The sequence below is a fragment of the Phascolarctos cinereus genome, unplaced genomic scaffold (assembly GCF_003287225.1).
Source record: "Phascolarctos cinereus isolate Bilbo 61053 unplaced genomic scaffold, phaCin_HiC Scaffold_2;HRSCAF=192, whole genome shotgun sequence".
In the NCBI taxonomy this organism is placed as follows: Eukaryota; Metazoa; Chordata; class Mammalia; order Diprotodontia; family Phascolarctidae; genus Phascolarctos; species Phascolarctos cinereus.
The window spans coordinates 235,926,957-235,999,045 of NW_027555625.1; the positions used below are offsets into that span (position 1 = coordinate 235,926,957).

Here is a 72,089-nt window from a genome sequence, read left to right on the forward strand (position 1 = left end):
ACACAATAAACACTTAATAAAAGTATGTTAAATTGGACTGAAAGCAATCCTGTAGGTAGATAGAGAAAGAAACTGGACTTGAGATTTCATTGATATAGGCATTTTACAGGTGACGAAATTCTGCCTACCGCTACAGATTGGCACCTGTCCTGCAATTTATAGTCTTAGAGAGTTGGGGTGAGGGGAGGAAAAAGGAGGAACACTCTGAGAGTCAGTGACTTGCCCAAGATTGCGAAGTCAGTATTTGTTAGAGACAAGATTTGAACCCAGGTCTTTCTGATTCTGTGACCTCCCTTTATTCATTATGTCATGCTTCCTCTGTGTGAAATAGTGCTGTTACTGTCTCTGTATTCCAGAGGGGGAAACTGAGTCAGAGTCAGAGAGGTTAAAGTAATTAGGAATCATAGAATTTCAGAACTGCAAGGTGGAAGAGGCCATAGGGAATATCAAGTTGCAGTGTGATGGGAAGAGCCTTGGATTGAGAGTCAGAAGACCCCAGTTGGAATATACCAGCACCACTGCTCACTATGTGTGATGTCACGCCAGTTCTTTCTCCTTTCTGGACTCTAGTTTGTTTGTAAAATGAGGGCTTTGGGCTGGATGGCCTCTGAGGTGCCCTTTTAGCTCAAGATCCATGATCTTATTAGATCCAAATCCTTTTTTTTTTGTAAGCAAGGAAAACTTGCCCGTGATCACCAAGCAGGAAGTGGTGAGCTGAACCTCAGATTCAAGTCTTACATTATGCCATTGCAACTTCATGTATAATAAACAGGTTTCGTTGAGTCAGAAAAGGTAAAAACTAGACTTCACTTGTACGTGAGTCAGACTGAAGCACTCTGTACTGATGGGATGTTGAAAATGACACCAAATTTGTTGGAAAAAATTTGTGAAATCACGTAAAATGAAACTTCTCAATAAAATTTTACTTCTTCACATTTAATATCAAGTAAACTAAAATGCTTCCTTGTCTGGTGATTGGTAGGTACAGCATTATTTTTTTTTCTTGTAAGGAATTCAGTGTGCAAAAGAAGTCTTTTTTTCCCTTTCTTTTTAGGGAATAAGAATCCAATAAAGTAGTAAGTGACTAAATGCTTTTCATTATAATTTAGCATCAAAAGGTACAAGGAATTTTTGCTGCCAGGATTAGAGATATTTTAGACATGATAAACTATTGTCAATTAAATGCAAGATAAACACTCCAAATTATGTGTGTTTTTTTCCTCTCTGAATAATGTAGATGAACACTGAGGTTTTTGCTACAAAACCCTGAACAGCTGATTTGTAGTAGATTAAACTGCATATTTGTTGCATTTTGCTCTCTCTATATGCTGTTTTGGTGACTATGTACTTTTCTCCAACTATAATGCTTCTAATTCTATTTCTATTAATTTTCCTTTTATGAATAATACAGTATGCACTGGGTTATTATTTAGTTTGACTGCATGCTGGCCTCATGTTCTGCATTTTAATTTTAGTGTAACTGTGCAGGAAAATGCAAATCTCTTCTATTCAAATTCAAAAGAAAATAAAGGGATTTTTTATGGCCTAGAGGATCTATTCATTACCAAATCATTTATCTTTTCAGGAAGAACAGTTTATATATCCAATATGCTCCTGCACTTTCCTCATTTTCTCTTTTGATAAATAGGCCCCCTTTTTAAAATCTCCCTTGAATCTTGGCCGATGGGGCTTACATTTACGAGACTGCACAAGATTATAATTAACAACATTAAACAAAAGGCAAAGGTTACAGAGAAAGCTTGGACATGTTATGCCTTTCAGAAAAAAAAAAATGAAACTTGGATTGAAATGTAAAAACAGCATACACCCTTGGGATTATCAAAGGGGTATTGCACAAATCAGAAATAGAATCTAGATGCACATGACCTTTAAACAGACTAGTTTTTCCTTGCCTTCCCGAAAATATTGTTAAGGGATAGACGCACTCATGTTGATTCAGTGGTCCCTGTGATAGCCTTCTGAACTTGCCCTCATCCAGGTTTAGTGCCGTTTGATTGCTGACAGTACATTTTTATCTTGATTAAAGAAACAAGTTTGGAGAAGACTGAATCTTACCGGATTTCAGAATACTGGGATAGCTGTGCTAGACAAAGCAATTTCCTCTAAATTCTCGACTGCATAACAAATAGAACAGGCTTCCTTTGAAATTAAGAACACTCAAGATTTAGAAAGAGTAGCTGGGCCAAGTTTAAGTAGATGGCATTTTGAGACATTTGCTTTCCATTTGGCTCATTGCACTTTCAAGATCACATGATTCAGTTAGAGTGAGATGGAATGTTAACTTCGCCCATTCATGTTTATATGTTAAATGAGATTTCAGGACCATTTGAATTGATTTCTTTGTTCTGATTAGCTTTGGTCCAGATAGATTAACTCGTTGAATTATTACTTACATTGTTTTGTCAGTGCTTAATTATATTGTTTACACTAAAAAGTTAGATAGTTTTTAATAGCTATTTCCAAAGAAAGAAAATATTCATATACCAAGCTTTTTTTTTTTTTAAAAAGGAAATGATCACTAAAGACCACACCTAAGTTTTATTCCTATCATTTAAAACTTTCTCACTTCAATTTTTGTGGGAGAGTTGTGTCGTATAGAAGATAGACTTTTACTTTACACAAGAGCATTATTAAATCTAATTTAGTCAATAAAGATTCAAGAAGCATTTAAACTTTTACCTTACTTTTAGGAATGCTTTTTGTTTTTATATCACATTCATTTCTGATACATCCAGTGTTGTGCTGGAGCAAGCCCAAATAGGCTCCCAAGAATAACTGTTAAACTTTCAGTGGGAGAATTTACACCTTGGAAATCAGCAAATACTACAAATAAAGGCTTGATTTACTGTTTTGTTGACTGTCTGGACTTTAAAAAGCAATAGAGAAAATCTTAATGATGCAGATTAAACTTAAAAACGTGTCACGAATCTTTTTTTGTTTTGTTTTGTTTTTTGTTGTAGGGAGGGGGCAGCATGTTGTTAAAAACTTAGCACACTCCTAGATATGTCCTTCCCTCCCCACCGCATAAACATCCCCTATAAGTCATCCCTTCTAACAAAGACTTAAAAGGAAAGAAAAAAAAGAAGTTAGATTAACAACATCTTCAAAGTCATCTGACCTGTTTTCATTTTATTCTTCCCCACCCATAGTTTCCCACCTCCCAGTGAAGGGATCAACTCTTCACTGGAACCAACCTTGGCAATTACAATTACACAGCATTGGTTCAACTTTTTTGTTCTTTCTGTTTACATTTCATCAAGCATTTACTGTGCCTGCTAGGTGTGGACACAGAAACAAAAGCCAGAACAATCTATATTCAAGGTGCTTATATTATACTATGATGTCCTCATGTGGATTTTTTCTTAGTTTTCTAAATTTGTATTTATATATAAATTAACATCTTCTTTGTCTCCTAAGAGAGGCAGTATGATATAGTGTAGGACTTGGAACCGAAACACCTGGGTCCAAACCCTGCTTCTGGTACCTACTGTCTGTGTGACTCGGAACCTATCAGTGCTCTAGTAGGCAATTCTCTAAGATTATAGAAGGCAGAGAAGGTGAGAACCTGCATAGGTACAGGGTCTGTCCTCACTTGGGAGTTCCCTTTAATCAGTGAAATGACAGATCCAGTCTCTATCCCTAATTCAAATTCAAATATATCACTCCCCACTCCCTATCTAGAGAGTTATTCCTATTAACAGAGAAAAAAGGAGAAAAAAAAATTCCAGCCAAAATTAGTTCAGAGTGAGCCTAATATTATTTGTAATATTTCCCATCCATAAATCCCAATCTTTGCAAAGAGATGAAAGTATATTTTTAAAAAATTCTCTCATATAGAACTGAGGCACCTAGATGGTGCAATAGAAAGAGTGGCAGGCCTGGAATCAGGAAGATTTGAGTTCAAATCCTGCCTCAGACACTAGCTGTGTGACCCCGGGCAAGTCACTTAACTTTTGTTTGCTTCAGTTTCCTCATCTGTGAAATGGGAATAATAATAGTGCCCTGCCTCCCAGGGTTGCTTAGAGGATCAAATGAGATACCAGATACAAAGTATTTTATTTTTCTGAGGAGAAAGGAATAAAGAATGTCTACCTCTGCTATTGATGAGGACCTTTAGCAAGAAGAAGTTACTAAGGTAGGCCTAGTCCCGTGATTGACCAACAAAGAGGAAAAAGGGTAAGATAGCTCACTCATGTGATAAAAAGAAGTCAAGATTGCACTGGGTTCTTTCACGACATGCTATTTCTGTTTTAATAAGAAAAAGTTACAAGATTAGGGTAGGAAAGGGAAAGGGAAAATGTTACTACTTAAGTAACTTAGCACAGATTCATGTAGGTAAATTCTTTCTGAATTCCAGAACTGCCAGTTATTTTAATCGTTCTCCATTTCATGATTTATTTGTGAAATTCCTAAGGTGGGGGGAGAGAGTCACACCAAGTTCTTGGCCCTGTGTTCTGAAACAAGCAGCACATTAGAATATATTTAGCAGGTGATAGCTCGGCCCACTAAAAACCGGGATGGGTACAATGGCAATTATTTTTTAAGCTAAGTTCTGGGCTTAAAAAGCGATTGAGAATTTAGGGCAAGAAACAGAGAATGGTTGTGGAATCTTCCTCTGTAAAATCATTGATCACTTACTCAAGTTCTTTTTCTTATGTAGACAAATACAATACTTGTTTGTTATTGATTTGGAGAAAGGAAGGAAGAGGGAATGGGAAAAAAGGAGATGCTGAGAAACAGAGACGAGGAAGTTTCCTCACTGGGACTTCTCTACACCAATATGATCATAGACCCATATACATGCACATATATAATATATATGCTTATGTATATGTGAGTATGTGCATTTATGCATATTTGGGGATGTGCTAGAGCCAGCTTTAATTGGCTCATGAGAACTCATAATTAAAATTTCAATGTGAGCATTTACATCTTGAAAATCAGCAAAGTCTATAAATCAAGACTTGGTTTATTATTTACTTATTTAGGTTGAAGAAAGTTTTAGAGGAACTACTAAAAATACACATTCTTTTTTTTTTCAATGCTCCTATGGGCTTGGGATTTCTTTTTTTCTTTTTAAAAATTTGCCCAGTTACATATAAAAACAATATTTAACATTAGTTTTTAAAACTTTGAGTTCCAAATTCTCTCCCTTCCTCCCTCACCCCCCCCAGAAGGCAAACAGTTTGATATAGGTTATACATGTGTAGTCATAATGCAGATTATTCTTAAAAGTGTGTCCTGTATACATTTTTTTAGAGAACTGATTGTTAAACATTTATCAGCATACCTCTATGTTTATATGCTTTTTCATCCATTCATTCATATATAATGCACACACACACACACACACACACATATGAACATATATATGGTATAGTAGAAAGAGCACTAGCCTAGGAATCAGATGATCTGAGTTCTAGTTCTGTCCCTGACACCACCTGTGTGACTTTGGGCAAGTCACTTAAACTCCCTAAGCCTCAGTTTTCTCATCTGTAAAATGAAAAGATTGTATTAAATAGCCTCTGAGGCCCTTTCAAGCTGTAGTCCTATGGTCCTGTGAACTATTATAATAAAAATGCAAATGTCTTTCTCTAATGCTATGATTCTTATCACTGTAATATTGAAAATGTTGCTTTATCACACAAATCCATGCATAATTTTTAAGGGTGGGGTCTGGACCTGTGATTTCATAGGTGGTGTGGAAAGTTCCTCTACAGATCCACAGCTCTTCCACATTATTCAGCCCTGAGCTGCCATGGTAATCCAGGGAGTGCACTTATGATACAGGATTTGAATTCAGGCCTTCCTTACCCCAAGGCCAGCCTTCTGTCTATTATGCCATGATGAATCTCAGTTATTATACATGTGTACGTGTGTGTGTGTGTGTGTGTGTGTGTGTGTGTGTGTGTGTGTGTGTGTGTGTAAAATAAGATGCATTCTAATAAAGATGATGCCTGGAAAGGATTTCTTCCCTCTTTACTTTGGACTCCTAGAATTCCAAACTTCTTTCAGGGTTAACTAAAGGTACGCAAGGCCTTTACTAATCTCCAGCTATCACCACCCTTCAATTGGCTCTCGTCTCCACTTCCAATTATTTAACATTTCCTTTGTGTTCACTTAATTCTGGGTACATCTTCCTTTGGATATAGTGCACTTTTTTCAAGGGCAGGGACAATTTCATTGTTCTTGTACTCCTGATGCCTAGTACAGTATCTGGAAAATAGTTGGTGCTTAATAAATATTTGTTGAATGAATAATAAGCTATGACCTGAAGAAAGGTACTTCTTTCAGGAAAATAAAGCAATAAATTTGAACTAAAAAGTAAGAAGGAGGTTTGGTGCCTACTTTTCTTCTGAAAAGAGTAATTATTGCTTTAATATTGACCAATTCAAGCACTGTCATTTGAAAATATATATTAATGTTTGTTCTGCATATGCTTGCCACATTTTTATAGAAATTTACATTAAGGAACTCATAAGATTTAGAATAACAGTATCATGAAGCAGGCTTTTTAGTTAATTTTCTTTCTGGCAGGAAGGAAGTAGATTTGAAATTGAGGAAGAAAGCTCTATAATTTCCTTCCCCAATGCACACGAACCATAGCACACATTCTACTCGGGCTTGTTTTACAGGGACTCCATATGGATAACATTTAGCTCTGGTTTGCAACATTACTGACCCTGGCCAAAGCTGAGAAGTCAGCAAAGTTTAGCTATGGCACCCCCCTGATTTACCTGGAAGCGGAGCAGTGATCTAGAAAGGAGAAAGCAAAGATTTTAGTCCTGGCTTAGGTATTTTAAGGGCTGGGTAATCTTTAGTTAAGCAAGTCTCTTACCCTCTTTGGATTTCAATTTTCTTACGTGAAAGTAAAGCATATGGGTACCTACTAAATTCCCCATCGTTAAGAGGATTCTGTACTGTAAAAAGTATTTTACAAATGCACAGTACCCTGCAAATGGCCATTATTATTTAATACCTTGGAAGCCTGGATAATGTGCTAAGAATTTTGCCTAATTTAGGGCATGGATGATTAAGACAGTTAGGTCTCTTGAGACTTTATCATAGCTGAACATATATTTTCCCTTTAGAAACACTTGCATTATCATCTTGAATTTCATGTTAATAATTAAAAGCATCATGTTACAGAGGAATATCTCCAGTGGTTCCAGAGTCAGAGGATCTGGATTCAAATCGAATCTCAAATCCTACCTACCTTTGCTAAATATGTGACCTTGGGCAAATCTCTGGGTCTCAGTTTCCTTGTCTATAAAATGAAAGGGTTGAACTAGATGTCTGCTGAAGTCCCGTCCAGTTTAAGATCTATCATCCTAATTCAAGAGGAATTCTTATCTTCATTCTTCCCTATATTGAATCCAAGTCCAACTTGCCATGGTAATAAGGCATGGTTGGAATGTTACCCAACAGATCAGAATCATGCCACTAGATTGTCTTGTAGCCTACTCTGTGGCTGCTATAGTTTTTGGATGGGTGAAACACACATTCTATTTATTTCAGGGCCTCACCATTAGGAAGGCCTGCTAATATGACCAAGGTGATGCCATTTGAGATGGGCCGCACCTGTTGAGGTTATGGTCTCTCCACACTGAATCCTCACAAGCATAAGTGAAGAACATGTAGCAATGTAACAAGCCAGAATTTGGAGGCAATGCTTTGCACCTAAGCTTAGTATCTGCTTATCCTCTCTTAAATAGCAGAGCCACATAATTCCTCTCGTTTGGCAAAATGGCTGGTTTCCAAAGCAGAGCAGGACTAAAAGTAAAAAGTCTTTATGGAAACAAAACTGTAATGCTTTTATAAGTTAAAAGTAACATTAGGTTTTCTAATCAACCTTCTCTAATGAGACACTTACTTACAATTCTTAATGTCTAATGCCTTATCACAGCACAGATTCTTCCCATGAATTATTTGAGTTAAAAAAAAGTGGGGAGAAGAAATGATCGTTTGAAAACTCATTTACTTTAATATCAGAATAGATTATACCTGTCAGTCTCAATTGCCTTTAAGAGTTTAGGGCACTTCTTATAAGATCAGTTTTTCAAATGCTTTTTCCATTAGGAAAATCTACTTTTGTAATTGTTGTCCTCCTTCAGTTGTAGTATAAAGATGACTTTGGGGTCTTAGAAGGTATATCAAGAGGTTACAAAGCCCTGGAAAGTCTTCCCAAGTTGGAAAGGGCTCAAGTACAGGCCCAGGAATGGATTTTGTGTGTGTGTGTGTGTGTGTGTGTGTGTGTGTGTGTGTGCTAGCCAACCAACCTAGCTAAAGTTGGAAGGGCTCTTCATAAAAGGCTTAATCTCTATGTGATATTTTGGGAGCCACCAAAAAGTCATGAAACCATTTACCAAGTGTGGATGGATGGATAATAGATCCTTAAAGTATTGAATAAGTGGTTATTAAATCAATTTGTTTATTGCTATTATTTTAAAATGTTTGGTTTCATTTTCACTGTAAATTTAAAAAATTGTCACTTTAATTTGTATTTAATTTGTGTTTTAATTTAATTTGTAAATTGTAATTTAATTTGACTCTGCCAGTCCTTATTTTTAATGCAAGAGAACTGACTTGTGCCCAAAGCTAATATAGGAAGGGAAAAAAAAACTTCCTCTCTCTGGGTCTGTTTCTTCACCTATAAAATGAGGAAGTTGGACCAAAAAACCTCTAAATTCTTTTCTTTCTCTAAATGCTAAGATGTAAAGTCTGAAAACCTGCAGAATTTGGATTTGAACCCAAATCTTTTGACTTCAGATTTAATCCTTTGTTTATCCAGCACAACCAGGTGGAAAACTGAGTCTTCTCTTTTTCTTTCTGCCCTCAATCAGTGGCATGTTATTTTACATGCATATTATAACATACAGCTGTAAACCTGTCCACATGATATTATCTATGTAGGTGACATTATCTACAAATGGCCACACGGACCCTATCCAAGCAGAGCCAAGTGAAATGTTAGAAAGATATATTAGTAATGTAAATTCAGAAAGTGTTTGTGAGATACACAGTGACATAGACATTTACTTTGATGATTTTGGGAGGAAAAGAAGAGTTCTCACTTGAGAAGGGATTTCTTTATTCTTTTTGTTTTAAATGATAAGCAGATACTACGGATTCTTAGTGGAGAATCTATGAGGCAATCCCTAGAATCTACACAAGTTTCAATCTGCAGTGATGGAGCCTCTATGTTGATGAGATCAGGGATTAATCAATCAACGAGTATTAATAACAATAGATATCATTTGTATAATAATAGCTAGTGTTTGTAAGTACTTTAAGGTTTGCAAAGTATTTTATAGATATTACCTTACTTTATCCTCACTATAACCCTGGGAGGTAGGTGCCATTATAATCCAAACTTTATAGATGAGGAAACTGAGGCTGACAGAAGTTAAGTGGGTTTCCACAAAGTCACACAACTAGTAAGTGTCTGAGGCTAGATTTGAACGCAGATCCTCCTAACTCCAGGTCCACCACTGCCATCTAACTTCCACTAGTTATTAAGTAATTACTATGTGATAGGCATTGTGCTAGGCCCTGAGGATACAAAAGCAAAAATGAAACAGTCTTTGTCTTCAGGGAGCTCACATTCTATGGGGGTGGAGAGCGAGGGGAGACAAATGTACATACAAATATACAAAATACATACAAGGCCATTCTAAGAAGCAATATGAAAGTGACCAAAAAGTCACTAAACCGTGTATGCTGTTAGACCAGCAATACCACTATTAAGCCTAAGAAAGAGGAAAATGACCCATATGTACAAAAGTACTTATATAGCAGTTCTCTTTGTTATAGCAAAGAACTGAGTGCAAAAAGAGTGCTCATCAGTCTGGGAATGGTTGAACAACTTATGGTAGATAAATGTGATGGAATATTATTGAGCCATAAGAAATGGTTTTGGAGACACCTAGGAAGGTGTCTACAAACTGATTCAGAGTGAAGTGAGCAGAACCAGAAGAACCAATTATACAATAACCTCCCAAAGACAAACAACTTTGAAAGTCTTAAGAACTCAGATGAGTGCAGTGACCAGCTGTGATTCCAAAGGATTGAAGATGAAGCATGTTATCTACCTCCTGACAGAGAGGTAACGGACTTAGGTTTCAGAATACAACATATTTTGGACACACTCAATATGGGAATTTGTTTTGCTTGACTACGCATATTTTAAAAACATGTTTCGTTTTTCTTAATGTGGGAGGAAGGCAAGTAGGAAGAAGGAAGGAAAAGGAAAGTAGAAATAGTGTTTCCCCAAAAAAGAAAGAGGAAAAAGAATAGAAAAGGGAGTCGCTGAAACATGCTTCTGAATTGCACAGAAAAAACCAAGGAAGGCCAGAAGGAATCACAGACAAGCAGAACAGCTTTGAAAGTAACATGTTTGAATTATTGTATACTTGAAAAAAGGAAATTGTGTATTATGGAGATTTACAGTTTCATAAACAACCCTCTTGTTCTCTTCTATTATGTATGTGGAAATGCTCATTTTAGTTGTTTTTGTTAAGTTCAGAGCAAAAAAACCCCATATGTAAAAGGATTAGGGTTTTTTTGTTGGGGGTGGGGGGACACTAGCAGCAGAGAGGACTGGGAAAGGCCCATGCAGAAGGGGCAGCTGAGCTAGGTCTTGAAGAAAACTTGGGATTTTAATAAGCAGAGTTGAGGACAGACCTACTAAATGAGAACCTAGAACACCAAGAATCTTTTTTTTAATAGTATTTTATTTTTTCCTATTACATGTAAAGACAGTTTTAACATTCATTTTTCATAAATGTTGGAGTTCCAAATGTTCTCCCTCTCTTCCTCTCCTCCCCCCCACTGCTGTGCTCACACAGTAAGCAATTTGCTATAGGTTTTATATATATACAATCATGTAAAACATTTCCATATAAGTCATGTTGTGAAAAAAGAAAAAGAAAAAAAGGAAAAAAAATATAAAAAAAATAAAGTGAACATGGTATGCTTTGATCTGCATTCAGACTCCATCAGTTTTTTCTCAGGATGAAACTCCAGTAATCTTGAATAGAGACAGGATCTGTCTCTGACAGTAATTTCATTGGTACGAGAAACTCCTTTCTCTAAAGTAAATCAGCATCTTCTTGTGCACAGAAAGGTTAAGTTATTTACCAAGGGCCACACAACTGGTATGCTTTAGAAGCAGGTATCGAACCCAGGTCTTCCTGGCTCTTAGGTCAGCTCCCTATCCCCTAGGCCATGCTGCCTGTCTTAGGGGGGTACCTAATTTTTCTGATTTAGTCAAAACCCATTGGACCATTACTAACAACTATAAAGTAATATATTTTTATACGAGAGACTTAGTTGTTCTGTGACCTCTGTGATTCTCTGGGCCCCAATTTCCTCAGCTGTAAAATGAGGGGCTTAGACAAAGCTGGACTTGGAGTTGGGTGGACCTGGGTTTAAACCCTGCCTCTGACATTCGCTAGTTCTGTTGCCATGGGTGAATCAGTTATTTGACTCTATAAAATGAAGATAATACACGTACTATCTACTTCATAGGATTGTTGTAAATTTAAATGAAATTATGCATATGAAGAGCTTAATAGGTTTTAAAATAAAGATATAAATGCCAGTTATTATTATAAAGTCTCTTCTAATACTAAACTTGTATAATTCTGGTATATAGACACATGTATCTTTACTAGACTTGCCATACAGCTTTTTAGCAAACATTCAACCCTATTGACGTCTGTTAAAGGAGCTGATTAGAAAGCTTCTTTCTGGTATTCTGTGTCATGCTAACATACATTGCAATCTAGTGAAATGATGCCATCTGCCCACAAAATCGCTTGATATGGTTGAGATTAAGTACATGTATACACAAAGAGGAAGACATAAGCCATACTCACAGCTGAATTTAGTTCAGGAAAAAAAAACCACTACACTTACAATTATGTTGGCAAATTAAAGAACCTGGGGGCCACCTGGTTCTATCTTTGAGACAAATACAAAACAAAAGAGTATGAAAAAATGTGGAGACTAAGTCAGAGCCATTTAAAATATCCCAGGCCAATATCTGACATTGTAGAGTTGACCACCTTGCCACTGTAAATGTATTAAAATTCGTTACGGTAGACAGAACCTGAACCTATAAACCATGCGGTGTGCTAACTGGCACCCTGAAGCGTGAGTCATTTTATTTGACTCTCAATAAATAGTTGCATATTCTAACAAATTACAGTACCTAAATATAAGATGGCCTCCCAGCTTCTCCAAGTGCACAAGTTACTCCTGGAGATCTGGCAAACAACCAGTGTAGCATGAAATCTGTAAAATGAGAGGCCTGGTCTAGAGGACATCTTATGTCCCTTCTAGCTCTAGCCTACCTCTGGGAAGGTTGTGAGCCCAGACTTTCCTCAGCCCACTTGGCAGTAAAGGCAGCAACTTGAATAAATAGCAACCGACATGTCTGCCAAGAGGAAGGGAGGAGCCCCTGCTTACCATCGCTGAGAACAAAGGTGGGGTTACTCCTCTTGTTCTTGCTACTGTCTCTTGCCCACGTTGCCCAAAATATGCTCTATCCTCAGGTGCTCCTGAATAAGAGTCCTGAGACTCTAGGCTCCATGGGATTCTAGGACGTAAATCATCACAATAAGCCAATGTTGTTGGGCTAAGAGAGTCAGAGAACAATGCTGGGTTGTGGGAGGCCGCTTTGGTCTATACACTTAGTATAATACAAGAAGTGCATCCTTCCCACCCCCATCCGAGTGTAGAATAAGCAACTTGCCCCTTGAGACCAATATCTGACCTTAATTACTAAGTATACTCAGGGGGACTGACTCTTCTGCAAGATGATTGGAGCTGCAACCTTAAAATCTCAAGATCATTGACAGCTGTAACAACATAGAGAGCAACAATGGGTAGCTGAAGCTCTGAGTCAGAGGTAGGGAACCTGTGGCCTTGAGACCACATGTGGCCCTCTAGGTCCTCAAGTGTGGGCCCTTTGACTAAATGCAAACTTCAGAGAACAAATCCTCAAGGCTGCAGCTTCTCTACCCCTGCTCTAGGTTTTAGATGGCTTGAGCAAGCAGCCCTGTGGGTAGATGGGATGGCAAATAACTGAATGATAAAACCTATTAGTTATATGTTGAATTTTCTAAGAAGAAAGGTGAATAGCGACAGAGTGGATATAGCATTCTTCTATATTCTATTCTTATTTTTCAGTGAAGAGTAAAAATCTTAGTTTTGAAAATAGAGAAAATTAATAAAAATAGGATGGAGAGACCTCACTAAATATCCCCTGCTCAGAGCAGCTTGGTGGTCCAGCAAATAAAGTGCTGGCCCTGAGTCAAGAAGACCTGAATTCAAATGTGTCTTCAGACACTTACTAGTTGTGTGACCCTGGGAAAGTCACTTAACTCTGCCTCAGTTTCCTCATCTGTAAAAATAAGCTGGAGTAAGAAATGGCAAACCACTCCAGTATCTCTGCCAAGAAAACCCCAAATGGGGTCAAGAAGATTTGGACATGACTAAAAGTGACTAAACAACAAAAACCCCCTCTGAGTTGAAGAGCTGGGGCAATGTTTCTTGAAATAATTTGTCCATGGAAGCCTTTAGTACCTGAAATAATAATTCATGCTTACATGGTTTCTTAAAGCATACAAAGTACTTTTCTTGCAATGACTATAAGGTAAAATATTAAGTGTAAGCATTATCACCCTCTCTTTACAGAAAATGACACTCAGATTTATATATGGTCATATAGCTAAGAGTCAGAGGTAGATGGTACAATGGAAAGAGCACTGGTTCTGGGGTATGAATTCAAATCCTACCTCTGGCATTTAATAATTATGTGACCTTGGGTAAATCACTTAACTACCCTGGGCCTCAGTTTCTGAATCTGTAAAATGAAGGATAAAATAAATATGGTTTCTACTTTTGCAACATCTCCCATATATGTATAAGTCCCTTCTCATCACTCACAAAGCTACCACCCTAATTCCGGCTATCACTTCTTCACACAACTTTCAGCGAGACTATTAGAATAATTTTTTATTTAGTTTCTTTCTTATTTATTTTTTGGTTGGCTATATTGAGTTCTGAGAGGGGAAAGTTGAGGTTCCCCACTAGTATAGTTTTGCTGTCTATTTCTTTCTGTAACTCACTTAATTTCTCCTTTAAGAATTTAGATGCTATAAGAGATGATGAACAGGCTGACTTCAGAAAAACCTGGAAAGAGTTGTATGGTCTGATGCTGAGTAAAGTGAATAGATCCAAGAGAACGTTGTACATAATAACAGCCATGTTGTGTGATGACTAATATTGATAAACTTAACCCTTCTCAGCAATATAAGGATCTAAGACATCTCCAGCGGCCTAGTGATAGAAAATGCTATCCACATCCAAAGAAAGAACTATGGAAGTTGAATCGCTATCTTTTTTTTTCTCTTCTGTTGTGTTTTGTTTCCTCTTTCTGATGGTTCCTCCTATTGGTTTTGATTTTTACTTACAACTTCACTAATGTGAAAATATGTTTAATAGGAACGTAAATGTATAGCCTATATCAGATTGTGCATTGTTTTGGGGAGGGAGGTGGGGAGGAAGGGGGAGGAAAATTTTAAACTCAAAAGCATATGGAAGTGATTGTTAATAAATCAAAATAAATTAATAAAATTTAAAAAAAAGAATTTAGATGCTATACTGCTTGGTACATATATGTTTAGTATTGCTATTGCTTCATTGCCTATGGTACCTTTTTAGCAAGGTGTAGTTTCCTTTCTTATCTCTTTTAACTAGATCTATTTTTCCTTTTACTTTGAAATCAGCATTGCTCCCCTTGATTTTTTTTTAACTTCAGCTGAAGCATAATAGCTTCTGCTCCAGCTCCTTACCTTTACCCTGTGTGTATCTCTTTGCTTCAAGTGTGTTTCTTGTAAATAACATATTGTAGGATTCTGTTTTTTGATCCACTCTGCTGTCTGATTCCATTTTATGGGAGAGTTCATCCCATTTGCATTACAGTTATGACTACTACCTGTGTATAGAATAGCTTTCTAATTGATCTCCCAGCCTCAGGTCCTTTCCCACTCCAATCTATTGACTAATCAGCTGCCAAAGTGATTTTTCTAAAGGTTAGATTTGACCATGTCACGTCTTAATCAGTAAACTCCAGTGGTACTCTGTGACCTTCAGGATCAAATATAAAATCCTCTCTTTGGCATTTAAACGTCTTCACTACCCAGCCTATTCCTGCCTTTTCAGGATTTTTACACTCAACTCCCCTTGATACAAATTATAATCCAGCTGCACTGGACTACTTGTTGTTTCTTGCACATGATCCTTCATCTCTGGCCTCCATGCCTTTGCCATAGCTGTATTCCTCACCTGGCATGTTCCCCGTCCTCCTCAACTCTGTGTCTTAGCTTCCCAGGCTTCCTTCAAGATCCAGCTCAAACCTTACCTTTTTCAGGAGGCCTTTCCTGGTCCCCATCCCCCCTCTTAGGCTGCTAGTTCAGAGATTTCTTTCCATTTTCTCTCTATTTATCTTCTATGTACCTAATTATTTACATGCCTCCCCTATTAGAATATAAACTTCTTGATGGCAAGTGCTGTCTTTTTTCTTTCTTTATTTTTTTTTGTTCATTCTAAAAACTTAATTACAGCCATGTAATTTTTTACTCTTGCATTTTCTCAATAGTTTCTTCCTTATATTTGCCCTTTTCCTTTCCTACTTGGCCAGATTTGGCTTTTCTCTCAAGGATCTTTTTGCGATCTTTGTCCAGTTTTAGCCTTGTGATAACCACCTTGCTGGGATGAACGCCCACACGGACAGTTGTACCATTAGCTTTCTCCTGCAGCACACGCTTAATGTAGATCACATATTTCTTTCTGTAAACCTGAACTACCTTGCCAATTTGCTGTCCTTTGTAGTGTCCTCAAACAACCTGGACTTCATCATCTTTTCAAATGGGCATGGAGCGGACATTGTACTTCTGTCTCAACTCCTTAGAAAGAGGAGAAGACATAATTTTCCTCTATATGTGGGAAGGGGCATTGAAATGCCTCTTGTGGTTCTTGCTTCGGTCAGAGGTCACAAAGGGATTGAACTTCATTTTGACCTTGGAGCCACCAAGGAAGAGAAGACTTTTCTTTCTTTATATCCCCAGAGTTAGCACAGTGCTTGGCATATAATAAATGCTTTTTAACTGAATTAGATTTATGATCCCATGATTGGCACTCTAATTCATATTCTTTCCACTACATTTTGCTTCCTCAAATATACTGATAACTCACTCTGCAAATGCTATTCTGGGGTATCTGGAAGTATTTCATATCACCCCCTGCCCCAAGACATCTTGGGGTTGGGAATACTTTGGACCATAATAGCAGAAATCAAGCCTATTTTCATACTGAAAAATTGCCACACAACAAATTACACAATCACAGAATTTCAGAGTTGGAAGGAATTGTGACAGTTACCTAGTCCAACCCTAACCAGGAAAAGATGCTTAGCTAAAACACCCTGACAGCCAGCCATCTTCTCTTGCTTGCAGACCCTCTGAGAGGGAGAAACCACTGCCTCCTCAGACCTCCCAATCTGGCTCTGTTTGCTATGAAGTGTTTTTCATTTTTTTTCTTAAATAATTTATAATTTATTTTTAGTTTTCAACATTCACTTTCATTAGAGTTTGAGTTTTGAATTTTCTCCCCCACCTTCTCCCCCCTCCCCAAAATGGCATGTAATCTGATATAGGGTTTTTCTTTTTCCCTTTTAAATTTATTTATTTTATTCTGAACTTAAGAAACAAAACAAGCAATGTAGCCAAAGTCAGAAAATTGGGGGAAAATTTTATAGAGAGTTTCTTAGACAAAGAATGTATTTTCCTGTTGACACCAGGCCTATATTTGTCTCTTCACCATTTCCACCCTTTGCTCCTGTGTGTCCTCCAAGACCGTGCAGAGCAAGGTTAATCTCTCTTCATCATGAGGGACTTTTAAGTATTTGAAGAAAACTAGAATGTCCCTCTCTCTTCAGTCTTCTCTGAGGTTGTATTCTCCAGGCTAAACACACCCACCTACTTCCTTCAGCAGATACTCAAAATCAGAGATGAACACACACCCATAGCACTCCTGAGCATGGCTAGAACCAAACTGAAATGTAATTGGGAAACATTTTACAAAATAAACACAGATACAATTAAACATAGGGAATATTGCATTTTAAAACTAAGTCAATGTGTGGCCAGTAGGGATCCTTAACGGAAGAATCAGTGGTTCCCATTTCTGTTGGAATTTGACAACACTGCTCAAATGGATCTTTAAAAATTAATTTATTTATTTTTAGTTTTCAATAATTATTTCCACAAGCTTTTGAGTTTTAAATTTTCTTCCCTTCCTTCCCTGCCTCCCTCCCCAAGACAGCATGCAATCTGATATAGGCTCTATATATATATTCGTCTTAAACATATTTTCACATTAGCCTCAAATGGATTTTTGATAGGTATATGCATAACATGATATTTAATGTTTTACAGTGAAAAATATTACACCCAGTTGAACACAAGGACTATAGAACTCAGCTTGGGAAATATTGCTCTCATTTTCTTTCAAGTCAAGTACCTTATTTGTCCCTCTGCTAACTGAAAGTACCAAAAAAAAAAAAAGAGAGAGACATTGACAAGTCTTTAGGGATTTTCCCCCAAAGGGAGCATAGAATTATAGATTTTGAGACAGACAAGGCCTTAGAGGTCATTGACTCATCGGGTCATAGAATCAGAGATTTAGAGCTGAAAGAGACCTTAGAGGTCATAGTTTTTAGATGAAGAAACTGATATTAAGAGAGTCACTTGGAATAAAAGAAAGAATAAGCATTCATTAAGTACCTACTATGTACCAGGCACGTGTTAAGTACTTTATTACAAGCATTATCTCATTTTAGTCCTCATAACAAACCTAGTCCACATTTTACAGTTGAGGAAACTGAGGCAGACAGAGGTAAATTGACTTGCTTGGGGTGTCTGAGGCAAAATTTGAACACAGGTCTTCTTGATTTCAAGTTCAGCACTGTTCCTGATTACTACACTGGGATGTTTCTCAAACCAACTCCTTCATTTTGCAGATGAGGAAACTGAGGCACAGACTCAGGTAAAGCAACTTGCCCAAGTTCACATAATAGTAAATGGCTGAGATGAGATTTGACCCCAAATCCATCTCTCTTTTCACGGAGCCACATTTCTTCCTATGTTTTAAAAAAGTTGGAATAGTAAACGTGAAATGTTTAGCATTTCATCTCTTCACATGCATGACTTTGATGTGGACATAATTCAAAGACTAAGGCATATTCCACTAGGGATAAAAGTACTTTAGGGGAAACAAAGTATTTCAGGAATTTTAAACATTTTTGTTAGTAATACAAGGTGAAATAGGGCCCCTGAATCTAATGAGCAAGACAAGTATATATATATATAGTGAGCAAAATTCTCTGAAAATAAAAACGGTATTTGTGCTGTGTTGCAAGCTAGGCATTTCCTTAATGTTCAAATTTTTGTCAAGGCAGTTCTGAGAATGAATTTTTTATCTTCCCCTAAATCCCACGGTTGTGGTAACTCTTTTCTACCAGCTGAATCAGTCTTGTTTCAAGAATGTGGTCACAATATGTATGCATTTTATTGAATCTCTTATACAGTCCCCAAATGTATTTTCTTGCCAGGAGAGAAGGAATTTATCTGATCAACAAACTCCCCTTTCTTATCTGGCTGGGAGAGGCCACCTTTTAAACAGAAGGCATTGTTTTATACTCACAGTGGCATTTGTGGCACCTGGACCTATGCCTCACCTATGCTGGAAAAGTATAATGACCTCACCTGTCAACCCATCACAAGCATTTATCAAGTTTTTACTTACAAAGACAAAAGTGAAAATAGTCTCTGCATAGAAAAAACATGCAATGGGAAGCTATAATGGGGGAAATTATACACATATATACATATGCACATACATATACATATATGTACATATATATATACACACATGGAGATAGATATAGATGTGGATATAGATATAGATATATAGTGACTGATTCCGAACTTCCCCTTCTGGAGTAAGGTTGGTTATAACTTCCCCCTCAGGGTCCTAGAGTTTAACCAATTATAACCAATCACTATCAATTTACTGTTCCAAAGAGATATTGATTGCAAAAATATAGCAAGTAGTAGGTGGTATAGTAGGTTATCAATTATCAATCAGTTAATCAATTCATATCAATGGACTTGTTTCAGGAAGATCTGAGTCTGAATTCTACCTCAGACACTTAACTACTTATGTGACCCTGGGCAAGTCACTTAACTTGTCTTAGTTGTCTCATCTGTCAAATGCATATAATAATAGCATCTACCTACCTAGATCCTTGTGAAGTTCAAGTGAGATAACACATTTAAAGGGCTTTGCAAAACTTAAAGTTTTCTAGAAATTATTATTATTATTAATATAATTATTATTGATCATCATTATCATTATAGTTACTACAAACATTTCTCCCTAGTACCTAGGGGCACACCCATCTCTCTCCCTCCCTTTCCCAACCACCTTGATCTTGAAGGAGATTGTGTTCAAACTTAGTGCAGTCTCTACACAGCTTTTGCTCCAGCAAGTGCATTTCAAAGTGTAATATGGCTGATAGATGGATGAGTCCTCATCTCAGCTACCTTTGGGCTTGGCTGGTCATAAAACCAGGTATCGATTTCACTCCAGGACATCTTGGTGGCTTATTCTTCTGGTCTTCTGAAGTTCATGAGGTCATAGCTATCTTCAAATTCTTTCTCCTAAAACATGAAAACCTTCTGCAATGAGGCAGAAGACAGAGGACAGTATTCATGGGCCACATGTTGGCCTGAGACCTCTCTTCTTAAGCATTGTCTTATCAGAAACAACTGGGTGGGATAAAAACATACCAAGGACCTAAGCCCTGGCTGACTAGTACCTTTTGAACATATCTCAAGTCTGGCTACATACGCAATCAAAAAGCCTCCTCTTCACCATGTGGTTAGTGAATTAGGATCAATTATAGAATATCTGTGGATGACCAAGACCGTGTGGTGATTGTGTCATCAGAGCACAAAGTGCACGTTCAGTGGCCAGTGTCTTCATATCTACCATAAATACATATGTATGTATATGCATATGTATATACATACATACAAACATACATACATACAAAGCAGATTTAAGGCAGCCTTAGAGGGGAAGGCACTAGTAGCTGAGGGGAGTCAGGAACAGCCTCATTTAGTAAGTATCATCAGAACCTGGAAGGTTTCTTGAAGAAAACTCAGAATTCAAAGAGACAGAGGTGAAGAGGGGGACTATGCTAGGCACGGGTGACAGCCAGTACAAAGGGATGGAGACGGGTGATGGAGGAACATTAAGTAGGATAATATTTCTCAACATAGAATACATGGAATGAATGAACAAGTGAATGAGAAAGGATTTACCCCCTTACAATGTTCTAGGCACTGTGCTAAGCACTAGAGACACAAACATAAGTAAATAAGACAGTACCTGCCCTTAAGGAGCTTACATCTTAATAGAGAAAGTCAACACATAAAGGGAGTTAGAATAGGGAGAGGAATTTGGAAAAAGCCAGTATTTAGTATGGTGGCCTGGTCTCAGGCAAAATTAGAAAGTTAATGTATCACAGCTTAGGATCCCAGGGACAGAGTCTGAGTTCTGGTGGGAGAGGGATAAGGAATATGGCCAGCATGCAGGTGGCATTGTCTGGAAATGGCCGGCCAGTGATGCAGCAGCCTGGTTCCAGGAGAGATAACTCACTTATCCAAACCCAGGGTCCCTGTGTAAGGAGGATCTAAAGAAGAAAAGGCCAGGTTGTGAAGAGGTTTAAATGTCAGAGGAGTTTATATTTTATCCTAAAGGTAATAGAGAGCCACTGGAGTTTATTGAGTAAGTGGGTGACATGGTCAGAACTACTGTTTAGGAAAATCACTTGGACAGCTGTGTGGAAGAAAGATTGGAGTAGGTAGAGACTTGACTCAGGAAGACCAATTGTCACCAGAGAAGCACAGATTACATTAGTGGATTATAAGGGAAATAGAAACTTTCAAATTAATGGCCTCATATGTTCCTTTCCTTTGCCAAATCTAAGGTTCATGCTCTGGAATTTGAAGTTCACTTCATTTTTTCTTGAGAATCTTAAAAAGGAAGTATGTCATAGTAGAGAGAAAAATGACTTTAGAGTCAGAACAACTCAGGCTAAATTCTGGCTACTGAAATACAAGGTTATATGATTATAGGAAAGTCACTTAACCTCCCAATGCCCTAGGCTAGTGATGTCAAACTCAAATAGAAACAAGGGCCCCTAGTCTATATATGAGAATCCCTGTGGGTAGCATATTAAATTAGTCTCAAAATGTAATGTCATGTATGTTTTACTGTATTTTTATTTATTTTGTTAAATATTTCCCTGTTACATTTTAGTCTGGTTTGGCTGCCCTGAGGAATGTTGTGGATGGTATTTGGCCCCCAGGTCACGTGTGTGATGCCTCTGCCCTAGATCAGTGGTCTCCAAAGTGGATCCATGGCACCACACCAAAGGGACTGTTTGCTCCCAAAGGCTGGGGGAACTAACGAATCACAGAGGGGGGAAATGGTTCCCTTCAACCCTCTCCTACAGTGAATTGTAAGCTCGTCTCTGACACAACTACATAGTCCAGAGTCCTCCACTCAGCAACTTCTTTGATTGCTCTTCCATGGCTGTACCAGTGTGGGCCCTTCAAGGCAAGAAAGACCTAACCCAACATAGTCATCACCCACATCTGCACAAGAAAAGTCCCTGCCCCTCAACCCCTAGCATTCCTATATCCTGCCTTCCATCGCCATTAATAAGGCTTCCCAAGGATCTGTCCTCTGCTTTCATCTCTTCTTTCTCTGTACTGTCTCATTTGGTGATCTTATTAGCTCCCATAGGTTTAGTTATCATCTCTATCAGAATGACTTCAATATATATATAATATACATGTATATATACATACACATACACATGCGTGTATGTGTATATATATGTATAAACACACAGCACAATGTGTGCATGACGAGTCATATGAATATATTGTAAGACACATCGATACACACGTGTGTTCATATGTGCACATGTTTCACTATATATCCACCCCAATATCTTTCCTACGCCAATGGGAGCCAGCACATAACATCATGAGACTGGCGCATAATAAGCACTTAATAAGTACATGTTGACTGACTGGCTGTCTTGAGTTCTAGTCCTATGTCATGAACTGTCTGTTGGATATTTAGGTGTTGAAACTCAACAGGTCCAAAATAGAGCTCTTTGCTTTTCTCCCCAAACCTGTTCCTCTTCTGAACTTCCTGATTTCTACTGTGGATACTACCATTCTTCTCATGATCTAGGTTCTCAATCTTGGCTTTATCCCTGACTCTTAACTTTTTTCTTAAATCTCCATATCCAATTCTTGTTGTTTTGTTTTGTTTTGTTTTTTCTTTTGGCTAGGCAATGAGGGGAAGTGACTTGCCCAGGGTCACATAGCTAGTATGTGTTATGTGTCTGAGGCCGGATTTGAACTCAGGTCCTCCTGAATCCAAGGCCGGTGCTCTATCCACTGTGCCATCTAGCTGCCCCCATATCCAATTCTTTACCAAGAAAGTCAATCTCCCTCTATATTATTTCTCACATATCTCCCCTTCTCTCTTCTTAACCGCCCACCAGCCTACCGCAGTCTCATCACCTCTCACCTGGACAGTCTCCTCATTGATTTTCCTGTCTCAAGCCTCTCTTTCACTTCAATCTGTCCATCCTCTACAAAGCCTCAAAAGTGACTTTCTAAGACTTTACCTCCAGGGAGCAGCTAGGTGGTGCAGTGGATAGAGCTCTAGCCCTGGAGTCAGGAGGACCTGAGTTCCAATCTGAACTCAGACAAATAAGACTTACTAGCTACGTGACCCTGGGCAAATCGCTTAACCCCATTGCCTAGCCAAAAAAAAAAAAAGAGAGAGTTTACCTCTAGTCATATCAAGCCCCTACTTTAGAAAGTCTAGTGGCTCCCTATTTACTTTAGGATCAAATATAACTTTATCTTTAACTCATACTTTAAAATTTCATTTTTGTATAGGTCTTATAATGGACACAATGATTGATATAGTGGTACATGTATATAATTTGCGAATAAATTCACATAGATGAGGTGTATGGGAACTACTGTATTTTATTTTTTTCTGATAGGGACATGGTGTGATCAAAAAAGTTTAGAGACTACTGACCTGGACAGCTCTCTAAAATGCTAAGTTGCAGAACAGTTGTCAAAAATCCAGACTTTAAAAAAAAATGTTTCCCCCACTGAATTAGGGCTCCTTCATAAGATCCATAAGAAGTATAATTCCTTCTAAGCAACAGATTGGATGAATTTTTTCCCCTTCAAATTAATATAAAACCTCAACTACAATTCTGATCTAGGAGATAAACAATGAAGCCTTGCACCTGAAAATCAAATAGAAAAAAAAAGATGTTATATGGCCCCTCCCTGCTGTTGCATCAGTCCTATTTACAAGAGCCTATGAGGGCATGGAGACAGCCCCAGGTAGAGCTATTTTAAAGACAGGTAGAAAAAGCAGAGACTTTTGTGTCAGGGGAACTCTCCTTAAATCCTTGCTTTGCTACCTCATACCTTATTTCCCATCTCTCTGCCAGTTTCCTCATTTGTATAAACAGGAGGTTGTACAAATGATCTCTAAGGTTCCTTCTAGCTTTAAATCCCATGGTGCGAAAGAAAGAAAGAAAGAAAGAAAGAAAGAAAGAAAGAAAGAAAGAAAGAAAGAAAGAAAAAGAAAAGAAGGAAGGAAGGAAGGAAAGAGAAAAAGAAAGAAAGAAAGAAAGAAAGAAAGAAAGAAAGAAAGAAAGAAAGAAAGAAAGAAAGAAAGAAAGAAAGAGAAAGAAAATGTCACATGTACTTTGTACTTCTCCAATTATCTGATCTCAAAGCCTTCTTCTTAAGCACTAATCATCTTCTAATCTGTATCACGGTTATCTGTGCACAAGCTTAACTGCCCCTACTTGATTTTAAGCTCCTCGAGGGCTAAGACTCTGGTCTTATTTATCTCTACATCTGCCTTAGTGACTAGCATGGCACATTATCCATAGTAGGCACAAAAATGTTTGTTGAATGAATGAATTTCTAACGAAATGCTGGCTACGTGGTGACATCATTCTAATGACATGAACTTTTTTTTTGTTTCCTTCTTTAAATTGGTCATATACCTCAGGAAACTGATGATCTATACTGTGTCCGTGTGTGTGTGTGTGTGTGTGTGTGTGTGTGTGTGTGTGTGTGTGTGTGTGTGTGTATGTGTTGTCTGGACTTGCAAAATGAAATATATATATATACCAAAGCTGAGAAGTAGAGGGAAATTATTTTTTCCTTCAAGATTTAGGTTACTTAATCCCTGTGTGACCTTGGGCAAATCACCTAGTTTCCCTTGACTTCAGCTGCCTGATCTTTAAAATGAGAGGGTTGAACTAGATGCCTGTGAGGCACCAAAACATTCTATGATCCTTTTGGGGTGAGGGGGTGGGGGTTGGGTAAAACCTCTACAATGAAACAAGTTGCTTACAAAACTGCAGCCATTACACTGAGCTTTCAGATATAATAGATTAATTCTGTCCATGAATTCACCTCTTGCAACTCAGCATTTTCGGAGCATTGCCTTTGAATACTACTATCAGTAATATAGCAATTATTTCTATTAAAAGTTGCATAAGAAGATGTCTTTCCAAACCATGCAAACGTTGGTCCTTGGGGTTGTTATTCCCCAAGAACCCAGGGACTTTGTTATTACCTCTTGACCCATCCCTGTTTCCCACTGCTCCATAAGCAGTATCCACTTTACATTGGGGACTAAGGATGAAGGATTGTGTTCTCTTCCCAAGCACTGGAGCATAGGTCTTGTTGGGTAAGTCATTTGGATTAGTCTACAGAACGTCCCATGCTTTGGCTGTCTCACAAGTTTCTGTTCCACAATCTCATATGAGAAACAAATTTAGGCTTAGATAATTCTGTTTGGAATCTTCCCAAAGAACAGGAAAGTGTTTACAAGTACAGTCTTCAAGGAAGGTAAAGTAAAAATTAGGCTGTGTAGAACGGTTACAGGGAAATGAAGCTACCCACTGACTCATACTTTTGCCAGTCTATAAAGCTCTGCCACACAGACAGCCATGATCCATGTGCCCTGGCAGGGTAACGCCACATCATGAATCATGTATGCAAACAGGGGTGAGTAACAAAAATAAGGCAGCTTATTACCCTGTGACACGCGACAGTCTCATTTCAAAACAAACCATCATCCATTCAGTGCAGATTGTTTTCCACCGAGGCCTTCCTTGACTCTCCTGACTCAGCTGACCTGCCTCCTTTGTTTCTGATTTATTGATTTGGAGAACTTTTAAACCACTCCTTTGTGTTTCACAATCCCAAATTGACTCTGGCGGAGCATGCTGGGGCAAGCAGAAGAAAAGCAGCTGTCTTATTCAGCCAGTTTTTTTTTTTACAAAAACCCAAAATCCTGAAAGAACAGAATTAGGAATTGAAAGCCTAGACATTGGTTGTATTCCCTCATCTCCATTTTCAGTCAGTTTTGTTGAAATGAAAGATTTAAATGAAATCGATTTGGAAATGTAAGACTTGAAAGGAAGATAGTTTGATAACTTTAGAAATTGATTTTTTTTTTTTATCATAGTCAATGTTCCTTCCTAATTCTTTTGTTTCCAGTAAACAGTCTATTCTGCAACTCATTTGTTTTGTGAGTCTGGATCTCAGTTTCTTCATATATAAAAAAAGGGGAAGCCCACATTTATTAAGTGCCTATCATGTGCCAGGCATTGTGCCAAGTATTTTACAAATGTGATCTTACTTTATCCTCACAACACTCCTGGGAAATAGGTGCTATTTTTGTTTCCATTTTATAGTTGAGGAAACTAAGGTTGAGATTTGCCCAGGGTCACACAGCTATTAAGTGTCAGACTCCAAATCTGAACTCAGGACTTCCTGATTCTGAGCCTAGTGCTCTATTATTCACTATGCTGCCTCAGTGCCAAGAGGCTTGGTTTTAGATGAGTTCTTCCAGCTTTATAATTCTGTGATCATGTTATAAAGGCAACAAAGTATATAGTCCAGATATTGGTAAACAGGGTTTAATGTTATAATCAAATGAAACCTACAACAAAGTTAATTTGACATATTTAATGATACACACATTATTAAACTTCTTGGTAATTAGGCAAAATGGTAAATAGTTAATATAAATGCTGTAACTTGTATTGTTTTTACACAAACAAACCAAATATTTCTGGGAGCATCTGAGGACTGGAGTGGAGGCCAAAGGTAAAATGGAGAGAATGATAGAATCAAACAAAGCAGGAAACTGATGTCCCTCTAAAGACTAACAACTTATGGGGTGATAATTATCTCTTTTTCCCTACCCCTTTTGCACATCCACAACTTGAATGTCTCTCCCAGGACCTCCCAAACTTGTGCCCTCTTACAGGTGTTGGGAACTAGAACTGAATGAATGCTAGGATTTGTGTTTTGTCTCAAGGAGTAACACCTGACAGAGAGAGAGAGACAGAGACAGAGAGAAACAGAGGGAGAGGGAGAGAGGTGGGGGTTATAGATAATCCTTTCCATGTCTCCCCCTAACAAGCAGACTTATAGGTAAGCACAATAAGCTCAATGGTGTGATTAAAAGGAAGATTCAGTCTATCACGATTTTAAGGAGCAAAGATATGGCTAGAGTCATTTTAAGATAACTACAGGGTTTATTAATAGCATAGGGAGCTCTGATGGAAAACACTCTCTCGAAAAGGAAACATGTGCTTCTGCCTCACTGTTACCCAAGCTGGGTCCCAGTCTGGTCAGGCTTTGGGAAATGAAGCCATATCCATAACTCATTGCAGACAATTCCCTTGATCCATAGCAAGGTCCTTTCTGAGCCTTTTAGGCATTGTAAGGTTTTAAACTAAAGTAGACAAAGGGAACCAAGACCTTTTACAAATGCACCAATCCAGTTTAAGCAGGCCTTTGAATACACCAATCATGAGTAGATTAGATAAGGATAAACACAAGGGTTGGTAGAATTCCTTTGGTTAGGAGCTGCACTAATTAATTCATCAGGCATTCTAGCTATCTCTATCTATGGAGCCTCCTCTGGGGGTGGGGGAAGGAGCCTGGTCTAATCAGCCTGTACCAGGCCTCCCTAATGTATGTAAAACGTAGCATAAATCTTAAAGTGCTTTATAACTATCACCTATGATTAGTTCTACATAATACTTTGACTACTGACCCTTTTCCATTCCCTAAACCAGGGGTGGGGAATATGTGGCCTAAACTCTAGCGTAGGCCCTCATCATCGCACGTCTAGTTGTTAATCCAAACTGGCTTCCCTAATTCCAGGCTTCTTTTCCTTTTGATGCATCTTTGCCAGATGAATCATTTTAAAACACTATCAGTTTCCTTATTTTCTGGCACATCAAGAAACACAATGGCTGTATGATTATAGATAAGTCACTTAACCTCCTGATGCCCTAGGCCAGTGATAAGAATAGGAAGACTTTTATGAACTGATATAGAGTGAACTGGGCAGAACCAGGACAATTTACACTAACACTGATCATTGCAATCACCAATCATGCCTTCAGAAAGCTGATGATGAAGCACATCTCTTATCTCCTCCCTCATCGAGGTGATGGAATGAGTCATACGTTTTTGGTAGTAGACACTACATTAATTTGTTTTCATGACTACATTTATTTATTGCAAGGAAAACTTTGAGGTGTGGGGCATGAAGAATGAGTTAGTTAATGAGAAATGATAAAGATTGAAAAAAGAAAGAAAAGAGCATGAAACTTTAAAAATACACAGAAGAAATGGATAAGTGGTGATATTGTCACTACCTGTTAAATTTGATATAGAGACAGGGGCTAGATGGGTGATTTCACTGTAATAGGGAGAGGAAACTTCTTCTACCAGGCAGATTGGTACCTCCCTGCAGCTTATCTTTGTAGAGTGCTTCCTAGAGTATGAAAAAGTTGAGTGACCTGTCCAGGGGACTTGAACTCAGGTGTTCCTAGCTCTAAGGCCCATTCTTTGTCCACTATGCCATGCATGTTGCTTCTCTATATGAATAAGACATACTCAATAAACAAATGTTTAACGAAATTTGAATAGTACTTGGTTTAATTTTTTTTCCCTATAGTTAAATGGATAGAACATCAAGATTAGTCAATGTGTGTGTGTGTGTGTGTGTGTGTGTGTGTGTGTGTGTGTGTGTGTGAGAGAGAGAGAGAGAGAGAGAGAGAGAGAGAGAACTACAGACCTGGCCAATGAGACCTCCATCTTAAAAGTATGTGCAGGGTATTATCCCTGCTGGAACACTGAAGAGTCATGATGGAAGGGTCCTGGCCCCTGATTTGGAGCATGTGCAAACATTCTATCACTGATTATGTTCTGCTCACCAGGGAGTAACATGATGGACTGATGATATTTCAGAGCTGGATTTGAGGTGCTTTCAAAAGGCCCTAGTACATGCCAGAGTCAGCCCTGTGATATGGTGCTTTCTTTGATTTTGGTGTGGGTGAGGGAGATTTGCTTTAAGCCTCCTAATGGGGGAGAGACCGCAGACCCTCCTTACCCATTCCAACAATTGAGTCCCTATTATTTGTTTCTTTGTATTTGTTCTTTCCTGCTTTTCCTTGATGGAGAATTGGAGATGGCTATAACCTTGTGAGCTTCAAAAGGCAGAAATAGCAAGAGGTCGAGAAGCCAGAGTCCATACTGTATTTTGTGGCCAGCAGTGAGGAGCAAAATCTCAAATGACCTTTTTGATCCATTATAGATGGAAGGCAACCAGGAGGGAACAACTTATCCATCAACTATGCTACATTCAGAAGTGATCTTGGTGGGATGAATATTCAAAGCAGCCATGTAAACTCTTAACCTACTCTCCTCAATGACTGTGAGGTGGTATAGGGTAGAGCGTGCTCAGTTTATGGGGGAAATTGTTCACAACTTCTGTTATTACTATATCTTTACAGTAAAAATCCCTTTGTAAAAAGTAATTGATGTTAATTGGTTAAATGAAAATGGGGCAATAATCACTGTGATTATTGTAATGAGAAGAACACATCAGAATAGGGCTGAAGCCAACACCATTAGGGGAGATAACAGAGATAACTGTAGTAATACCTTAGTCTCCCTCAAAGTATTCAAAGAAGAAGAAGCACATTGGTTAGACTCTCTCTGAAAGATTTAGGGGAAGAAATGGCCAAGAATAACACAAAATGGGTAAGCATGGATGGAAAATTTGTGTCAATGAAGGAATCACAGAATTTTTGAGATAAAAGGGACCATAGAAACCATCTATTTCAAACAACACTTCTCCCCAAAAGAGTCCCTTCTACAATATACCTGAAGAATGGCCATCTGGTGTCTATATGATAACCTCCAAGGCTGACCATTTCCCTAGGATAGCTGAAATAATGATCATGATAATAATAGCTAGCATTTTTATAGCACTTTAAGGTTTGCAAAATGCTTTACAAACATTTTATTTTATTCTCATAACTCTCAAAGGTAGGGATTATTATTATCTCCATTTTATCAATAAGTAAACTGAGACAGATAGATGTTAAGTGACTTACCCAGTGTCACACGGCTAGTTAATGTCTAAGGTTAAATTTGAATGCAGCCCTTCCTGAATCCAGGTTCATCCACCAGCTAGCTGCCACACAGATCTGTTGTTTGGAACCAAACAGAACAAGTATGATCCTTTTTCCACATGACAGACTTTTATATACTTGAAGACAATTGTCATTTCCCCTGAGTCCTTTCTTCTGTAGTTCTTTAAATTATTCATCATATAGCATAGATTCATGGCCCTTCACCATTCTGGTTGCTTTCCTTTGGACACCCTTTAGTTTATCAACATCCTTTCTAAACAGTGTGCCCAAAATTTGACAGAATATTCCAGATGAGGGAATCTGGGGTTCAGTGGAGTGAAATTATTGCCTCCTATTCCTAGAAGTGTAGCCCTCCTAAAGTAGGCCAAGTTCCCATTAGTTTTTTTGTTTTTGTTTTTAACTTCTATATCATGCCATTGAGGTATACTGAGTTTGTAGTCCACTAAGTCCCTGAGATTTTTTCAGAAAAATTGCTGTCTAATCATGTTTTCGCTACTTTGTTCTTGTGGTTTTGATTGCTTGATCTTATATGTAAGATTTTACATTTAACCTGATTTTATCTTTTATCTCTATTTATATCTTTTAGGTTCAAACCCATTTTCTAGACTATCAGAATATTTTTCTGATTTTGATTCTGCCATCCACCAAGTTAGTTCTCCCTCTTAGCCTTCCATCAGCTGCAGATTTTATAAGCCTCTGTATACCTTCATCCAAATCACTGATAAAAAAAAACGTCAAAAGCAAAGGGCTAAGCCTAGATCCTTGGGGCTCTCCACTGGAGACCTCCTGACAATTTACATTAAACCTGCCCTTTGAGTTTGTCATTCCGACCAATTCTGAATCATCAAATCCTACGTAACCTGAATCTCTTCATTCTTTGTACAAGAGTAGAATTTGATACCCTATCAAATACCTTGCTGACATGTAGGTAAGCATCTACACCATTCCCCTGATGTACTAGTTTAGTAACTCTGTCAAAAAAAGGAAAAAAAAGATTATTCTGGAATGAGCTGTTCTTGAAGAATCTAGGATAGTTTGTTTTGATCATTGCTTCCTTTTCTAGATGTCCACTAACCGTTTCTTTAGTAATTTGTTCTAGAATTTTGTGAAAGACCCACACAGTTAAAACCATTAAAGCACCAAAGTATTATTCTTTTTTTTCCCCCCCCGGTTCTTTGAAGGTAGGGACCATGTCTTATTCTCCTTTTCTAATTCTCATTCCTACATTCCCATCCCCTACCCAGGAAAGCAAGAAACTCTTAAAAGATGCTTTAATAAATACTTATTGTATAGTTGATTTATATGTATTTAATGGTACTGAAAAAGTATAAATTCTCAGTTTTATCAAGATACTAGGAGGAAGAATGGTATACTGGTTGGAGAGCTGGCTTCAAAATCAGGTAGACCTCAGTTCAAATCCCACTTTTGATGAATATTGGTTATGTGACCCAAGGCAAATCATTTAACCTCTCTGTGTTCTGAGCACATCTCTAAAACAGAAATTCTTAACCTGGGGTCCATGAACTTGTTTTCAAAATATTGTAACAATTGTATTTCAAGAAATTGGTTTCCTTTGTATTTGATATATTTTATTTTATACACTTAAAAATATTATTCTGAGAAGTGTTCATTGACTTCAGTATTCTGCTAAAGGGGTCCATGACATTAAAAAGGTTAAGAATTATGCTTTAAGACTAATTAAAGAAGATGCTGACCTGCATTGGTAGAGAGAGCTTCCTCATCAGAGAGTTCCTTATAACAGTCCTTATACAAAGCCTATGAACATTTAAAAATTATCCCTCTTATCTTTGAAAATTAGTTTGCAAGTATTTTTTTTAAAGCAATTGTTGTGTGTGCTCTTGGGTTTATAACTGAACACAAAGAAATAGAGTTTATAGTATATCTAGGAGTTTTTATCACAAAAGATCTTGAGTTAATAATAATAATGCTATTAATGCTAATAATAGCTCACATTTATACAGCATTTTATAGTTTACAAAATTCCTTCACATTTCTTTTCTTACATAATCCTTACAACAATCATATGAGGGAGGTAATGAAACAGTAGGATCATTCCCATTTTAGAGATGGGAAAACTGAGGCCTGAAGATTAAGTGACTTGCCCGAAATGTTATCTTTAGTGTAATTGTCCATGAGCAAACATGACACCTACTCAGAAGTTCTCTTCTGATATGTCATTATTGTCTTGAGGTGGCCCTGCATTCTTGAAGGCCAATGGAGTGTAAGCTTGCATAGATCCTATCACACTGAAAAGGCTTTGAGTACAGGCCTGGTGATGGACAGTGAGTATATCTTTTGTATCTAAGGCCCAACCTATATAAGTTCAGAGAGGCTCATTACCATGCTGGCTGCAGCTGGATGGGGAGAAGTGGCCAGCTTGGAGGTGAGGAGGGAGATGCAATCTCTATCCAATAGTAAGAGTACCCACGTTAATGCAGTCACGGGGGCCTTGAAGAATTTGCAGTATTAGAAGTAAGATATTTTCCAATTCATTGAGATTTAATGTTAATCAGAAGTAAAGCAAATGTATATCTGTTCCATTTTCCATCACAATAAATCAATACTGAATTGAAATGTGTTAATGCTTTAATTAAAGAAAAACAAAGAAGAAGAAAGAAGAAGAAGCAAATCTCAGGCAAAATGTTCTGACCAAACCAGAGAACTTTAACAAAAGCTGAATGACAGAACTTCTTTAGGAAATTTGCATGTTGGAGGAAGACTTCTTCCTAGTAATTCATTCAGAGGAGCAACTGCCGGAGAGGGCATGCTTCAAATAGCTAATCTGGTGATAATGACCTAATGAAATCTGATAGTCAAACAATGGTACCAATGGAGTTTGCACACTTGAGAAATGACTTGAAAATAATTGGTGTTGGTATCCATCTGCCAGTTTCCCTCTTTTATGAGCCAGTGTATTAATTCCATCAGAGGGAGCGAAAGATTCCTACGCAGGGGATCATCAGTTATTTACAAAATCATCCTGTTGTCTAATTTGTTCTTCATATTTTTAGCATCAGGAGGCTATTCATCTACCTCAAAGTAATTTTATGTGTCTACAGTCTGAGCTCAACTTGCCGAAATAGGTCATGTGTCCCAACTCCTTTTACTGCCAAAGTTGGGGGTTGGGGGTAGAATTACTCATCTTTACAAGACTTTTGCTTTTTTACTTGACAAATGATAATGATAGCTTGTGAAATCCAATTTTACATTTCACTTCAAAGGACTTTATTTCATAAGCTTCTTGAGCTTTTTGTATTGATCTCAGCTAAGGTCAGCCGTCTGCCAGATTTTACTAGTCTGTTCTGCAGGGTCAGGAGTAACAGTTCTACCTCAGAAGGGAACAAATGGGAATTGACAAATAGACATAAACCATAAAGCTGGATTTCTGAGGTGTTTTCAGTGTATCTCTCTTTCCCTGAGAGGCATAAATCTAAATACATGTGGATTTTTGTTTTACATGTCTGGAGGCAAATATCCCTTTTGGATATATCTCAATCTACATAGATTTGTCATTAAATGAGTTTTTACCAACACTTTAGCCATGTACATAATTCTTAGCAGAACCTATTGCATAGATAACTTGTACTTATCAAACTTGTAATTATCTAAAAAAAAATAAAATTGCCACTGAATGAGAAGATTTCCATAGCATACAAAGCTAGATAATTTCACATGTTTCCTTCTGAGTGTCTCCAAGAAACATCTGCTGGAATCTGAAGGAGAAAGCTACGTTCATTCTCATGTGGAAATTATTGCTCTTGTCATAAGAGCTATTGAAGGACTCCATAAATTGCTGAGACTCTTCAACAAATCAGAGTAGAAATGCTCCTTTCACCTAGGAAGCCCCTTGAGCAGGGTTCGTTCATAAATTAGAACTATAGCAAGAACATGGAAGAGACACCTAAATTCATTCAATCATTGATTGACTAATTCATTCAGCAAGCCTGTATTAAATACCTACTATGGTACAAATTGTGTCCAGCGGACTCTTCATGGATGTTATCTTCAACTAGTACATTTGGGCCTAATCTCATTATTAGGCCCTGAGGAGCAGTTTGCTCTTCCAAAGACAGTGTAGGACAGGGAAGAGAAAGGTATCATGAATTGGTACCAGCCTAAGGAGCAGAATGTAGAGGGACCAAACAGGGAAAGGAGCCCAAGAGTTCAGAGGTCATCTGGAGAAAGTCACAGTAAGAACTGGAGCTAGGAAGAGTCAGGTCTTGGAGGAACCGATTAAATCATAATGACATTTAATCAATCGACAAGCATTTATTAAGCACTTACTAGGTGCCAGTCATTGTACTAAGTGATGAGGATAAAAAAAAAAGACAAAAACAATCCCTTCCCTCAAGGAATTTATATCTTAATTGGGGAGAATACAGATCTGGGCTGGATCTGGAAACTCCTGGATGAGAAAAAGCCCTCTTTTGAGTCAGGTTTGAACCATCTCAGGAATTTATAGACTTAGTTGTCTAGGGCACTGAGAGATTTAGTGACTTGCCCAAGGTCTCATAGCCAGTCTATGTCAGAGGCAAGACTTGAACCCATGGTTTATTTGGCTGACTTTTTAGCTGCTACACCACACTATATCTCATTGGGGGAAGATAAAAATGTAAGTAAATATATGCAAAGACAAAACAGAGCAGGAGGAAGATAATTTTAGAGGGGAAGGCTCAGGTAGCAGGTGGGGGGGTGGGGAGGTACTGCGCAAAGATCCATCTTCTTGGCATTTGAACTGAAGACTGGAAGGAAGCCAGGGATGCCAAGAGGTAGAGGTGAGATGAGAGAGCATTCTAAGCCTGGAGCATAACCAATGCAAAGGCACTGAGACAGGGGATGAAGTGCTGTGTGTGAACAATGGCAGCTTACAGGACTGTACAGAAAGAGAGTAAAATGTCAGACTGGAAAGTAGGAAAGGGCCAAGGTGTGAAGAGTATTCAATGACAAAGGACTTCATATTTGATCCTGGAAGTAATAGGGAGCCATTGGAGTTTACTGAGTCAGGGGGTGTGTGCGGTACAATCCAAAAGGCCCATTAGGGAAACCACTTTGGTGGTTAAATGGGGGATGAATTGGAGAGGGTACAGACTTGAGGCAGAGGGACTAATTAGGACAGTATTGTAATAGTCTAAGCAAGAGTTGATAAGGGCCTGAACTGCATGGTGATGGTGTAAGTGGAGAGAAGGGAACATATCTGAGAGATGTAATGAGGATAGAAATAGTAAGATTTAGCAATTTGTTGGCTATACAGTTACAGATGAAAGGGACCTGAAAATCATCTTCTTCAACCCCTTCATTTTTTAAAAATTTGTTTTAAAATATGTCTTTTTGATGCTCTTTGTTTTTACATCACAGTCATTTCATATACCACCCTTCTCAGATTGAATTCTCTCCCTTGTGTCACAGAAAAAAACAATTAATTCAAAACATCTGTACTGTGATCTCATTTGCCAAAGTATACAATATTCTGTCCTGGTAGTCCCCCACCCCTCTGAATGAGAAAAGAAGTATGTTTCATTTTCTATTCTCCAAGATCTTTATTGTTAATCTCCTACCTTTACAGATGAGGGAAATGAGGTCTCAGAAAGAGAAAAAGGTCACACAGGCAATATATGGATTATTATTATTGAAACCTAGGTCTCTACTCCTGTTTTCATCTATATTGCCTTTCAAAGCATCCTACAGGGGAAAAAAAGCAATCCTCCCCTTTTTTTCTGGAACAAAACATAGATGTAATTTTAAAAAAAGGTAGTAAGAAACAAAGAAAGATAGTAGCCATTACTTAACACACTGATATAGGTTGTGCCATCTTTTAAATCAAATACAAGCTCACGTTTGTTGTTGGTTTTGAATCGTTATATACGCCCTGTCAATTATATCCTGTCAGTGAGGAAGAATACTGTCATGATGGCAGAATGGTGAGGAATACACCCTGTTTTGATACCTTACATGCCATTAAAGCCCCCAGAGCATGTGATGGCAAAAGCATGTTCCAACCTCACCTTGACTTGTATGAAAATTGATGCTTACAAGGAAGATTCTCAACATTCTTACTGGCTTCTGCCTAAGAGTGCTCAGAAACTTGTGCAAACAAAGCTGAAATCATAGCACTTGATTCTGTTTTTGCCAGATAGTTACTCTGTGCACACACACAAGTCCCCCAGACAGGTTCTGTAGTCTTGGTGACTTTCCATCTTTAGAGAAATCCTTCCCCCATGTAATTGGAGATTTCGAAAGCTAACATCTTTCAAATGGCATAATACAGTAGCTTCCTCCAGCTACTGTATCCCAAAATGATATTACATAGGCAGAATCTTTATAAAATAAGCCCAATTTAAAGGGAGAAGGCTGATCTGATCTTAGTCCAGGTGAATAGATAGAGGAGAAGGACACTGTGTTTAGAAAGATAAAGCAAACAAGCACTAGTCAAATCTTTTAAAATGTCAAAATAAAAAGTTCTTTTCTGAGTAGTGTGTGTTCCCTTTGGGCAATTGCAACATAGGACCTGACAGGTGTACCTTCCCAACTCATCCACCTTGATTGCCGTAAGATTGGGACTTCCAAGCCTCTCTGAACTTATTAAAAAAAAAAAGAAAAGAAAAAATGGGAAAATACCCCTCCAGTGTCAGCACATCATCTAAAGAAAAACATAATTATCACCCTTTTGCTGCTGATGTTACAATGCCGGTGGTTCCTGAGTTGGGCAGGAGGCTACAGATTATTTATTGATTTCCCCCTAATGTTAGCGTGTTCTAAAGAATAATTACTGGTGTCATAGTTAGCCACGACGTTCTGAGAATGGTAAGCCCCTTTAGTTAATGCATGGCATATGTCGGAGGTATTCAGCTAATTCACATATCTGTCTGCACTATTAATAGAGAAGGTTACATGCCAATTATCCAGGGTTCAATCAGCCCGTTAGCATACAATAGCAGCAGTGTTCCGAGCACTTGATGTGCCACATTCCTCGCAGACATTATAAGCAGCTGGTCTAGATAAAGACTACTGGGGCTTTAATATGGAAGATGCACTTCGGATACAAGCAAAACTTGAATGGAGACTGGATTGCTATTTTGCAGGGGCAGCTTAATCTGCTTCCTTTCTTTCTTCCTTTCCTTCTTTCTTTCTTCCTCTTCCTTCCTCTCTTTTTCCTTTTCTTTCTCTTTCTTTCTTTCTTTCTTTCTTTCTTTCTTTCTTTCTTTCTTTCTTTCTTTCTTTCTTTCTTTCTTTCTTTCTTTCTTTTCTTTCTTCTTTCTTTCTTTCTTTCTTTCTTTCTTTCTTCCCATTCTCTCTCTCTCTTTGTCTTTCTCTGTCTCTCTATCTCTCCCTGTCTCAGCGTAGTGGTATGGAAGTTTACTGAGGTTTAAGCCTGGGGCGTGCTCAGGCTTGTAGGGGATGGGGGTGGGGAGGGAGCCACAGACAGGGATAAATGGCTGAAATGACAAAGAAGACAATAATAGGGATGAGTGAAAAGGTTCAGCTAAAACAGAGAACTTGCACACAAACCTTATGCTGATTTTTAGAACTGGAGAATTCAGGACCTTTTCTAAGGTTCTAAAACTTTTAGGGACAGCACTTTTCTCCCCCCTTTTCACATCCTTTTTTTTCTTTTTTCTTTCTTTTTTTTAAAGCCAGAAGCTGAACTAGAAAGACTTAAATATCACACACAAAAAATGCTGCTTCCTGTGGTATTTCTGGCCAAAAACAGAAGCAGAAGTATTTCAAATCTCCCGAGAAAGCCCCTGTTCTCACGAGAATTTGCCTCTGTTAGGGTTTGGGAGAAGAATCTAAGGATTTGGGTGTTCAAGAGGGCAACACTTCTACCTGAGGGCTCCAACGTCATGGCTGTCCCCATTTCACAGATGAGTCTTTGGGGCAACTGAAACACCAAGGGGGCCAATGACTTGCTGAAGCTTCCCTAGCCAGCCAGCCTCTGGCCAGGCTGAAGGGAATACCAGTCTCTTGTTGGCTCAGACTTTGTATAACCCAAATGTAGTAATCTAAGTTGGTGAGAAACTACAATACTTTCAAACAAAACACCATCATGAAAAGCTAATAAGCGCCAGGCAGATCAAACTCATCCTCAGTTTGTCTGCATGCTATTTCAGCTTGCTGTGGATTTTTTCCACTCTCCCAGATGCAAATCTAATCATTAACTGCATGAAGAACAAGGAAGTAAAGGGGAAGGGGGCTGGAGAGAAGGACAAGTATTTATTTGTATGTGCAGACTTGAAAAGAAATTCTGTCAGATTATTTGGCTAAACATAAAAAGGGAGAGGCTGCTAGCAGCAGCCCAAGTAATGGGCAGTGGTAGTGAGGCTGCTGTGGACTGTGTTGCTGCTTACTTCACCACATGACAAGCAGACATTCATCTGTTCCCATGGAGATGTTCCTTCTACTAGTCAATCAGGCACTGTTGAGGTCAAACAATAGGCATTGCTTCCTTTTCTCATCTTTACAAATAGCAGCCCCCCACCCACCAAAAACAACAACAAAATTACATATTAGAAAACCGAAATTTAAATGGCTTCTTAACACACGTGTACCTCCAACTATTGTATTTCCTGCACGTGACAAGATAATGGGGATGGCTCTGATAGCTTAGTGTGGAAAGAGGAGAGGGGTGTGCATGCAGGGTTCATTTTTAAAAGGAGAAGTGAGTTTGTCACTATGTCTTTTCATTCATTTGGCTTCTGAACTTTGTTTTCTGAAAGTGGGTAAAATTCTTAATATGTTAAGGCATTATGTGTTGAGATTTTCCAAGCAGCTGTGTGATATAGTGCGAAGCACGTCATACAATATATAACCAGAGCAAACAAAACTGTTTCTGAAGGATGAAAGAAAAAAAAAAAGCCGGAACTGCTGGAAGTCTGATAAGTTGTCAACTTCTTTCCTGACATTTCCCTGTTGTAATGCTTCACATACACAAATGATTCTTCCCCTTATTTATCTATATGGAGCAGATCATACACACAATTATTTGATTGAATCTATAATTAATGCTCTTTTGCTATTAATGATTTAAAAAATTTCTATATATGCACAAAAAGTTTCCATATATACACATATAAACTTACCCTAACAAATATATATTATTTACACTTACTATCTATGAGACTTTGGATTAGTGATTTCGCCTTTTGGGGCCTCAGTTTTCTCATTTGTAAAATGAAGGGTTAGAAAAAACTATTCTGTTAGGTCCTTATCCTAGGATTTTCCAAGGGATTGAATTAATTCAATTCAACAAGCGTTTATCAGGTGTCTAGAATGTAAGTTCTTTAAGGGCAGAGGGGATTTTATTATTTTCTCTGTATCCCCAGTGCCTAGTCCAGTGCCTGGAACCTACTGTCATTTAATAAATGATAATATCCACCTTCAGAGAAAGAACTGATGGTATTTGAATACAGATTGAAACTTTTTTTTTAAACTTTCTTTATTATTCTTGTTTTTTTGGTCTGTGTTTTCTTTTGCACCATGGCTAATGAGGAAATGTTTTGCATGACTGCACATGTATAATCTATCTCAAATTGCTTGCCTTCTCAAGGAGGGAGAAAGGGAAGGAGAGAATTTGGAATTCAAGATTTTAAAAAAATGTTAAAAAATTTTGTTTAAATGTGAGAAAAAATTAAAAATAGTAACACCTGGCATTTCTATAGTGTTTAAAGTTTGCAGAGCTTTTTTTACAAATATTATCTCATTTTATCCTTGTATTGACCCTGGAAGGTAAGTACTATAAATATTTCAGTTGTAAGTATAAGAAAACTGAGGCAGACAGAGGTTAAGTGACTTGCCCAGGGTCACACAGCTAGTAAGTAACTGAAGTCAGATTTAAACTCAGGTCTGGTGCTCTTGATTGATTGTTTATCAGGTGCCAGGCATTGGGCTAGGCATTGGGTATACAAACAATTCCTGCCCCCAAGAAACTTACATTCTTTTAGGAGGATTCCAAAGGTATGCAAACAAGTAAATATTTAACTTTAGAACACTGGCTTTGGGAGAATATTAAACGACAGGTTTGTAAACATTTGGCTACAGTGGTATGATAGCAGCTGATATCAGATGAGATGAACACAATTAGAAAATAAGCCATCTGCATATACAAAATACAATTCTATTTCAATAGTTTATTATAGCTTAATCTCTTCTCAGTTTGGATTTACATAAGGTTACATTTCTGATTAGCCACTTCTAATGCTTATGTCTTTCTCCCATTATTTCTTAAACTTGCAAATGAGAGAAGAAGCCATAATGGGGAGAGACATGGGATAAAGGCTTTCTTCCAAAAGAACCAGAAGGGGGAAACCCATTAAAAATGTGAGTATTTATTAATATCCTTCCAGTCTGATAATACTTAAAAGGCAGGATATCAAATATGACTTTACAAACAGACAGCTGCTCAGTTCACTTTGATAATAATGCAACAGGAAATGGCAAATGACATGAGTCGTTGGGATTTTATCATTAAATAATTCCATTCTTTCAATGAAATCACTCCAGTCTGGATCAGTAAAGCAGGATAGTCAACAGAATGGTGGTCTGAATTTCTAAAAAAAAACAGGCAGGTTGTGATTTTCCACCAACCTTCCCTTTCATACCACAGAAAGAGGGTGATGGCTCCTCCTGGGGTGGGCCAGTCTGGAACAAAGATGTGAAAGACATTGTTCCTTGAAATCAATCATTCCATGAACATTTATTAAGTGCCTGTTCTGTGTCAGGTATAGTGTTAGGCACTGGGCATACAAATACGTAAAATGAAATAATTTCTCCTCTGAAAGAGTGATAATAATATTATTTATTATTATTATTATCACTCCATGGATTGCAGCTAGGATTTATATAATTACACACATACACACATATCTCACAGCTAGTATTTATATAGTGCTTAAAGGTTTGCAAAGCACTTTACAAATATTATCTCACTTTATCCTCACAATAACTCTGGAAGGTAGGTGCTGTTATTGTCTCCATTTTACAGCTGAGGAGAAAGGCAGACAATTAAGTGACTTACTCAGAATCACACAGCCAGTTAAGTATCTGAAGCCAGATTTGAACTCAGACTTCCTGATTCCAGTATGGCTTTCTAACAACTTCACCAACTACCTGCTTCCCTAACAAATTAACTTTGCTGGAGGTTGGTGTGGGATGGGGAATCCAAAATAAACGTGCAGAAAAACAACTTGGATTTGGGAGTCAGATCTTATGGATTTCAATACCATTTCTGCCATTTTCTAGCAATATGACCACAGGCAACCACTTGGCCTCTCTGAACATCAGTTTCCATATCTCTAAAATGAGTACAATATTCCTGGTACTGTGCAAGATTAGTGTGAATTATTATGGTGATGATAATGTTAAACTAAATGTTAAGTGACACTGAGGAAGGCACCCTGGGCTTGGAGTTAAGAGCAGGCTAAACTACCTCTGACAGTAGATACACATGTGACCTTGAATCAATCTAGATCTAAGCCTCAATTTCCTCACCTGTAAAGTGAGGATGATTATGCTTGAAGTACTTAACTCACCGTTGTTAGGAGGATCAAATTACCTAATGTATGCAAAGGGCTTTACAGCTCTTAAAGCATAATTTAAATGTCAGCTAGCTACTGATAAACAGTTTACAAAGCAGAACCTTCCCTTAGATATTCTGTTTTCCCCAGTGAAAAGAGGAGTCTCACCTAACATTTCTCATATAGTAAAAGGCCAATTTTTGCAAGTGACTGTTTTTAACCTGTCCTTTACTCTCAGCCCCACTTCTGAAAGCCACTTTGCTTCACAACTGTCCTTACTGTTCTCCTATCTGGGAAGAAAGAATTGAATTAATTAAACAGAAGAAAGTAGGGTTTTCTCTTTTGATGATTGAGAATTTAGCACATTCAGGAAAGAACATGGTTATCAGTGATATTCCCTGTAGTTTTTTTCATCATTCATTCCTCCATTCTGAGGGGGAAGATTTTCTTGGAAAGGCAGCCTCCATTCTTGGCATTTTGGAGATGCCAAACTCCCTGGGTAATATCACTTAGCAGTTTATTGAGAATCGAATAGTCCTCTGCTTTCGAAGGTATAGAGAGTTCCCTGGTGAGAAAATTCCCTTCATCAATGCAGGTCAGCACCTTCCCTGCAATTTATAGTCTTAGACAGACTAAGTGTTGCCTAGAACAACTAGAGGTTAACTGACTTGCTTAGGGTCCGAGAAAGAACATAGCAGACTCAGGACTTGAAGCCATGTCTGTCTGGCTCGGAGGTCAGCTCTCTTTCTATTAAGCCATGCTGCCTCACTATTAAAAATGCATCTTTAGGAATACTGAGGGATTCTCTTCCATCCATTGCTTTCACACTCTGTCTTAATGTGCCAAATTAGATGGTGGCTCTCACATTATAGGTGCAGATTCAGACTTCTTTTTGCTCAGTAGTAAAGCCATTAGGGATTTAGAACAAAGTATTAGGTGTCCTTGGGAAGGAGTGGGTGTAAACCCGTGCACAGCAAGATGAAGGGAAGGGAAAAATGGGGGAGGAGTCCGATTGCATTAGACAGACAGGAAACAAGGTGAAATCATCTATGTTCCCCCACACCTTTTTGCTCAGTTAGCCAGGTTGGGGTGGTTTTTTTTTTTGAATAGTGCATAGCAAATGATATTTAACATGGCAGTAAGGAAACATGAGTCAAAGGTGGAGGACAGGATTAGTATCTTCTAAATGCAAACTGGAAGAACAACCTTACAGCAGTGTCAAAAGAAAATTCATTGGAAAATTAATTCAGGAGAACGGTTTGACAAGGTTATCCACTAACAACAAAAGAAAGGCCAAATCAGGAAATGTATTTATAGGGCAAACTTAAGAAATGACCCCAGAGTTAATGATTAAGAGTCATTGGAAAACGTATCTTCTAATGTATTTGCGGTTGAAATTTGTAATCTTTGCTGTTTACCTCCTGGCTCCTAGAATTCTCTTCTGGTTAGTGAAAGAAATGGGGCAGAATAACATATACTAATGCTAAGAAATGCCACAGTAATAGCAGGAAATAGAAGAGACAGATTAATTCAATTCCCTTTTTTTCCTCCCTAAGTCAACAATAATTTATTTAGCACCAAGTGTATACAGAGCACTGTGCTGGATACTCAGGCAGATGTAAAGTTTAATTCAGTGGGAAAAAAGCTAGGATGAAAACTAAAAGATCTGGCTGTGCTACTAAATGTCCCTGTGGGGCCTTGGCCATCCCTTCCCTCTCTTGGCATCAGTTTCCTGCTGTATAAAGTAAGAAAGGTAACAAAGATGAACAGTATAGTTTTGGCCGTAACATACTGAGCTAATTATATATTTTAAAAAGAAGTTGTACATATTAAAGATTCATGGTTTCAGGTACAATCCTTCTTTTCCTTCTTATCTGTTCTACTTTATTATTATATGGAATTTTCTGTTTGTTAAGTTCAGAATTAAAAAAATAAAGTTAAGTAAGGGGGTGACACTAGATGATCTTTAAGGGTCCCTTCAGCTTTGAATTCTAAGATTCTAAGTAAAATGTGTATATTTGATAGTAGTTCATATTTACCTGGGGCAATATGGTATAGTAAATAAAGAGTCATCCAGGAAAACCTGTGTTTGGGTGCCACTCTGACACACAGCAGCTGTGTAATTCTGGATATATCACGTAGCCTGTTCTCACTCTAGGCAATGGTCTAAGACTTTAAGTAGCAGAGAAGGTGCCAACATTCATTGTTAAAGGGAATTTGCTCACTGGAGAAATCCTTATACAAATGAAATAGGTCCTCATCCCTATCAGGTTGGGCAAAGCATTCTTCTTCTGGCCTCTGGTTCCAATCTGTAAAATGACAGGGGCTGGAAGATCATCCCTAAGATGCCTTTCAGAGCTATATCCTATTATTCATATTTGTGAGGCAGATTGTCCAAATGTTATTATTATCCCATTATTCAGGTGAGGAAATTGGAGCTCAAGTAGGTTAGGTGACCATCTCAAGGTAGAACAGAAACTGACAATGTCGTGCTTTGAACTGAGCCCTTCTGACTCTAGGTCTGGCATGTTTTCTCCCACACCATGATGGCAAACAAATGACAAGGCATTTAATAAGCTCCAGAAAATTTTTAAAAATGAGTGAAAACTGATGATGGAAAACTATCCAAAGAATTGCAGAGATAGAGCTTCTTATTTCCCCTCTTATGTTGTATAGGAAGTAAATAAAGACTTGTTTGCCTATGAGTTTATCTGAGAAGTACTATATGCAAAAGAACTGGATTCACAAGGTGCCTTTAAATTCTCTTTCTCTAATTTGGAGGAGACCTTCATAGTCAGTTCTCACTAATGTGTATGGAGAACAACTGACCCATTCTCATACGTGGATACATACATACATACATACACACACATACAATACAAATGAATATTTGGGAAGGATTGAAAAGGGAGTGTATTATTGACCCAAAATATAGCCCATCCCAATTTAGGTCATTTGTCTATCCTACTCATCTCTCACCTGGTGTAGTGGAAATAGCCCACCATTTGGAGCCAGAAATCCTTAATTCTAGCCTGGCTCTGATGCTCACTGGGTTTGTCAATCTGGGCATCAGTTAACTTTTCTGTATTGCAGCTACCTCATCTGTAAAATAATATAATGACAATTTTGCTGATGATATTTGTCCAATAGCAGATTTGTCTAAAAGTTGGGAAGATCTGGACTCTAGTGCTATCTTGGAGTATGCTGATATGAGACCCTGGGCTAATCACTGACCTCAAGCATTGTATCATAGAATTCAAAGCCTGAAAGAACTTTAGAGATCATCTAGTTTTATTTTTTCTTTTCTCTCCCTTTCTTCCTTCTTTCCTTCTTTCCTCCTTCCCTTTCTCTTTCTTTCTTTCTCTTTCACAAATGATCAAACCAAAGTTCAGAAAAATAAAATGACTTTTCTCAAATCATGCATATGGTAAGTAGCAGAGCTACAGTCTGAACTCAGGTCTTTTGACACTAAATCATTCTTTTCATTCCACTTGGGTTATTGTGAGGAAAGTGTCTTCTAGCCCTTTAAATGCTATATAATTGTGAACTCTTGTTATCTTTCTTCTTCTCTCTCTCTTCTTTCTCTCCAAACACTGCCTTGGAACGAAATGTTTCTCCTAAGACAAAGTGAAGAAATATTTGTGGCCAAACGCTGAGCCACCTCTCACCTGGTAGAACCAGTTGGGCAATGGAAAAGATCACACTGAGCCTCAGCCCCTCTAGGATGGAGAAGAATCCCTGGCATTATGTCTGTTTGTTGCTGTTGGTTTGCCTATGTTTGTGCAATGCCTTGAAAATTCCCAGAAGCTAAGAAAATTCCTCTTCCTCTGCACCAAAAACAAAATCTTACAAAAATTATCTGTACGTATGGGACAGACCAAAGATTGGACAGGTTAATAACAGTAGCTCACTTTACCTAGCACCTTATAGTTGACAGAGTCAACATTATCACTCCTGGAAAAGACTGTCAATCAAATGCTCTATGGCTGCCCTCCTCATGCCTCTTACTACCCAGACCAGGGGTGGGGAACCTGTGGCCTCCAGGCCACATATGGCCTTCTGGTCCTTGGGTGTGGCCTTTTGACTGAGTCCAAGTTTTACAGAACAAATCCTTTTATTAAGAAGAAGTCAAAGGGACACACTTGAGGACCTAGAGGGTCACATGTGGCCTTAAAACTGCAGGTTCCCCACTCCTCACCCAGACCAAAACACTTTCTGGCGATCACGCCAGAATGGACAAGCATTTAAAGCACCTACTATGTGTTAGGTACTGTGCTAAGCACTGGGGATACAAAGAAAGGTAAAAACAATCCAAACAAACAAAGAACCAGTTCCCGCTGTCAAGGAGCTAATGACATATATTTTGTCTTCCCTTATTAGACTGTAAGCTCCTTGAAGGGAGGGACTGTCTTGCCTTGTCTTGTATTTGTATCCCCAACACTTAGTGCCTGAAACATAATAAGCACTAAATAAATGTGTTTTCATTGATTCTTCATATGATCCTTTAAGTATTATTAACCCCATTTTAGAGATAAAGAAACTGAGATTCAGAGATTATCTAGTCTATTCTCCTTATTTTCCAGATGTGGAAATGGAGGTCCAGAGAAGTGAAGTGATTGACTCAAGGTCATACAGGTAGGAGATGACAGACCTAGCATTTAAACCTGGGTCTTCTCTTTCAAGTCTAGTGACATTTCCATCAATGTATTTGTTGTTTAGTTCATTTTTACAGTTGTGTCTGACTCTCCATGACCCCATTTGGGATTTTCTTGGCAGAGATACTGGAGTGTTTTGCTATTTCCTTCTCCAGCTCATTTTGTAGATGAGGAAACTGAGGTGAACACGGTTAAGTGACTTGTCCAAGGTCACACAGCTGGTAAATGTGTGAGGCTGGATTTGAACTCAGGTAGATAAGTCTTCCTTACTCCAGACCCAATACTCTATCCACTGAGCCACCTAGCTGCACTAAAAACCCATAAATGTCATATTTTATCATCAAGATTTGTCTACATTAAAGATTAGAGAGAAATGAGGGTGAAATGTTTAAAAAGTTTAGAGAGTTTAAAAAGGCTTAGTGTGGGAGAGAGGCAGAATGTGGGAGTGAAATGAGAGCTGCACATAGCAACAGAAGATGTGTAGCCAACTGTAACACTTGGGATCAAAGGACTATAGATTTAGAGCTAAAAGAGGTCTTAGAAGTCACCTAGTCCAGCTCCCTGATTTTACAGATGAAGAAACTGAGGCCGTGAGAGGGTTAAGTGAGATCACACAAGCAGTGAATGGCAGAGTCTGAATTTGAATCCAGGACATGGCATAGCAAAAAAAGAGTTGGCCTCAGAGCTGGATTCAGGTCCTTCCTTTGAACTTACTGGCTGGGTGACTCTCACTGCCCAGGCAACTCTGTAGAACTAAGTTAGGTGCTGGAATCATGAAATACATCTGTGAAATCACTAGTCCTGTCTAAAAACAAAAACACAAACAAACCAAATCCTTATGGGGTTGCAGGATTGTGGTCAGGAGCAAATGAGATCATGGACATTAGACATAGTGGTATAGGTGGTTTAGTGGGCTGAACTTGGAGTCTGGAAGACCTGAGTTCAAATCTTGCCTCAGACTCTTACTGTGTGACCCTGGGCAAATCACTTAGCTTTTGTTGGCTTCAGTTTTCTCATCTGTAAAGTGAGAGGGAGGAGGTTGAGCTTAATGGACTGTGAGGTCCTGAAAAGCTCTCAGTCTATGATCCTATGACTTTTTCAAATTAATGCTTCTGTCTTTCCATATGCTAATAATGACAGATTCATAGCTGCTACTACTAATAATAATGTTTGAGTAATACTTTGACTCTAAAATGTGGTATAGTGAAAGAATAGGAGATTGTTATCATGATAAGTCAAAGAAGCAGGGGAAGGGAGGAGACCAACTAGGAAACAGTTATCTCCGGCCACCACCTGCCTCTCGGACCTCCAGCACAGAGCTAGCTCTTCTCTGGGCTTCAGCTTCCTCATGAAGAAGGAAGAGGTCAGAACTCATATAGAGCACTTGAAGGTTTATAACATGCTTTCCCTAGGAATGGCTCTGTGAGCAAGGAGGTACGTGCTCTCTCCTTGTTTTGGAAGCAAGAAAATAATTACCAAGTTAAAATAAATTCAGTGATTTCTCAAATAGTAATTCTTCCCATCTCTACTGTGACTACCAGGGTGACCTTGGGCAAATTCTGTCATCTTTCAGGGCCTCTACTCCCATTTAGATGATCTTTAAAGATCTTTCCAGCTTAAATTGCAGTGATTTATGTTCCTTACCCTCAAGGAGGTTATTTTAAGATGGAAAGAACTGGTCTAAATAGTTGAAAAGTTAAATAGCCTAACTATTAATAAGTACAAACATACCAGAAAAATCATAAGCCAATTTCTATGTAGTTGCCAAATGAATTATTTAGAGAAGAAGAAGAGAGTTTTTGGGCTCACTGTGGGAAAGAGCCACTATGGACTGGGGCATGTGGGGAAGGCTTCAAAGAGGGGAAGAAGGAGGAGAGGGGAAGGAGGAAAAGGGGGGGGGTGAGAAGGGAAGGAGGGTGAGTAGAAAAAGAGGTGGGAGGAGGAGGTGGGGGAGGAAGTGGAAAGGGGGGGAAGAGGGGGTGGAGGGGGAGGAGAGAGAGAAGGAGGAAGGACTTCACATGGGCCTTGAAGGATGAATGGGATTGGACTAGATGAAGAGAAAGGAAGATGTCCTTTTAGCAAAAGCAGCCACATGAAGAAAGGCACAAAAAGCCCTGAGGCATGTTTGGGGAACTTTGAATAGATCAGATTACTTAGACTGAGGAAGTACCGACAATAACTCCCATTTTTACTTTAAGGTTTACAAAACACTTTTCTTACAACTACTCTCTGGTGCCAGGGACCCTGGGTTCCTATCCTGCTCCTGAAACTTTTTCTGTGCCCCTGGGTGCCTTCCAAACCTCACTTTCTTCATCTACTAAGTGACGGGATTAAATTACATAGACTCTGAGGGCCTTCCAAACTCTAATTCTATGATCCTAGGTAATAATTAATATTTAGTATTTATATAGCACTTTAAGGTTTTCAAAGCATTTTATAGACATTAAGACATTATCTCACTGAATCTTCACAACAACCCTGTGAGATAAATGTTATTATTATCTCCATTTTACAGATGAGGAAATTGAGACTCTGAGAGTTGAAGTGACTTACCCAAGGTAAGGCACAAAATGCTAGACCTGGAGTCAGGAAGACTTATCTTCCTAAGTTCAAATCTGGCCATAGGCACTTATTAGCTGTGTGACCCACAGCAAGTCATTTAACCCTATTTGCCTCAGTTTCTTCATCTGTAAAATGAGCTAAAGAAGGAAATAGCAAACCACTTCAGTATCTTTGCCAAGAAAACCCCCAATGGGGTCATGAAGAGTCGGACATGACTGAAAATGACTAAAACCTGAGGTCGCACAGCACATAAATGTTAGAACTGGAACTTTAAACCAGGTCTGCCAAACTAACATGTGAGTCCAACATACTTTATACCAGTGATGTAAAGCTCAAATAGAAATTGGTAGTGGTGGTGAGGTCTAAATTGTACATAAAGATCCTTGCGTCCTCATATCACTTAAAAAAGCACATGCTCACATTATCTATGTTCTATTGTATTGTTCTTTATTTTGTGAAGTATTTCCCAGTCACATTTTGGCCTGGCTCTGGCAGCACAGGAAGTGTGGGGCTATGTGTTTAACACCTCTGCTTTACACCTTTCCTCTCCAGAGGTAAGAGACAGCTGGTCAGACAAAGTAGAGTTGCTTGTGGAAGGTTTCAAGCTTCAAACTAAGTAGTTTACACACAGAAGGCTTTGGAACAGTGGAACTGACATACTCAAAAAATTTATTGCTCATTACCATCAATAGACATTTACTGAGCAGATACTCTGTGTAGGGGACCATCTTTTTCATGCTTCTGAATAAAAAGAAACAAGTTATTACACATTTCATTAAAAGAGGCAATATGGTGTAACAAAAAAGGGTTCAAGGCTTTGAATTCTGCTCCATGCTAGCTGTGTGACTTTGGCCAAGTCACTGTCTCCCTGTGCCTCAGCTGCTCACTGTGAATCCCCAAGAACCACCTTAATCTAATTTCTTCATTTTAAACATGAGAAAACTGAGGACCATGAAAAAAGTTCTGGATCTGGAGCCAGGAAGACCTGAATTCAAAGCCTGTCTCAGACACCTTATAGTAGCTATGTGACCTTAAGGAAGTCACTTAACTTTTGTCTGACTCTGTTCCTTCATCTGTGAAATAGGGATAATAATAGCACCTACTCTCTAAGGTTTTTATGATAATAAAATAAGATACTATTTTAAAATGCTTTGCAAACCTTAAATTGCTATATAAATATCATCATCATTGTTGTTATTATTATCATCATTATTGTAAAGGCTTAGTTCTTTTCATCCTCATGTTCCTGGGACCTAGTACAGTACTTTACAAATAAGAGGCATTTAATGAGTTGAATAGATTACTTCTGTACCTCAAAAAACCATTCATTTCCTATGTATGTATGTTTCCTCCATATATGGCTGAGGTTTTCATGGGTTATTGTGGCTGAAAAAAATCATTACCTGGGAGTCATTTGGCTTCTAGTGCTGAATTGAGCTAAGTTGGCCCTCAGACAGCAGATAGACAGTCACTGGGTCCATATTTTAAGCTTTTTCCAGCTTAGTAGGAGATATCAGAAGTCCTCAGGCTTTGCCCAGGGTCACCATGAGCTATCAGAGGAGGACCTTGGTGGCTTAGCTGGAGAAGACATTTAACCTATCTGGCTCCCCACGGAGAGGAAAGTGCATTGTAAAAGGCTATAGAATGAGAAAGTTCTCACCTGCCTCCTAGGGTGGTGGCAAGGATCACAGCTATGAGTGAAGTGACTTGCTCAAGGTGATGCAGCTAGTATTAAATTACAAAGCCAAAACTTAAGCCCTTAAATCTTTAATCTGTGCTTATCTAGCTGCCATCAATCAACAAACATTTCTTTGGTGCCTACTGTGTACAAAGCATCTTTCCGGGAGACAAAAAGATTTGGATGAGTCAAGGTACCTACCCTCAAGGAATGTTTAATATTGGAGAAGACACAAATTTAATTTGATCCCACAACTCAACACAAGTTTAAGTACCTACTATACCCAAGAATACATGAAAAGTCTACTATAAAAGTTATAAAACAAAGTGCTACATAAAGGCCAAACACATTGCATATAGTTTGTTCTTAATAATTTTTAAAAAAAATTCTGTTGCCATAGATTTGTTTATTCGTGGTGACCACTCTCCAATTAAACTGTAAATTAGGACCTAGTATGATAGAATTCAGAATCAGAAGAGCCCTGACAAATTATCTACCTTTCCTCCTTTCCGAATTCCTACTTCCCCTACTTTACTAAAGAAGGAATGGAGGCCCAGAGTATTGAAGTCTATTGCTTAAAGCCACTCAAGTAATAGCTGATTGACAGAGCTGGGGTTTGAACTTCTGCAGGGACTCAAATATTCTAGCCAAGGTAATCCTACTTGCTGTTGTCATCTAGCCTCTCTGCATTTGCATAGGCTGTCCCTCAGGCCTGGAAAGTGTTCCTTTTCATCTCTTAGAATCCTTAACCTTCTTAAAACTAATCTCATTTTCTACCAACTGATGTCTTTCCTGCTAGAGATTTCTCCCACCTTAAATTGTCTTGCATTTACTTTTCTGTTTACCTAGTGAAGCCACTGGAGTGGCCCTGTCTCCTTTTTGTCTTTGTGTCTTAGGCCCTGGCAGCTAGGTGGTGCAGTGGTTAGAGTGCAGGGCCTAGAATCAGAAAGATGTTATCTTCATGGGTTCAAATATGGCCTCAGACACCTACTAGCCATGCGACTCTGGGCGAGTCACTTAACCCTGTTTGCCTCAGTTCCTTATCTGTGAAATGAGCTGGAGAAGAAAGTGGCAAAACAGTCCAGATCTTTGCCAGCAAAACCCCAAATGGGGTCATGAAGAGTTGGACACTATTGAACAACAAAATCTGAGAGCCTAGGGCAGTGCCTGACATACAGTAGGTGCTTAATAAATGTTTGTTGAATTAAGTTGAACCTAAGTCTCCTGAAGTCGTCTAATCCTTTTTTTCTCACATGCTGTGTGTGTTCTCTTGCATCAGGGCCTCCTGTTAAGTCCAAACTCCTGTGGGTTCTTGAGAATTGATTTATATTTTTAAACACAGCTTTCAGAACCATGTAAATAAAAGTGAGGTCATCTCCTGAATCTGACCTGCACACTGGATGTACGCAGGGCTCGGGCAGTGGGAGGCCTTTGCTGTTATATGTAGCCCGAGCTGGTTTGCATGGCACGGCAGGGGAACACCTGTGCCACCAGGCCCTCTGAAAGCCATCTGACCCAAAGCTCCCAGCAGCTGTAAACATTCATGCAAATCACAAGTAAGTAGCAGAGAAAGGAGTTACCTCTCTGGCTGCTCTCTTCTAACCAATCCCGGCAGACTTCTCATCTCCCCCAGAGTCTCATCCTCTGTGAAACAGTTGACAAAGTCAGACAGGGTTAAGGAAGAAAGTATCTCTCAGCATAGTGGAGGACTCTACAGCCTTTGTTTTTGTGGTTACAGTTCTGTGTTCATTGTGGGACAACCCCTCAACAGAACAAACAGTTGCACTTTCTGCCTCTGTCCTTAGGAGCTGCTGTCTCTCTGTGGATGCCCTATTATTTAGTTACACACCAGAAACAGTGTCACCTTCCTGCCCTCTTGGCTCCTAGGTTGGCATTAAAAATAGATCTGAGTAACAATATCACTTTTAAAAACATGAAAATACTTGTCTAGCCACTGAGAGGAAGTGAACATTCTATCACATAGAGGGACTGTTTTTGCTTCTTTTTGTATCTCAGTACTAAGGACTGTGTGCAACACATAGTCAGCACTTAATAAATGCTTGTTGACTGACTGATTGGCTTCTGACTGACTTCTGATTGACTTCTGATACTGAAGGCAATCTACAGCAGTGAAAGAATCCAATCACCATTCTGTGAAGCAGCCAGAGCAGATGTTATTGAGAAGCAACCTAAAGTGAGAGAAAGAGCATCAGATTTGGAGTCAGACCTAGTAATTCAATTTTAACTGGGTTATCAGTCTCAGTTTTTCACCCTATAGAATGGGATGAATAATAGTTGGAGCTACTTCATGGGGTTGACCAAACAAGATAATCTATGTAAAAGACTTTTGAAGTTTTATTAATTTTTATTTTAATTAATTTAATATTAATAAAAATTTAAAATAATGTATAATTACTTTTCATTTCCCAGACAGATAAACAGGCTTAGAGAGGAGAGAATGATAACTTACATTCACGCAGTACTTAAAAGTTCACAAAGCAAAGGTCCAAGGTCACACAACCTGTAAATAGTAGATATAGGACTAGGAACTTGTTCCTGAGATTATATGTCTCCTACTTTGTCACTACACAATGAGTTCAACAGCATGCTTGCCAGCTGTGAGGAAAAACTACTTTGACAATGGCTAGAAGATGCACAGACATTTTAATAACCTTTACATACATATAGTCACCAAGAGGCAAACTGATTAACTCTCTTTTGTCTTTTGCTATCTTGGTAAAGTTATATTGAATTGAAAAGAAGTAATAAATAATTTAACTTTTTTGTGACAAAAAAGATTAATTCACAAGAAGTAATAAGATAATTGAAAAGAAGTAAAAGAAGAATTGAAAAGTAATAAGAATAAATAATAGCTAGCATTTCTATAGCATTTTAAGTCTTAAAAAGCACTGCACAAATATTCTCTCTGAAGACTTTGAGTTCCAGTCCTGAAAGAGGTTTCTGTTGCTAACTTGCTGGGTGATCTCTTGTGAGCAAGTAACCTCCCCTTAGTTTCTATAAAATGAAAGGACTGGAAATGGTTATCTCCAAAGTCTCACGTTCTGTGTCCCCTATTCTTAAACTCTTTCCAGCACTGACATTCTATTTTCTCTATCTTAAAGTCTCTCATCTCTGACATCTGATATTCCAAGATTGTTTACAGCTCTAGAAGTTTATGGGTAACCTTCAAAATCTTTCAGCTTCCTCTTCCTTTCTTCAAACAAGATAGATTCTACAAGATATGTATTTAAACTTCCTTGATGAAGGAATGACTAATGTTCTGTGCATTTTCTCTCCCTCATTAGCAATTTCTCGAGTTCTTACCACTTTTCTCCTCTCATTTTCATCAGTTAGGGAAGAAGCTACAGACAATTTAACCGAAGCATTTTGTAAGCCACACCCTGAGAAAGCAAGCAGAGCCCTAGAATGGCAAGATCAGACTTTTTAAAGAAGGGAGGGGACACAATAGGCCTTGAGGATCTCTTAGATTAGATTGCTTTAAAAAATTTTTTCAGAAGGAGCTGTAGTTAATCAGGTTATATTCTTGTTTATAGATGTTGCTTGGCTTTCCATTCATGTTTTTCTTTATTATTTGTCACCTTTTTTTTTTGGCAATCTACTAGCAAATTAAAGTCAAAAAAGGAAGTAGAGGAAGAAACAGAGGCAGAGGAAGGAGGGAACCCTGGAGCTACGGTTAGATCAGGTTACTGACATTGGCTCACCATTTGTTGTGCCACCATCTGCTATTAAACATCAGCTAGTTAACAAGATGGTGGCTGTTGCCAATAACTGCTATGTTTTGGAAAGTGACTTAGTTGTAGATTTGAACCTATAAACCTTTAGATCAAGGGTTCTTACCTCAAGGGGTCCATGAATTAAAAAAAAAAGATACTCTGATAGCTGTATTTCAATATCATTGGTTTCCTTTGTAATCTTATGTGTTATATTTTATTCACTTTAAAACATTATTCTGAGAGGGGGTCCAGAGGCTTGCCAAAAGGATCCATGTCATAAAAAAAGGTTAAGAACCCCTGTTTTAGAAAATGGAGTGTGTTCTATTATGGGATGTAAATCTCATGGGTCAAAAGGCTGAAGAACTAGAGGAGGTATGTTATACTCTTAGGAGAAAAAAATGTGCTAAAGACTACATTTGCAAACAAGTACATATGCTTTACCAAGGCGTGATTTGTTCATTTGTTTGATAGGCATTTATTATGTGGCTGCTGTGTGTAACACACCGTGTCTGGTGCTGTTCAGATACAAAAACAAAGACAAACAAATAAACCTTGGTCCTTCCTCTGGAGGAGTTGACAATCTAATAGGTGAGATAAGTCATATACAGAGAGAAATATAAGTTCAAATACAATGAAGAGGTCATGAGAGGAGTATAAAGATCAAATGAGGGAGAAAGATAACCTTCATCTGGGACAAAACCTTTCTTCCCTTCACAAAATTGAAGTCCTATAATTGATTTATCACATCAAACTATAGTCCTCAAAATAGGGAGGGGGGAATGAATTTTTCTAACTTTCTTCTGTGTTTGTGTCAATACTATTCCAGACAGGTCACATAATCACAGAATTTGAGAGCTGGAAGGCCAGAGGCCATCTAATCCCACACCCCCCTGAAATATCCAACATACCTGACAATTGGCCTCTACTTGAAGACCTCCAAGAAAGGGGAGCCTGCCATCTCTTAAGGCAATCCACTCCATTTTTGGACAGCTCCAATTATTAGGAAGGTTTTCCTGATACTGAATACAAATTTTCCTTTTTATGGTTTCTACCAATCCTGGTTCTGCTCTCTGGCAACATAGGGAACAAATCTAATTCCTCCTTGAAATGTTGTTATTTGGTTGTTTCAGTCATGTCCAACTCTCTAGGTCTCCATTTGGGATTTTCTTGGCAAAGATACTAGAGTGGTTTGCCATTTCCTTCTCCAGTTCATTTTACAGATGAGGAAACTGAGGTAAACAGCGTTAAGTGACTTGCTTAAGGTTTCACAGCTAATGTCTGAGGCCAGATGTGAACTCATGGACACGAATCTTCCTGACTCCAGGCCCAGGATCTATCCACTGCACCACCTAGCTCTGTGTGACAGCCCTTCAAACACATGAAGACAGTTATTCCCCTCCATTGCCCCACCCTCACCCCCTCATGAATCTTCTGTTATAAAGGAGCTGGCTCTGTTGACTTGCTACCTGTGTGGCCTTGGACTAGTGCCCCTTTTGAGTGTCATATTCCATAGCTATAAAATGGGGGAGGTTGAACTCAATGGGATTAACAGTCCTTTCCAGGTTTAAAGCCTATGAGTTAGTTCCGTATAATAAAAAATCTATCACCTTTGCATTCAAAGCACTGCTACCTCATTTGACCCTCACAGCAACTTGTGAGGTAGGTACTGTAGGACAGTTTCTATGATCTCCATCTCACAGAGGAGGAAACCAAAGCACCCAGAACTCCAATATGTTTCTTAAGGTCACATACCAATGAAAGAGCTATGGATTCTCCATCTGGCTTGTCACTGATTCACAGTCCAATGCTGCCAGGCATAGCAAAGTGACTAGCATCTTTTATTCAGGTGCAGTTTCAGCCATCTATTTTGCACTCTGTGTGTGTGTGTGTGTGTGTGTGTGTGTGTGTGTGTGTGTGCTGTGTTTGTGATCAGAGCTATGACTATGATCAATGCAGTTAGTTCCTAATGTAGATACTCCTATTCTATCATATACCTGTCTGCAACTTATTGTCTTAGAGAATTGCCATAACTCTGAGAAGTATAAGTAACTTGCCTAGGGTCATACAGCCAGGCAGGATCTGCATCTGGATTTTCCTAATTCTAAGATTGTCCCTATAACCAACCATTGCACCACCCTGCCTCTCTCTCTCTCTCTCTCTCTCTCTCTCTCTCTCTGTCTCTCTCTCTCTCTGTCTCTGTGATAATGGTTTGAAAGTCAATTTAAATGAAGTTTACACTTCTATAGCAGCATATATAGCACTTAACATATTAGTTCACACTTATATAACACTTCTTCCAGCTCAACTCACTCTCTGGACTGCTTATCCCCTGAGGTCTGCCCTTCCTCCTGGTTAGTGCATCCTAGGCTGGGATCACTATTTCTGGGATCATCAAGGCTCCAGTCATGTTGCATTTTTTATTCCCAGTTTAAGTCAATCTCTGCATCGCTCTAACTCCCCACTAGGCTCAGAGGGGTGAAGGAACTTGCTCATAGTCACACAGCTAACTAATCAGTCTGAGGATTTCAATCCAGATTTCCTAATATCAGATCCATTGATCTTTCCACTATATTATAATGCCTTTCTAGCAACAGATGGTCATGCATAAGTCTTCTGACTCCAGGTCCAGCCCCATTTCCACTATTTCCCATTACCCCTCACAAGACTGCTTGCTTTAATTACCATAATTCTGTCTTCAGAAATCGAACAATTTTAATTGTTGTTGATTTCATGTTATGAACAACAGTCCTTTCCATAGTGTATCTCTAACCTGTAGTACATTGCTGTCTGCTGAGCTTAAAGAAACCTTGCAGTATCTTTGGGAGTGGCCGTGGGTGTAAATAAACATTTAGGTAATAATCTCATACAATTGCAGGCTACCTTTTAAGCAAGGGGTGTTACCCCCATTTTCTGGAAGGAAAAATTGAATCACAGTGTGGCAAAATGACTCTGTGGCTATGACACAGCAAGTTTGTAGCGAGCCCGGATATAAAATGGAGACCTGCTGATTTTCATTCTTATGTTTTAGATTATGGAAGAAACTGGTGAATTTCAAAGACAGGTATTTATCTCAGTGATAAAAGTCCTCATTAATTATGATACCACCTTAAAAAAATCTGAATGTGCTAACAAAACCTACTGGCTTCACTTATATCAAAGTGTCTTTTCAGCATCAGTTTTGGCTAAAATGTGACATTTTGCATTTATGCATTTGATCAAGTATTTATTCAGAGTCAGAAGGGTACTAGATGCTGTCAGAATGCAATAGCTGCCTAGTGGGCACCTAACTGCATTTTAATAGGAACCTTCAGTGTTATTCTAAGAAAGAAAATAAGGTTGGGAGTCAGGAGATAGTCATGTGAAATTAGGGAAGTTATATGACTGGGCCAAGATCTATTTCACAGATCTTAGGATTTAGAGTTTGACAATCCTTTCTAGCTCTGATATTTTAATGTTCTAAAGATCCTTTAGCTCTAACATTCTCTGTTTTAAGGTCCTTTGCTATTCTAACAATGCCCATTTTACATTCTAAGGGACCTTCTGACCTAGGTCTTCTATATTCTAAGATCTTTGGCAATCTCTGAGAGTCTTAATCATGAATAACTAATATTTATATAATATTTAAAAGTTTATAAAGTACTTTATATCCATGATCTTATTTGATCATCACAATAAAACCCTGGGAAGTAGGTACTAAAGGTATTATTAGCCCCGTTTTACAGATGATAAACTAAGGCTCTGAGAGGTGAAATTAACTATTATGCAGCAAAGTAAGTGTCAGAGGTGAAATATCAATGCTGGTCTTCGTGACTCCAGATCTACTACTAATGTCTATCAACTATATCACATTATGTGAATTCTAACCTTTTCCAGTATACATGTATTAAGGAAAAAATAGCTAATTCTAGATTTCTCTACATAAACTAATGGGAGTAGAACAACCAGTGTATACTTTACTCTGTAGCAGGTAGGTTTCTGCATGGCTGGAGGATTAGGATTCTTTACTATCCACATTAGACAACTCTTGAATAATGTGGCTACCACAATGTTTTTATGTTAAATTAAACTTTGAATACAATTGAGCCTTGCAAGGCTGCTTGACCTATTGTCTATAGTTGTAATAATAATAAGAAGAAGTTAACATTTATATATAGCTTTAAAGTTTAAAAAATATTTTTCGTATGTTATCTCTTTGGATCTTCATGACAACTCTCAAAAATAGGTGCTATCATTATCCTCATTTTACAGATGGGGAACCTGAGACTGAGAGAGGTAAAGTGACTTGCCCAACATTACAGAGCTAAGTAAGTAGGATTTGAATTCAGGTCTTTATGACTCCAAGTCTAGCACTTCCACTGTTCCGCCTAGCTGCCTATAATTTAAGCATTAGGACATAGGCACCACGAATCCTATCCCAGGGCTTTATTACTGACAGCCTTATTAATGTATTTATAAGTCCATCTTACTGCATGTTATGCTTGGAGCATGTTCAGAACCTGGGAACAATGTCACGATAAGGTTCCAGTACCTATAGACATGTAACTGCTGCAACTAGGGCAGTGTGATGGGACCTTTGCCCCAAGGCACTGAAGTTTAGTGGGCTCAATGGGTCATGTACTCTTTCAGCAGGTAGAAACAACTGAGCTTAATAAACAAGTTAGCAAGAATAATTCCCTAAATTGGGGAGCTACTAGACAGCACTCAAGGAAGGAGGTGAGTTCCTCTTTGATCAAGTTCTGCCTTGCTCCTTCCTCCAAGTAACTGTGATCTCCTGGTATCCCACAGTCTCTGTCCATGAAAGTTAGTGACTGCCCTTGGACCTCTCTCCCCTCTCCCGGGGTCTTGTGCCCTGAGGTCTGAAGTCTTTCCTCTCCTCCCTCCACTCCCCCACTTATCTTAATAGTTGGTTTGAGCTTGCCTTAGGCATCATATTTACTAGCTAAATCTATGAGTATTCCCAGCAGATATTATGAAATGAGACTCAGAATATTTCATGTTCTGTGAAGGAATAATACACATGGGGCGGAGGAGTGGTGCAGCAAGTTGGGGGTACTCAGGGACAAAATTGAGAAAACCATACAGTCAAGCAAATACTTCAAGTGCTGCACTTTGCCTAGGTCAGCAGTCAAAAGATGAGAACAGTCTGTGTCAACAGATGTTTTCCAAGATCACGTCCTCCAGGGCTTAATATCATGAGCTATCAAACTCGTGTCTGAATAATGAGGACACTCCTTCCTCAGGTCTCCCAGTTGAAAAGTATTTCATGATAGAATAATAACATGATAACCTCATTAAGTTATTTTTAGTGTTTCATAAAGATTTGTTCTCCCTTCCTTTTTTCTTACCTTTCCTCCCTTCCTCCCTTCCTTCCTCCCTCCTCCCTCCTTCCTTCCTTCCTTCCTTCGTTCCTTCCTTCCTTCCTTCCTTCCTTCCTTCCTTCCTTCCTTCCTTCCCTCCTTCCTTCCCTCCTTCCTTCCTCCTTCCTTCCTCCTTCCTTCCTCCTTCCTTCCTTCCTTCCTTCCCTCCTTCCTTCCCTCCTTCCTTCTCCTCCTTCCCTCCTTCCTTCCCTCCTTCCTTCCCTCCTTCCTTCCTTCCTTCCTTCCTTCCTTCCTTCCTTCCTTCCTTCCTTCTCTCCTCCTTCCTTCCTAACCATCTGTCTGTCCCCCTCGCCCCCTTTCTCTCTCTATCTCTGTCTCTGTCTTCTCTCAGAAGCTCTTCTTAACCCACACCCCGATATGAAAAGAACCAGGGTGTTATCATTTGACTTGGGAAGAATTCAAAAGGATTGCATTTCCCGTTGAGTGTATTAGAACACTGGGCCAGTGTAAGCCCTCCCCAAAGAGGGAATTGCTGACAAGCCTACCACAGACATGCTGCTGTGTCTCTTCCTTTCTTTTATAATCCAATTCCTTGATAATGGGAAACACATCTTGGCAGAAAACAGGGCTCCAGATTTTCGCTGACCTTTCAGGAAGATGATAATCCACTAAAGTATAATCTTTAGGATTATCCATTTGGATTCCTTTAAAAAAAAACACCCCACAACCCAACAAAACCTTAACCACCAACAACCTTCAGAAGTGATCTTTTCCACCTAAAATTTTCTTAAAGCCCTTTATAGGTATCTTTTCTTTCTTTTATCACATTCTACCTCATCTGAGTAATGAATAGCAATTTCCCTCCATTAGACTCAAAACTCCTTGGGAGCAGGGACTGAGTTGTTTTTTGTCACTGTTTTCCCAACACCTGGCACAGTGTCTTATACCTAGTAGAGGTTTAATAAATAAACATTTATGTAGTGCCTACTGTGTGCCAGGGACTGTGCTAAGTGCTTTTACAAATCTCATTTGATCCTCACATCCCTGCTAGATAACTGCTATTTTTATTGCCATTTTACGGTAGGGAAATTGAGGTGAATATCTATCTACCTATCTATCTATCTATCTATCTATCTATCTATCTATCTATCTATCTAATTTTAATGATTTGCCTGTGGTCACAAAGCCGGTAAATATCTAGTCTGGGGCTGGATTTGAACCCAGGTTGTACTGACTCCAGGTCTAGTGTATTACCAGCTGTTTCTAAATATCTGTTGAATTGAAATAGGGAAATAACAACTGGACTTGAAAGAAGCAAGAAGTTTTCAGAAAGTAATTTGTATAACATTTTGTAACTTTTTAAAAACTCATATCCTATAACAATACAATGTTAATACAGAACAAAATGTGAGATCTCTGTGTCTTACGTCCTCTAATTGTTGTTGTTTGTTGTTTTTCGAAAAGGGCCAGTGACATGACAGGTAATGTCTTGACTTTAGTGTGAATTGGATTTAAGTGAGACAGAGTTGTGCAGAGTCATCAGCCTCATTCTCTCCTTCAGCGTCATCTAAGTCCAGTGACAAAACAAAAGTCAGGATGAGTGGCGACGGCCAGGGATCCAGTGGATGACCTTGGTGTCTTTGATGTCTGACCAAGCTGTAAGGGGTCCACAGCTCCTGCTTCAGCCATTTTCATGGCCTTTGGAACAAACTATTCTTATCTGCTCATTCCACCAGGGAATTCCACCATCCCCCCAGTCTTTACATGCTTGGGATAGACATCCCCCTAACTCACTGACATATTTGAGGCCTGTTGGTTACCCTCAGCCTGGTTTAGCCTTTCTGCTGACATGGTTTAGTAGGGTTTCGCTGCTGCACATGCTACAGCTTCTTGGAACCCAGATGAGGGTTGGGTGGCAGATGGACACCAAAGGTAGATGTGCAGCCTTAAAAAGGGTTTGTCAAGCCCTTAACACCCCAGACACCCTCTCCCTGATTATAATGATTTTAATAATAATCATTGCCATTTACATAGCTTTTTATACGTTACATAGTACTTTTCTTACAAAAAGCCCATGAGGTAGATGTGAGTTTATTATCTCTATTTTACAGGTGAGGGAGCTGAAGGTCACAAAGACAACATTACTGCCCCGAGGTCGCACAGCTAGTAAGGAATGGAACTAGGTTTTGTAGAATAACAGAATCTTAAATTTAGGAGGGTTCTCAGAGGCTCTTTAAACTAACCTGTACCTGAACCATCTTATAGGTGATTATCCAGATTTTGCTTGAAGGCCTTAGTTATAGAGAAAGGAGAAAAGAACAGGTATCTATTAAGCACCTACTATATGCCAGGCATTATGCTATGTACTTTATAAATTAAAAAAAAAGTCATATAGGTTGCCTCCCATAGCAACTATGTCACTTTTAGAGAACCCTAATTGTTAGGAACTTTTCCCCTATATCCCCTGCCTGTCTAGAGTTTCTCCAGTTGCTTTTAGTTTAGCAGAGTAAGCTTGATCCCTCTACTAAATGACAATTCTTCAGATAGTTGAGGATAGCTCTCATACCTCTCCCCACATCATCTTTTGTCCAAGCTAAACAGAGCCTTTTAAAAAACCATTTTCATATGGATTGATCTTGAAGCCCTTTGCCATTCTGGCTGCTCTTCTGTTTCTCAGTTGTATCAAACTCAGATACAAATAGATCCCGGCTGGCCTCATATTGGCTTAGAAAACCACACCTGAACATTATCTATGTTCTGTTGTATTTTTGTTATTTTGCTAAACGTTTCCCAATTACGTTTTTATCTGCTTCAGGCCAAACTCCAGAGTTTTGCCAGTCCCTTGCAGAGTGCCCATTATGGGTTTGACACTTCTGCTCTAGACACTCCAGCTTAACAATGCTTTTCCTAAAAATGATGCCCAGAAATGAATATAATCCTCTACATGTGGTCTGACCAGGGTGCTGTTAGACTATCACTTCTGCACACTATGACTCTCTTAAGTTTATGATTACCTTTTTAAACTGCCAATTCACACTGTTGACTCGTTTAGATCTTACAGTACATTAAAACCACAAGATCGTTTTGGAACAGTTACCTAGCCATGCCTTTTTCATCTTGTACTTGTGAGTTGACTTTTTAAACTTCAGGTAATCTTTACATTTATTCATATCAATATCATCTTACTCTATTCTGATAGTTTCTGACTATACAACCTACTATAGTAGCTAAACCTTTTACCTTTGTGACTTTTGCAAATTTGATAATGGATAATAGTTGTAAAGTACTGAACACAACACCTTGTACATAGTAGAAGAGTAATAAATGCTTGTTCCCTTCCCACCCCTCTTTCCTTTGATAAGCATGCTGCTATTCATGCCCATATCTAAGTCACTGATAAAAATATTAAAATTTCAAATCTAGTTTATGTTTATAAGGGTAGGCAGGAATTGTCTTTCCAGTCTCTAGCATTAAACTTTGTACACAGTGGGCATTTAATAAATAGTTGTTGAATTAATTAACAAATGAATTTAATTGTAGATTAACTTTGACCAATCGGTATACTCAGCAGATGCAGTATTAAGGTAAATTTAATTTTCTGGGTGACTCAGGGCTAAGCAATGATCCCCTTGCTAAATACTTTGTAAATCGTGTTGAAATTCTTTTCTATCTTAATAAGGATACTCAATGTATTGGAATTTTTTTTTAATGATATATAGAACCTTATGCTCATCATTCTGAGCACCAGTGACTTTCATCCAAGACTATAGATGGATTAATTAGATGTAGGAGTCTAGGCTGAATCTGTGCACGTCCTAGGACTCCTAGAAGCTTTATTTCTTTTTCAAATTGTCCTGAATTTCAATAACTTTTTTTTTATATCTTCTCAATTTCACTGTTGGAGAAGGAAATGGCAAACCACTCCAGTATCTTTGCCAAGAAAACCTCAAGTGGGGTCATGAAGAGTCAGATGTGACTGAAAATGACTAAACCAAAAAAAAATCACTTTGGGGGAAAATCTGGTTGATTAATAAAACTTCAACAATTTAATGATTTGTGGTTTCATTAGTGTGGGTTCTCCTCCACCCTATATAGTACGTCACTTCAAACAAGGCTCCACTCTGTACTTAGAAAGTATTCAGTTCAGCCATGCTCACTTCTAACCCTGCTTCTCACTCCAGACTTTCCAGCATTTACACATCTAGTTAATTTGCTTTCTCAAAATAGAGAAGCTACCTCACCCTTTTCAGCTAGCTTTCATTGTGTTGTTTTCCCGAATTAGAACAGAAGCTCCCTGAGGGTAGGCACTATTTTTCCTTTTGTTTGTATTGGTATTCCCAATATTTAGCACAGTGCCTGGACAAATAAATGCTTAATCTAATCTAATCTAATGCGATCTGTTAAAAGTCTTCATAATATGTTGTGGGAAAAAAAAATCTATCTTCTGGTAGCCAAACTTTTTCAAACTAGGGTAGTTCTTGGTCGACACACAGACTGTCTAGCTGGGTAAGAGGTGCTCTGAGGACAGATACAGCCTATCAAAACCTCCATTCCAGGATGAAATATAAGAGAACATTAGCAGACTTATTTAATAATAATTAACAATGGCATGTATTTCTATAGTGCTTTTTAGTTTATAAAGTGTTTTCTTTGCAATAACCACATGAGGTAAATAATGTAAACATAACCCTTGTGTTAGAGGCTCTTTAACAACACAAAGGACCCTCACATACTTGGGTACCTGTAATTTAACTAACTCATGTTGTTGTTTAGATATTTCAGTAGTGTCCTATTCTTTGTGACCCCATTTAGGGTTTTCTTGGCAAAGATACTGGAGCAGTTTACCATTTCTTTCTCCAGCTCATTTGCAGATAGGGAAACTGGGTTAAGTGACTTGCCCAGGGTCACACAGCTAGTAAGTGTCTGAGGTCAGATTTTAACTCATGATGATGAGTATTCCTAACTCTAAACCCAATAATCTATCCTCTCCACTACCTAGTTGCCCCTGAGGCAGAACATAGGAACTTCAATATTTACATTCCCTTCCAGGGTAACCAACGGCTCCCCTTAAAAGCAGTTGATCTCACAAGATTTTGAAAAACAGAAGCAAATATTTGCATTGTAAAAGATACAGAAAGAGCTAGCCTCTTAGCCAATAGAAATTCAAAATATTTTTCCCTAGGCCATTAGTCATTCTTCCTCTCAGGATCTACACAATTCCTGTGAGTTACAGTACTACTCTGAATGGTGCCCTAGCAAAGTCAAAGTTAGACCCTTATCTATCCCATTGCCCTTTCATCAGCAACTCTCCCATTATAGATGCATCACTATTTCCGTGTACTTTCCCCACCCCCCACTCCTGAAAGGGACTATGATCTTTCTCACTGCTGTAACTCGGCTTGGCTCTGGCTTTTTACTTTCTACTGTTCAATTTCCCTCTAGTAACTGTTTTTGACTTACAAATGGTTGAATTATTGGAGGGATAATATCAAAGCCTCTGCTCATGATTTTCCAACTCTTTTATACTGCTGGGACATCAAATGGTCTGGACTATTTAAACCTTCTGTTATTTTATACCCAGGTCCCACAGCCTTACCTTCAACATACACAGTTTCATTGGGTGATTGTGGGAGGGACCTTTTTTTGGTCCACTCAAATGTATCTCTACTTTCCACTTCAGATTGTCTTAGGATGTTATATAGCCTTTTATCAGTGTCCTTCCTCCAGGACCTTCTGCTGAATCTTTCTACTTCCTCTCTTCTTCCTGGGCACCTGGGCCAGTTTATGTAAGTTAACCTGGAATAGTTAGTAGGGAAATTCCAGATGGGAAGGATGAGCAGCTTTTAGGCCTTGAGCCAAGAGAAGGCCACAGATTTGTGGCCTCACCACACAGATATTATTCCCATTATAAAGGTGAGAAAACTTTAGGTTAAGAGAGGTCAAGTGACTTTCCCAAGGTCATACAACTAATTAGTAAGGGTAGGTACCCAGATCTGACTCCAGGTCCAATATTCATTCTGCTATACTGCAGTGAATTCCAGTGAAGTGAACTTTTATTGCTACATGTATTGGTAGCTCCAGAGAGCAGAGCAGTGTACTGAGATCCACAGTCTAGAAATCCAAATGTCATCCTTCATGAGAAGAAAAAAATAAAAAAGACTAGCAAGTGGACAAACACTTTGCAATAAAAAAAAATCCTGCTTTCAGTGGATTAACATTATTTTTGGAACAATTCAATTAGCAAACACTCAGAGAGTAGAGGCAAATGTACTAGACTGGGAGTTGGAAGACCTGGGTTCAAGTCCAGGTTCCTATATTACTGAGGTATGTGACCTTGGTCAAGTTATTATCTCTTTTGGGGTCTTAGTTTCCTCCTCTGTAAAATAAGAGCATTAGACTAGTAGCTATCTAGATGAGCCTAAAAGTCTCTTTTAGGGGCAGCTAGGTGGTGCAGTGGCTAGAGCTCTGGCCTTGGAGTCAGGAGGACCTGAGTTCAAATCCAGCCTCAGATACTTGACATTTACTAGCTGTGTGACCCTAGGCAAGTCACTCAATCTCCATTGCCTCATGTAAAAAAAAAGTCTCTTTTAGCTCAAATATTCTCTTTTGTGAATATAAAATTTATAACTGTGTAACTATATATATATATATATATATATATATATACATATATACGTACCTACACACACGTGGTTATTGTGTGTGTATGTGTGTGTGTGTGTGTGTGTGTGTGTTGGACAGAAACTGTAAAAGTATAGTGAGCTGGACTCAGAATTGAACAACAGAATAGGCTGGAATGACTTTGGGAAATTGCAAAGTTTTTTAAAAACAGAACAGAACTTATCTTTTCCCTCAAAACCTTGGTTTCTTTCAAAATTCCTTTTTATTATATAGTGTACCACTCATCACTCAAGCTCACAGCCTTGGATTATCTTCAACTCCTCACTTGAACTCATCCCACATACCCAATGCATTGCTGTCTTTTCTCTTTTATATCTTCATATTCTCTTGGTCTAGCTCTTATTACCTCATGCCTTGGCTACTGCAATAGCCTTCTGGCTGGTCTTCCTGCCTCATCTCTCCCCACTCCAGTTCATCCTCTACTCAGCTGTCAAACCCATGTTCCTAAAGCACAGGACTGACCATGTTATTCCTTCTCCTCCCTCTACTCTCTTTCAGTAAACTCTGTTGGCTCCCTATTACTTTCAGGATCAAATATAAAATCCTCTGTTTGGATTTTAAGGCCCATTACAACCTGGTTCTTTCCCATCTTTCTAACTTTTTTATATTTCATTCCCCTCTATACATTTTATGATCCAGGTACGCTGACATTCTTATTCTCCTTCATACAGTTAGACTCCGAACTCCATTAGTTTTCATTGGCTCTGTGCTCCTTACCTGGAATGCTCTTCCCTCACTCCTGACTTCTGGTTTCCCTGGATTCCTTTAAGACTCACATAAAATCCCATCTTCTATAAGAGGCCTTATTTAATCCCTCCTTCCCTCTGTGCCTTCGCTATAACATTACTTCCCATTTACACTCCATAGATCTCATCTGTTCATGGTTGTTTATGTCATCTTCCTCATTAGAATGTGAACTCTCTGGGGCAGCTAGGTGGTGCAGTGGGTAGCGCTCTGGCCTTGGAGTCAAGAGGACCTGAGTTCAAACGTGGCAGACACTTGACACGTACTAGCTGTGTGACCCTGGGCAAGTCACTTAACCCTGATTGCCTAAGCAAAAACAAACAAAAGAATGTGAGCTCCTTGAAGGCAAGGAACTATGGTCTTGCCTTTCTTTGCGTACCTAGTGCTAAGCACAGTGCCTGGCACATAATAGGAGCTTAATAAATGCTTGCAGCTTGTCTTATTTACTGACTTCCTAAAAAGAAATTCCTATCTTTTTATACCCCAGAATTCTTCAAGACATAGAATATTACAATCTTTGAAGAACTGAAATTGGAGACATGCCCCAAAGGGTGATGGAGAGGTGTAGCAGGTACTAGCTGGCAACAACAAATCACAAAGAAGGAATTATGCAAAAAAAAAAAAAGAGGAGGAAGGATTGTCATCAAAGAAGTGGGAAAGCTCTTGCATTTCCCTGGTATCCATGTAATATAAAAATAGTTCATGGAACAGTCCTAGCACATTTGGTAAATTTTATTTGAGAGGACATGAACAAGAGTTAATAAGGTAAGGAGAGATGGATAAGTTGTAATGTGTATCTGTAACCATGGCTCAAAGGGCCAATGATGTGGGACTGTCTCCTCACTAGTGGAGATGGTTTACTCCTGTGCCTGGGTGAGGGGTAGGCAGAGTTGGTGAAAGTGGGAGAGAAGAGAGATCTGGTCTCTTAAGTTTCTTCAGGATCTTCTGGTTTCTAGCTTTGAGAAAGAAGATCCTCAAGGCTGACCTCTTCAGGTTGCTGAAGGGAGAGAAAGACTGAGAAGAAACCAGCATGAGAGGAGCTGGCAATTTCTATCATCAACTTCTTCTCGCTCTGTCTCTGTCTCTCTCTTTCAGTCTGTCTCTCTGTTGAACTGAACAATCTCTTTCCCAGTGGGAGAACACCTTTAATCTGAATTATCTGGTGTATATTCTCATATGTATGTTTTCACTTTTTCTTATTTTGCTTTGGACTTGGATAAACAGGTTTCTTTGCTATGCTCTATGAACACATATAGCATATGTAGAACTGGCATCTGGTGGGAGTCAGAATCAAATATAGAACTTGAGGCTCCTCTTTCTCTACTGAGAAATAGCAGTCAGGAGTTTTGCTTGAATCTTAAACTAGACTTACAATATTTTAGAGAGAAGATAGATTTAATTCTAGCCTGGTGCCTCTTCTCTCTGAGGAGAGAAAAGTGGTGAACTTCTGGTTGCAGCATTCTGCTTCCCCTTTTAGTAGGAATTAAAGTTTCCCTTGGAGAAGCGCTGGGAGAGTAGTCTAGAGATGTCTGTTATCTCTGTGAGCCACATTGAGACAACCAGATTACACATCATTGGAGACACTATTCACAACAATAGAAACATGAATTCGTTACTACAGCAGTTCTTAAATTTTTTGGTATCAGGACCCCTTTACAATCTTAAAAAAAAAGAACTTTTTTTTATAAATGAGTTATATCTATTGATATTTATTTTAGTAGAAATAAAGTATCTTCATATTATGAAAATAATTTGGCTCCATGGACCCCTGGAAGGATGTTGGGGAATCTCCAGGAGTACGAGAACTGTACTTTGAGAATTGGTGCATCAGTGTATTAGAGTAAAACTTATTAATCTTTACTTTTCGAGTTCAGGGAAAAGGCATTGAAAAACCCCACATGAACACTGACTTCTCCTTTTAAGAAACCCTAACACATTTGCTTCTTCTAACATCCCAATTGTTTACTGTGAAATTCACCAAAAAAAACCACCCCAAAACAGCATCTTCATCCCAGATATTTATAAAAGCTAACAAATTCATTAAAAACTTGCTTTTGTTTATGCTCTCTTAATTTGGTTTAAAAAATTTTAAAGAGGGGAAGATAGGAAGAGGTTAAACCATTTGAGATAAAAACTAGACTGGGAAGTGAGGATTATTTAAGCAAGTATAAGCATTATAAGTCTACAAAGGAGGCACAAGTGTTCTGTCAGTTCCTTTCACAATAGCATTTAATAGCTTTGACACTTTCTCACCATCCCCTCCCTCTAGGTTTTCTTGACCCTGCTTTTTCCTAGTTCTCCTCAGTATCCGACTGCTCCTTTTCATTCTCTTTAGTTGAATCTTCAGGGCACACCCACCAATCTTGTAAGTGTACTCCAGGGCTCTATTCTGGATTCTCTTCACTTCTCCCTCAATACCATTCTGTTTAGTGATCTCATCTGCTTTCATGGATTCAGTTATCATCTCTATGGAGAAGAGTCTCCATTTATATCATCCAGCTCCAGTTTGTCTCCCGAGCTTCAGCTGGGTATTGCCAACTATCTTTTGGATGTCTCAAACTGGTATTTTTTAAAAAAAGAAAGTGATTGCAGTAATCCAACTGAGAGGTGATAAGAGCCTGAATTAGGGTAGCATCTGTGTGAGTAGTGAAAGGTAGATATATGAGAGAGGTGGTGAAGGTAATAATGATAAGGTTTGACAGTAGATTGAATATCTGGGGTGAATTCAAATGAGAAATCCAAAGATTATATCAAAGTTGCAAGCCTCAGTAACTGGAAAAACATGGAGTCCTGGACAGTGATGGGGAAAAGAGAAAAAGAGAAAGTTTTAGGGAAAGATAGTGAGTTTTATGCCTATGGGACATTCAGTTTGATGTCATGTCACTGGTCCTTTTCGAAAAATAACAAACAAAAACAATCAGAGGACATAAGACACAGAGCTTTCACATTTTGTTCTGTATTAACATTGTATTGTTATAGGATATGAGTTTTTTAAAAAGTTACAAAATGTTATACAAATTACTTTCTGAAAACTTCTTGCTTCTTTCAAATCTAAAGTCCAGTTGTTATTTCCCTATTTCAATTCAACAGATATTTAGAAATAGCTGGTAATACACTAGACCTGGAGTCAGTACAACCTGGGTTCAAATCCAGCCCCAGACTAGATATTTACCAGCTTTGTGACCATAGGCAAATCATTAAAATTAGATAGATAGGTAGATAGATAGGTAGATAGATAGATAGATAGATATTTGCCTCAGTTTCTCTAACTGTAAAATGGCAATAAAAATAGCAGTTATCTAGCAGGGATGTGAGGATCAAATGAGATTTGTAAAAGCACTTAGCACAGTTCCAGGCACACAGTAGGCACTACATAAATGTTTATTTATTAAACCTCTACTAGGTATAAGACACTGTGCCAGGTGTTGGGAAAACAGTGACGAAAAACAACTCAGTCCCTGCTCCCAAGGAGTTTTGAGTCTAATGGAGGGAAATTGCTATTCATTACTCAGATGAGGTAGAATGTGATAAAAGGAAAGGAGAGATACCTATAAAGGGCTTTAAGAAAATTTTAGGTGGAAAAGATCACTTCTGAAGGTTGTTGGTGGTTAAAAAAAATACATTTTTATTGATATCTTTTCTTACATCACCAAAATTTCCCCAATTTCCTCCTAGAGAGCTATCCCATGTGACAAATAATATAACAAGAAAAGAAAAAAAAATGAAAAAATCAAAATATGCACAATATACTACACTTGTAGATCTCTTCAGAGGTATAGGATGGGAAGTGTCTCTTCATGTCTTTCCTTTGGAGTCATGCTATTCTTTGTAATTTTGCAACATTCATTTTAAAAAATTTGTGTGTATGTGCTTTCCATTTACATTGTTGTAGCAATTGTGTATCTTTTTTTGCTCTATTTATTTCACTCTACATCAGTTCATACAGATCTTTCCATATTTTAATGCATTCATTATTTAATACAGCATAGTATTCTATAACGTTCATGTATAAGGTTTGTTTAGCTCTATTCCCCAACGAATGAGCATCTATTTTGTTTCCAGTTCTTTGCTATCAATAAAAAGTACTGCTATAAATATTTCGGTGTATATGATGACTTTCTTTTTATCAATGGTCTTCTTAGGATATAAGCCTAGTAGTGGAATCTTTGAGTCAAAGGGTATGGGCATTTTATTCACTTTATTTGCACAATTCCTATCTCCCCCCCACCCCAAATGGTTGTGCTGCTTTACAGCTCCACCAACAATGTATTAGTGTATTTCTTTTCCTGCACACTTTCAAGATTTGCAATGGCTTTCTAATCAGTCTTGGTTGCCTAAAGTCTTTCCTCATTCTAAAGCATTCTCTATTCAGATGCCAAAGCGATTTTAAAAAATGTATAGGTCCAATTATGTCACCACCTCCCCCTGTTCCACTCAAGAAACTCCAGTGGCTCCCTATGACTTTCAAGATCAAACATAAAATATTTTGTTTGGCATTTAAAGCCCTGCGCAACTGAACACCTTCCTACCTTTCCAGTCACCTCACACTTTGCTCCCTTCATCTGATCAAGTTACATTGACCTGCTTGTTCTTCCTCAAACAGTATTCTCCATCTCCTGATTCCGTGCCTATTCACTCTCTCATGCCTAGAATCTCCTTTCTCATGTCTGTCTCGTGGCTTTCTTTAAAACTCAGCTCAAATCCCACCTTCAGTAAGGACTTTACCAGTCCTCTTCAACCCCACCCCATTCCCCAGTGCTTTTTTTCCTGAGATGACCTCCTATTTACATTCTGTATGTATGTACATGTGCATATGCATGTGTGTACACACTTATACACATGTATATGTGTTGTGTGTGTATATATATATATATATATATATATATATATACACACACACACACATGCAGATATGACATATACATAGTTATTGGTATGTCGTCTCCCCCATTATAATGTGAACTCCACGAAAGCAGGGGGCATGTTTCTGCTTTCTTTGTATCTCTAGTCCTTAGCACAGTGCCTGGAACATATGGTAAATGCTTAAGAAATGTTTGTTGAATGGCTGACTGATTTTACCCACAGTCAGTTTGGACTACACCATCCTTCTAAACAAAGATTTAATGGCATGGCCTTGACTTTGAGAAGAATTGGATTAAAATCCTTAAAAAACAAACTTAATAGCTGTGTGTCATGGGCAAGTCACTTAACCTCTCTGAGACCCCCTTTCCTCTTCTGTAAAACTTGGATAATGTCTATAGTATCTACCACCCAAGGTTTTTGTAAAAATCACATGATGCAAAGCACTTTAAGTATCCATTCTTATTATTTCCTTGAACCACCAGTTTAGTGTGAGATTCAATGGAAAATTTAATAGTATATGGGCAAAGGGTCTGATAATAACAAATATTTAGTATTTCACACATAT

General features: G+C 38.5%; 1 long non-coding RNA gene and 1 pseudogene across 1 annotated transcript; both read right to left on the reverse strand.

Moving 5' to 3' along the window:
• Positions 1 to 15,616: 15,616 nt before the first annotated feature.
• LOC110206677 (large ribosomal subunit protein uL24 pseudogene) lies at positions 15,617 to 16,118 on the reverse strand (annotated as a pseudogene).
• Positions 16,119 to 17,306: 1,188 nt separating this feature from the next.
• On the reverse strand, positions 17,307 to 52,006 carry LOC110206678 (uncharacterized). The gene is made up of 3 exons (XR_002324000.2): positions 51,765 to 52,006; positions 29,720 to 29,812; positions 17,307 to 19,811 (listed from the first exon to the last, which is right to left on the reverse strand). It is a non-coding gene; the product is annotated as an uncharacterized LOC110206678 (long non-coding RNA).
• Between the last annotated feature and the right edge of the window lie 20,083 nt (positions 52,007 to 72,089).